This window comes from Antennarius striatus, chromosome 6 (assembly GCF_040054535.1).
Source record: "Antennarius striatus isolate MH-2024 chromosome 6, ASM4005453v1, whole genome shotgun sequence".
NCBI lineage: Eukaryota > Metazoa > Chordata > Actinopteri > Lophiiformes > Antennariidae > Antennarius > Antennarius striatus.
In genome coordinates this window covers 21,232,669-21,304,757 of record NC_090781.1, presented here as the reverse complement: position 1 = coordinate 21,304,757, position 72,089 = coordinate 21,232,669, and the positions used below count along the sequence as shown (strand labels likewise).

At 41.9% G+C, this 72,089-nt stretch overlaps 1 protein-coding gene, 1 long non-coding RNA gene and 1 other non-coding gene across 3 annotated transcripts; all 3 read right to left on the bottom strand.

Moving 5' to 3' along the window:
• Nucleotides 1–23,517: 23,517 nt before the first annotated feature.
• On the bottom strand, nucleotides 23,518–33,066 carry LOC137596798 (uncharacterized). The gene is made up of 3 exons (XR_011035586.1): nucleotides 32,917–33,066; nucleotides 25,352–25,414; nucleotides 23,518–24,618 (listed from the first exon to the last, which is right to left on the bottom strand). It is a non-coding gene; the product is annotated as an uncharacterized lncRNA (long non-coding RNA).
• A 2,138-nt stretch (nucleotides 33,067–35,204) lies between these two features.
• smtla (somatolactin alpha) lies at nucleotides 35,205–38,923 on the bottom strand. The gene is made up of 5 exons (XM_068317545.1): nucleotides 38,903–38,923; nucleotides 38,385–38,567; nucleotides 37,080–37,193; nucleotides 35,506–35,685; nucleotides 35,205–35,399 (listed from the first exon to the last, which is right to left on the bottom strand). The coding sequence occupies exons 1-5, from the start codon at nucleotides 38,921–38,923 to the stop codon at nucleotides 35,205–35,207; spliced, it is 693 nt and encodes a 230-aa protein (XP_068173646.1).
• Nucleotides 38,924–41,390: 2,467 nt separating this feature from the next.
• On the bottom strand, nucleotides 41,391–41,464 carry trnat-agu (transfer RNA threonine (anticodon AGU)). Its single transcript has one exon. It is a non-coding gene; the product is annotated as a tRNA-Thr (tRNA).
• Between the last annotated feature and the right edge of the window lie 30,625 nt (nucleotides 41,465–72,089).

Below are 72,089 nucleotides of genomic sequence, written 5' to 3'. Positions count from 1 at the left end.
TGACGGCTTCAAATCAGCCAAACATGTTAAAACAAATCTGTTTAAGTGCTAGCAAGAAGGCATAACTCAGCGATGCAGCTCAGCCTCACCGGCTGCAGCTTGTGTGGCTCCGTCTGGTTTCAGTCAAGGTGCATCAACTTGTAAAAAAACCAATCGTTTAACAATCTTGGTTTGGCCTGGCCACCGGCACGGCCGATGGGTGCAGCGGCAGGTTTGGAGAACGCAACGGCTGCCTACTCAGCAGGACCCCCCCCCCTCCACACACACACACACACACACACACACTCACACAACCCCCCACCCCCAGGCTTTTCCCACATCACTGGTGGCCAGTGGGGGCCAGGGGCTGAAGCAAGAGTTGGGCTTCCCGCTCCACAGAAATCCTCTGTGGCTGTGGCTTGGGAAAGGCCATGGCCCACTGTTCTCACCATTTCCCCCAGTAGTCAGTAACTCCTCAGAGAGAGAGAGATAGAAAGAGAGAGAGAGAGAGAGAGAGAGAGAGAGAGAGAGAGAGAGAGAGAGAGAGAAAAAGAGAGAGAGAGAGAGAGAGAGAGAGAGAGAGAGAGAGAGAGAGAGAGAGAGAGAGAGAGAGAGGCAGGCAAATCTGTGGTCAGGGAATCAGCCCAAGAACACTGAGTCAGAGATCAGCTGATGCGTGGCGAGAGCTGTCTGACTGTCAGGTGATAATGCATTGAAACAAAGCAGAGCAGATGGATGGGTACTGCAGAATTCTGTTGGAAAAAAAAAACCCAACTCCTTGTGATCTGGGAGAGACGTCACATGTGTTTTCTTGTTTTGAAAATTGTCCATGGCAGATGGAAATGCGCTAAAGCTAGCGGTTAATTCCAACATGCCTCCCCCCACCCCCCAATAGTATTGTAGAGTACATGACTGTCTGAAAACCTTTTGAATGCTGCCAAAAGAGTCGGTGACTAGATTCAGGGAATAATCCTCAAGGAAACAAAGTATGGAATTTTTTATGGTTTATGCAACCTTTCTGTATCCTAGAGACGCAAGATCCCTCCATCCAAGGAGTCCTGGATTAATGCTCCTGATTTTTCAGGAGAATTAAACATTTAGTGCATATATAATCTCCTTGTGTGAGACCAATTTCTTCCCCTAGATTTTCACTTGGGCGTACTAAATGCAGTTAACACATTGACTGAGGAGGCATCACCTGGGTGTTGAAAGGCAAGTTCCGCTTTAAAGGGGTTCCAGATGGAAGTTAACATCAAGAAAAGTTGTAGGTATGAGCCATCTTTCTGCCAAAGCTCAATAAGGCAGAAGTATCACGTCTGATAGCGCGGAGCAGTGAAGACGCTAGCGTCGGAGCAGATGGCTTCTCGTACTTCATACGGAATGTAATCTGACATTTTAAACACACTCCTGCAAAATACAGCAGAGCTAAAAGTTCAGCGTGGTCAAGTAGAGGAGTCACTTGTTCCACATGCCCCCCACTGAAGGATACGCAGGCGCAGCAGAAGCACAAGTTGGCTGCGTATGATACATTACCGAGGCTAAAGTGAAACATGGGTCTGTCGTTTGATCCCTGTCACCCCCCCCCCCCCCCCCAAGTCTACGCTTGGAAATATCCTGAAGAAATTTGGTCCTGAAAAATAGAATACCTGAACAAAAAAAGAAAAATTTGAAACCTGTAATTCTCAAAATGTTCAACAATATTAAAGCAGCCAGTATCAGAACCCCCCCCCCCTCCCCTCCATCAACAGATGAGTGGTCAATAGTAGGAGCTGAGATAAGGCCTTCTGAGCAGGAGGATGCGGGGGTAGCAAGGTTGTTTTCGAAGTCATTGACCATGCTACCATTTGCATCTCGCTCTGCATTTGTAAACACAGTGCATTGGAAGTGGAATGGTCACGCATGTATATCAGCAGGCACACACACATCCATTTACACGCATCACACACACGCACACACACCAAATGGCCAAGAGGATTTGCCCTGCTGATTCGACAATCTCGTCCAGTTTTCGTTTAGCTTAACTGCTCTCCCCAATAGCTCTGACGCCACACACACACACACACACACACACACACACACACACACACACACACACACACACACACACACACACACACACACACACACACACACACACACACACACACACACACACACACACACACACTTACCCATGAACTCCCTCGATGAGAGAAGCAAAATACAGGAAACCACCTTTATCAGAAACACAACCCCAACAGAAGGTTTTTTTTTTGCTGCACTTGCAAAGTTAAGCAGCAAATATCAACGCTGTGACTCCCCGTGACCACAATCCTGCTCTAAACAACTGTTCTGCAGAAAAATAACACCAACAGAGCCAAAAATGTGACTGACTGAGGCACACTCCCCACCACTGACTTTAAGACTGTCCCACTTTTAACTAATTTGAAAAGCCTTACACCAAAGTGTTCTTAGTTGGGAGTATATTCATCCATCCATCCATCCATCCATCCATCCATCCATCCATCTTCAACCACTTCAACACGTCATGCCAAAATAGCTAAGCAAATATAATACATAATGAACTGTTTGCTCTGATGTTGTATTTCCTGTTTGCGCGTCATCTGCAGAGTTGCATCCTTCTTTTATTCCCATCCGTGCAATCTTCTGAGCAGGGAATGAATGCATAGCGCATTTATGTGCAAGTGCAAACATCGAGACAGGTAGACTATAGAATACCTGCAAGAAAAACTGTCACAGCCTGCCTGTTATTTTATTTTTTACTGTTGAAGAGGTTGTCCCCCTGATAGCAACAGGTTGTCAGGGTATGGTTGTGAATGAAAATTCATAACAGCTTGAGGTCCTCAGTCAACCAGCATAATGGGATTCATGTGTAGCTATACATTACATTACGTTATTATAACCATAATTTAATTTTTAAATAAAAGAAAAGAAAAAAAAGGTCTGCTATATAATTGTCTACAAGGGCTTTTTGGTGCCGGGGGAGGCAGGTCTGATCTGAACCTGTAAGTAATTACAGTAGGATTAGATGTCTTCTGATGGGAACTTTGCTACACAATCAATTGAAGAGAAATATGTGATTTATCCTCCTATACTGCTGCTATTTTATACAAGTAGGTTTATATAAATGCAAAGATTGTTTTAAACTCCCCTTTTGGCATTGTCTCCCTGGAGCTGTTTATTGCCACTGGCTTTTTGCCATGCAGCAAATAATTTATATCAACCATAAAAGTTAGAATTACATGATATCCTTAACACGTACACATACGATCCCTCTTGGAGCAACTAGACAGACGATGCATGTGAGAGCAGCAGAGACGGGAGTCATCCCTGGGGTCTGCATGTAGATGCAGTCGATAAATTACAACGCCGAGGCCAGGAGGATGTTAATACAGAGCATCTGTGGGTGTCAAAGGGTAGATATGTGTGTCTGAGCTCAGCCGTGGCTTCTTCTTTTTTTTATTTACCTGTGAATGAATAAAGAGATGATTTATCAATTCACTTCTTGTGTTCCCCACTCTCTGTCATCCCCCTCCTCCATGTGGGGAATTAATCAGCAGTCTGACACATGCACCGATGCAGACTGGGAGGCAGACAGAGGGAGGGAGATAGGAAGAAAGATGATGGGGGTGGTGGTGGTGGTGGTGGGGTGACTCAGAGGCATAAGGGTGGCACGAGTCAAATTGGAAACATATCCTTTCAACATGTCCTATCTGAGCATTTTATCTGTGAAAAGAGGCATGAGGGGGGATGACGCTCACGGTTCAAAGGCCTAACTCAATTCAGGGATGAAACCGTGGCCGACTCCACACCAGCAGAACGGCTCCTCTGAGATTGAAACGTGGCGCAAAACTCCTCTCCAAACACCTGCAACCCATCCAGAGATGAAGGGTGAGAAAAACAAGGAGAGGCAGAGTGAGGGTTTCCTTAAAGCCCCAGTAAAGCTTTCTGTTTCTTGTGTTGGATGCAATTAAAGATACATATTATTTGAAAAGAGAACAGGTCGGTCCTCCCCCTAACACCTCTGAAGGACTGGTGCGCCTGTGGCCCATCACCCAGCCTCTATTTTTATCTGGACGCAGGTGGGATTGGATCCAGATGGGACACCTGATCACCCTCCTCCCTCTCCTTCTCTGCTCAGGGCCGGAGTTTCCTGCACTCAGATCTAACCCTTTCAGTGCCAGCAACACTTCATCCCCCCCCTGAGACTAAGTGAAGCGCAGGGAATCGAATCACGTAGTGAAATACTGTCTGCACGTGCACATCCAAATGAGCATGATTCCCATAATGATATGGAAATTCAATAACTGTCCGACAAGTGTGATTTCTTGATCATTCCTTTCCGTGCAAACAAAATATTAATGCAGACGTCATGGAATAACAATAATAACATTGCATTAAAAGCGTTTGGGGTTTCGAGGCTTATGGTTTTGTAAAAAAAACACACACAAAAACAGCATACAAGTAGAAATGAATTGTCCTTGGTCACTTTACAGCTTAGCTGCATTATAGACTCATTCATTTTAAGTGTTAGGCCAAGAGGGGGGTCATGTCTTGTGATCCTATGGTGGAGTAGAATACCCCAGACCCAATGGGTTAACCTAACAGGAAACCTGGAGGATACACCCTATTAGGCCTGTACTTCCTGCTACTTTGAGGCATGTACAATTTATGAGCCCAGAGGTACGGTGCACTGCTGCAGATCTGATGGATTTCCTCTTTCGTTCTCCCCAAAAAAAAGACTGAACCGGAGAATTTTATGAAAGAAAAATGAGAAACAATGAAAAAAGAAGGCAGATAAGGTGAATAAAAGAACCATGTGTGGGGCACTCTGCAATGCCTTGTGCCAAACGGGTCTGGAAAGAATCACACATCTTGGCAGTACATCCTATAAATATGCTCTGATCCTTATAATTCATATAAACGTTGGAGGATATTAGATAGATCCCTTTGCCTGAAAACCAGGGTATGTCAGTGCCAGTCGTGTGAGTATAACTCACCAGGAATAAATTTATACTAGAAGTTACCCAAAATTGATAACAGATTGAAATGGAAGCCACACTTTCCTTTGCACTTTCCTTCACAGAGATGGACTCTGTCGAGTGCATCTCACATATTCGTCACACTAAGTGACAGTCACTCATTTATGTACCTGATACTTCAGATAGGTTTTTCCCTCTTAACGCAGTTATAAATGAATACACAGGGACAAAACTCATATAAGGGAACCTACACAGTGATGCAAGATTGAAAAACCATGATACCATGTGGTCTGCAGCAATTAGTAAATATTGTTGCACAACATCCGAATGGACCACACCCCATCTGCATTGAAGTAAAATCTGGTGTGACTTGCAAACAAGGCTATTGGAGCCTCTTAAGGGGTCACCCAAGGCAAATTTTTGGGGAACAACATGCTGTAAGCTAAATTGTGTCTTTATGCTGATGATACACTATTCTACTCAAATGACTCATTCTTGACTCCAGCCTTCCTGTAAGCAGCCACACGCTTTACCTAATGCTCAAGAGTTGTTTTTGCATAACACAAACCAATGCCTTTCCTTTTTTAACAGTCACACTCTTCCAATTACCATATTTTTATGAAGGAGGTGCAGATACGTTTGTCTTTAGTTGTATAGATGAGAGGATCAGGAGAGGGGTATGAGAGTTGTTGAGTGTGCTGAAACGTTCTTGTTAAACGTTATGATGATGACCATAGCACTCATACTCTTCTTTAAGTGTTAATTATCTAAAACATTCCCCAAACCATCAAACAATCTCTCTAAGATTTGTTTGCAAGCACCAGAGACGTCATTACGTCATAATATATGTGCTCTGCCCTCGTTTCTTCAGACTTTTCCTCACCTTGCGGCACCAGAGTCGAGCATGCAGACACCTTTTTTGTGCTGCATTCCTGAAAGTGTTATTTTCCCCACTATAGAACAAGCATTTTCTTTTACATACAGGCAACAAAGTAGGAAATTATGAAGTGAATCACGGGTATTGTCTTAGTTTTAAGGGTCCTAAAATGTCAATACATACCTATTAAAAAAAAGTTATAAAATACATGTTGTTACATGAGAAATGATGATTAGAAATTAACCCAATTTATGTAGAGCTGGATGCATCACTGTCATTGTTGTGCTAATGTTGGTTCAGGCAGCAGGGGAGTCAAGAAGGAGAGATTAAAGAGAGATGGCAGGAAATGGAAAGTACAGGAGGAATGGGATTAAGATGAGATAGAGCTGGGAGGAGGACTGAATGGAGAACTGAGAGAAAAAGTGCATCACGATGCAGAGGATGGGACAGGAGATAGACAAGCAGTTTCCACTGTGTCCAGATAATAAAGGACCAAAGCATCTTGTAAAAGAGGCTCGAACTTTTGAAGCTGCAATAAAACACTGATCCCCACGATGCCCTGACATTGTAGGTCTCAATTTTGCAACACATACAGTAAATATTAGTAGCAAAACCAAAAGCTGTAGTAAAAGTCCACCAACTCATCAGCTAATGGAAAAACCAATAATATTCAGGATGAAACACTTACTAATGAAACTAAAGGACCTCAAGTATGTTCTGCTATATTATGACAAATTAAACATCACTAATGGACTCCTGTGTATATTCACCCATAAATGCTGATCCCATTCATTCACTGTCATTCCTCAGGTATGGTTTAACATGATCATGATCAGAACATCTTTCCTGCTTATTCGCTCATCTAGTGGGCTCCTGTAACACTCGTTTATTGTGTGTCTGCTTGTAATCCTTAAACTACTGGATTATAAAATTCAGAAAAGGATGAACAATAAAAAATGCTCAAACTAGGTCGTGCAAAAGAAACTTTACTGAGTTTTCCAAATGACAAATTTTTGCCATTTTTATTCAAGGATTCCAGTGCGCTTATAGACTTATATTTCTGTTATTAAGTTATTATGACTTACAGCGGCATAATTATTAAATACTTTATTAGACGTACAACATGTTTTTCAGTGAATGGAGCTGCATAAGGCTGACTAAACTGATTCCATCTTACAATTAAAGGTGATAGACTATTTCATGATGTCCTTTAGATAAGAAGGCACTCCTCCCATTTGGATTTTTTAGAGGTCAATGCACTTGCCCTGTATCAAAAATAGCTCTTTTCTCCCACCAAAAGATGAGTGCATTTGGAATATGATTTAGTGTTGTCGCCAAGTCGCTATCAGCATGAGGCCTTAGGTAAACACGTTTAATGGCACCCAAAGGTCTTGCACCAGCGCTGGACTGGGAGGATAGGCAAGTGTGCAGGCCCTTGGCCCGGCTAAGAATCAGCAGAAGCCAAGCAGGAAACATCTGGGAGACCTAGTGCAAACAGATGTCGGAAAAAGATAAGCGTCCATGAATTAGAGTTCAGCCTCCCATCACCATGTGATGAGGCTTTGTAACATCCAGGTGGGCTGTAGCCTTGGCTCCAACAGCTTTAAGATCCAAATAATCAAACTCAAGGGTTTTTTTTTTCTCACACTAGCATCTGGTGGAGGTTGTGAATGTTGTCAGTAACTTGTGCTCCATTGTTCCTGGTCTCATTTTGATCCATTGTCAGTTAGAGTCCCACGAGACTCCCTTTATACAATGTTTTTGCCTCTCCAGGTCACAATTTACATCATTTCCTGCTATACTTTTAACATCGTCTGGACAACAAAACTATGCATCAATGGCTGGCTGTTAACTCACGTTGCCCATGTTTCAGCTCATTGTTTTTACTGTTCAATATTGAATCGCAGTGTCAACTACATTGTTAATTTTTGATCATTCTTCTAAACACTCGAGGCGGGATTCTCGGAAAAACAAAAGATTGGCACAAAATCTGTATTATTCAGAGCCGAAGCCGTGAAGTATCGTCGTATCCCGGCCCTTATACCTCCACTAGACCTTCACTGCAAAACAATATCTACTCACTTCTCCCTCATGACTGCTGATTACTCTGTGTGAGGAATATAAAACAGAGGAGAAAATAACAGATAAATTATGAAGAAAACTATGTCATTCGTGCAGATGAGTAGAAGCCACATGGGACGGTTGGTTCCTGTTAAACTATAAAAAGGTCTCTCTTGAGACATCATATCTAAAGTGGAACTCGCAGATTGTTCTGCAATTAGAGGTTACTGCGCATCTTCAGCCTCTATTCTCATAAATTAATAAATAACGGAAAGAAAAAGTTAGAGAAAAGTTAGTCGGAGTAAGAATGTTGAATAGATTTCATGTGAGTAATATGAAATGTTAGCATCAGCTTTGACCGCGTTTGAGTCAAATCAGAACCATTTAGAAAAAGGAAGCTTTTAACTCTAAATTTGGCATTTTAAGTCTGTGAGGAGATGAACAGTGACTATTTGAATGTTACTTTGAATAAAATTACAGATATCTCTGGAATGTTGTTGGAAACATTGCAGAAAAATATTTAGGACACATCTAATCCCTTTCAGATGTTTTTATGCATATTTATATGAATGTAAAACGTTGTGTTAGTAAAATTCAGTTTAGAATTCAGTTTTTGCAAGTATGAAAAATATCATGCACTTTCTCCTGCTTGCATTCAACAAGCAGTGAAAACCATAAAGTTGTGAGGTTTGTTGTTTACCTGGCCTTGAGCAAGAAATTGAAAAATTTACGGTACGAAAAGAAAGTAACACAATATGGACACATGCATCTTCCAGACTAATGCAGTATAAGGTTGGTGCTTCACATGGAAGGCAGACATGACTCACATTTCCTCACTCCATGCAGCCTAAACTACACCCTTTTACCCGGAACAATTAAGAGGATTTAATAAACTACCCTTGGGATGACCACAGGTCCAGCGCACAAACAGGAAGTAGAGAAGAGGTCAGTGAATGAAAGGAGGAAGTGCTGGCAAACAGCAACAATACAAGAGGAGGAAACACCCCCATTAAAAATAGGAACAGACCCCCGTAGTGCCGTGCTTGGGGTCACGACTGCAGGGATGAGAGACAATAGGGGAGCAAGGCCGCCGGCCGACCAGATTAGGTGTGATGCGTCTGCTCAGCTGAGATAGTAGAACATTGAAGGTCATTGGAGACAGACAAAAAAAACCCCCCAAAGTGTATTAAGAGTCAAGACACTTCTGTTGGCCTGCGTTTGTGTGTGTGTGTGTGTGTGTGTATGTGTGTGTGTGTGTGTGTGTGTGTGTGTGTGTGTGTGTGTGTGTGTGTGTGTGTGTGTGTGTGTGTGTGTGTGTGTGTGTGTGTGTGTGTGTGTGATGTATGTGTGCGTGTGCATGTGTGTGTGTGTGTATAACATTTGTATATGATACGAGTCATCCATCTAAAGCAGCCCGCGAAGCTGTTAGGAGATGGACCTCCACCCAGTTTAAACGGAGCATCATCACAACTGCGGCCAGACGCTTCCCAGAGGAAATCCTCAGCAGGACCAGACACAACAGTATAATTATTATCTCAGATCAACATCTGCCAGCGTCATTTCACACAGGTCCATTCGGACCGGGAAGAAAAATTCCTCGTTGTAAAGTTCGTGACTGAAATGAGGACAGACTAAACTATGGAAGTTTGTGATGTGTTTATTGTGAAAACTTCTTTATTATTTGTTTATTCCATGCTGAAGCCCAGAACACAGTGGCTCTGGTGACATTCTTTTTGGTTCAAAACATTCCGTTTGGCAAAGGTATCGGATACGGATGACGATTGAAGTTGTTGTCCTTGGTTTACATCCAGCCTGATTTTGAAATTGTTGCATTAGGTATCTAAAAAAGAATATATTTGTAATTTTATGATTAGATGAGAATTTATTTTTTTTAATCCGGCAATGATTTTTTTGTGTATGTATCTTTAAAAGTTACATGATTAATGGAGAAGAAGAAGAGTCAACTGGAAATGACAGGCAAGACATTTCCACCTGTGTGAGAAAAAAGGACTGTTCTCTCTTGAGGCGTGTCCTCAGATAAAAAATGACAAGTGTAATTTAGAGGAAAAAAAAAAAAGGTCTGAGGGTCTTTAGTCTTGGAACAGATCGCGTGTCAATTACTGCACATGGATTGACTTTGACAGGGTTAGAAGTGGTACATGAGCAGATAATGGTTTTAGAGATAATGGACATTTCTCCGAGTTGAAGAATGACACACTGTCAAAAAAGATAAATTGGCAGGTCAAGAAAAGGGTTGAAACAAAAGCTGAATATTTAGTTGACAAGCATGCATACATTTGAATGATTAGAAGTTCACTTTCTTGTTTGCAATCCATCATTTTGTGAGGAGGAAACACTATTGATGGCAATCTGGGAACAGAATCAAGTGAACACTGCTGTCGGCCCCTCCTTCAGATGCTCAAATTGAGTTTAATGACCCAACAAAAAATGACAAATCACAGTTTTGCAATGTGAACACATGCTAACACCATGCTATCCAGATATCTAGACACAAACTAGGCACTGGACCCCGACAGGAGCGAGCTGGAGTCTCCGAGGAGCCCGATAAGTCAAGGGAGTGTGTGACACAGAGGCTTTAGGGCAGCATCCAGGGCCTTTCACCTTGGAGCTGTTAACAGTCAGGCCTGTGATCCCGAGGCTCCAGTTAAAGACCCCCTTGGGTTTAGGACTGTAACCAGAGAGTTAGAATAACAGAGCTGGAAAGCTGCACACAGCAGGGCCTCATGTGGCACGCTGGACCCAACCCCACTCCCTGCTCAGGGTCTGGAGAGGGGTCATAGGTTGAGAGAACTTTTCTCCTCTTTTTTCCCTTTCTTTCACTCTTTCTCTCTCTCTCTCTCTCTCCCAAGCATAGCGGCCGGGCAGAAGGTCAGAGGGAGGTGGGCTCCCCGGGGCCGGGGGTGAGCGAACGAGGTGGCTGAGGTCAAAGGAGTCATCACCAGGATGCAAGACGTTTATTGATGAATACCTTGAAAATGCTAAGTCTGCTACCCAAGCATTTGGACTATTGTCTATTTAGCTTTAAGATTAGAATTAATTGTGTGAATTTGATATATATGAAGGTGAATGGTCTATATTATTATCTGCTTTCTACCAATGTGTTGTGTTAAAGTAGCTCCATTCTCTCCATGTTGGACATTTACATGATAAATTCTAGAAACAAACACACAACACAAAGATAAAAAGCCAACAACACATCACCAGTGATATTGCGACACTTTCTACATTTGCCCCTTCAACCCAGTTGACTCGACTGTATTAATGATCGTTCACATTTGGGAAACTGTTATTAATTTTGGATTGTGAAGAGATTGCAAAGTCTGGAGCCGTTGTATCAATTGGAGTCAAGCGTGGACCGCTCTCATTCTCGCATCGCTGTGGAGGGTTGGCGTGACATCTAATGGGACTGTATCTCCCTGTGAGCTCGTACCGCAGCGCTGCGAAACGACTCAAATGGAAACAGCGAAAGGTCAACCAGACCGGCGGTTGATTCAGAGCGGCACCACAACTTCATGATCTGATTCTCTTTCTCTCTCTCCCCCCCCCACACCCCCCATCTGTCTGATTATCTTGTCTGAGACGACGCAGGATTAAAGAACCTCTTTTTTAATCTCACAAATTCACGAGGGGTTGGTAAACAAATACTACGGTCCCCACGGACGCAGAGCTCTGAGCGTTATCTGCTGCTGCTTGTGTCAGCTTTGTGTATTTCTGTCCCTCTGCAGATGCAAAGGCAGCGTGATAGGACACGCATCGGCACACAGATGTGTGTGCAGTCAAACACACAAAAAGGTGCTTAAACACACAGCAGCTTGCAACAAAAGAACCCAAAAATAACAGGCACCTGTTGCTCCAACCACAATGTCTACCATGAAGTCAAATTAGAGCGTTTCCTAGGAAACAGTCATTTCAATCACAAACCGCAGCAGCGACCTAGAAAACAACTACATTTAAACAGTGCCGCTATGTGATCTCGCCCTATACAATGGAGTGACATGCACGCGTGCTTTTTTTTAATTCAACGTATTACGGCTAAAATTGAATGATGTCTGATGGAAGACCTCCAGGGCTCCTCGGCTGTTTGAGGGCGAGAGGAGACCACATTAACCATTAGCGGTTAGAAGATGTTTGCAAAGACTATTTCAATTACTTGGCTCGACTGCGACCTGAAAGAACCCCCCCCCCCCCCCAAAAAAAACAAAAAAAAAACAACCTTTGCACCAGCAACTGGTTTGGCTATCAGTGAACAGTCTGTGGCGTTCGTGTGTCATAGGGACTCCTCTAGTGGTCACAACTAGAGATTCACACAACTGTTTTCTTAACATGGAGTGACTCAGCAGGCTGGGATACGGTGAGAGATCCCACAAGACAAATGATGACGTCGTAATAAACTTATATATAATTCTGTGGGATTCTTTCCATTAGACCTTTATGTTATGCGGCGAACTCAGATGTAGATTTTAAAGCAACGAAATGTATCATTTAAATTGAGTTTCTGTGCTGTATTTATTTATATCTTCCAAATAAAGCATGTCCACGCTGAAAAGCTGTCGATTGATCAGGAATGGGAGGGAATTAGAAGGATGTGCATTGATCCTACGGAGGCTGAAGGCCTTATTAAAAAACTACGCCGCTAATGTTTTGTACACACGTGTTCATGTGAACTAAAGTGGGGGTGTGTGAATAAAAGGGTGGGGGGTGGGGGGGTGGTCTGCTTCATTTCTTCACAGGAGAAAACCAAATGGGAAACACATGTGTTGCACTGTGCAGTAGTTTTGGGTGGTGGTGTTGAGGAGGGTGAGGATGGTGTAGGGGTTGGGGGTGGTGCATTTTAACTATTGTGAATGAGGGTGTTACTGATTGGGGGGGGGGGTAAAGTCTGTTTGTAGGGGGTGGGAGCTGGAGGGCTGGTGGTTGGGAGGGCATGAGAACGTAAACTTCGACGTAAGTGAGGCGATTTACTCAAGCCTGGGAATACATACTGAAGGGTGGGGGGGTTAGGGGTGGGGTGGGGGGGGTGTAAGTGGAGTCAATTTAAACCATATTGTCCTCCAAACAAAGTGCTGTCATAAATAAGGACATGTCCTCTTTCTCTTTCTCTCCCTTGTCAGCGGTGATGTACCGCTATCTAGCATCTGCCACTCAAAGCGCCCTGACAGTCGATACTCAGATGAGTCACATGTCAATAACACTATTTTACACCCTCCACCGTCTTTATTCATCATCCATCACTGTCCATTTGTGTGCATATAGCGGCTGCGACAGAATGCAAGTCAAATAAGACGGGATGACACGATTTAATGGTGTAATTCTGCTCTTTAATAACAGTTATCCCAGAAATCCGATTATTTTTCCATCATATTAACCACTAGGACTCAGACATGAAGGAAGTCTTCTGCCCTTGTTTGGAAGATGCAAGAAGTTACCATCGGCTCTTCATTTTAACTGTTTTATTTCGCCCCCTCCCTCCCAGTACCACTGCAATAAGAGCCCAGCATGAGAACAAAAGGCCATGGGATGGAGCATATATACCTCTCCTCTGTGGCTCACTCAGATTTATACACTTTCATAAAAATGAACCCAAAAAAGTCTGGCTCCAGGCCCGAAATCCCATCCTCGTGTTTGGAGCGCCGCCAGGAAAATAATGTCCGACCAAAAGGACAACACTTTTTTTTTTTCTTTTATAAAATGTACATGTATTACTATAAATTACAAAGGGCAGGCGGTTGAAAAAAAAGACTGGCAGCGGAAGAGGTGAGGGGTAGGGGGTCTGAAAGTGAGACGCGTAGTAGGAGGAGAGGGGAAGCAGAAAAAAGGAGATGAAAAAGTGGAGGACGAATATGAGGAGGATGGGATTGGAAGGAGAAAGAGGAAAGATGAAGGTCCTGGGAGTTCAGGCAGACACCCCTAAAAGGCCTGATGGTTGCTTACCTACCCCCCCCCACCCCCCCGAAACACTGCTCTGCCCTGGCAGCACCTGAATTCTGGGTCTCATCAGAGCTACCTGCCAGGGATTAACCAGAACCTGTTCCTGTTCCCCTTCAGTGTCAGATGACTAGGCTCTCTCTCACTCTCTGCCTCTCGTTCGCACCCACACACACACACACACACACACACACACACACACACACACACACACACACACACACACACACACACACACACACACACACACACACACACACACACACACATACACACACACACACACACACACACACAAAGAAACGGTGAGTCTGTAATAGGAACCAGCTGGGCTTTCAAGGCTGTGCAGCGGGCCAGACAGGCCCATTCATAACCCTCTAGTGAGTTTTAATGAAGGTGGGTTCTGGTGCAGCAGCAGTGTGTGGAGGGAAATGATGAAAGAGTGTGGGGTGGGTGGGGATGGGGGTGAGTTGACTCCCTCTTCCTCACTCTTTCTATACCTTTCAACTAATGAATGTACTGTACCCAAGGCTGTACCGCCAAGAAGTCCATCTCTATTTATTTAGAGGCACGCGTCCGATCTGGTTTTGAGGCTCTCTGGGTTTTAAAAAACACAAGAGACGATTACTTTTACAACAATAGATTGGCATCTCTTTACCCCCGCTTTACCTTCTGTGATGCTAATGGACATGTGTACATTTTGAGAAGCACATTCTGGTAGACAAAGAGGGGGTCCTGCAGAGGCCAACGACGTACATTACCGAGCTGGATGTCTGGTAACTGCGCTTTAGGGGACTGTATATACGCTCACAAGGATGGACGCATTCATAGCGTTATTATTGTGTCGTTAGGACATCCGTGCTTCAGCCATCAAGAGGTTTTAATACACATATTTTCATGGCGATAAAGGGCAGGGTCGATGGGAGTGGGTGGGTGTCTTCATGAGTGTATTCCAGATCTATTAGGGCTTTTATTTGCCCTTATAAACACTATATGAGATGCCAAATGCTGATGCGTTTCTCATTTGCATGTGGTCACCTCCCTTTCTTTTTCTTTTTCCACTCTGATACTGGATGTGTAACCTGAGCCGGTTAAGTGACGGTGAAGCAATGTCCCGTCACGTCCTGAGCATCACACCAATGACCAATAAACCAGGAACCGGTACACATTCCTTCTCCTTTAAAAACACAGATGCACACATGAACATAACAAAAAAAATTTAACAATCCTCCTTTCTCTATTTCATAATGTGATGATTTTCTTTTTTTGTTGGTTTTTTTTTTGGTTTTTAATCAAAGAAGCAAACAATTTTCCATCCTGACTCAACTGGGGTTGTTTGAATTAATGACGTCCAGACTGTTTACTCTCATTTCAAACAACAACATTTCTAAAACGGCTGCGTTTGACTGATGGTGTGATGACGATTCGATGAAACGAGGTCCGCTGCAGCCAAACGGCCCTAACGTCGTCATTAGATGCAGCGTGGCTCCCCCACCCACCCCTCTCCTCGCCGCGCTGACGTGCGTGTTTTTGTTGGGCAGATGGGGGAGAAATCGGGGGGTATGTCACAAACCTCCCACGCTCTCCGCCTCAACCCTGGTGGCCGCACAAGCCTTTGATATTACCCACATAATAACTGTGTGGGTTTTCAGCTAACCCCAGGAATGTTCATATGAAACAAATAACACAACACATGACTACATTATGCTGTCCCTTTCTGGTGAGCAGTAATGATCCGGGACATATCTCGGCATCCTAGAAGCTTGACTTAATCTTCCTTTCACCCCCGCAAACTGTTGTGGAACAATTGTTTGTGCAGGCATTAGCCTTCTCCATTACGAGTAGCTATAAAAGTAGCTTTGGATGTATTTCAGGGGAGTAAATACAATTTTTATCAAGCCTATCCTTGCAGGAATAGAGTGAGTTGAGCTACTAATATTTCAATATCTCTTTTTTACAACGAGAAAATTCGATACCATTAATGATACATTTAAATGTAAAGCAATGCTAGATCCTATTAGATGCATAAATATCTGGTGTCCTTGGAAATCCACCCTTATCTCACACAACTACTGCCAACTGTTGCATGGCAGGAGGTGAGGGGATAGATTTGTGTCACCCAGGGATTACGGTTTTGTGTGCAGAATTATTTCAGAAGGGAAGAGGTCATCAGGAGTTGAAAAGAAGATGGCTCTACTCATTTGTTGGACGTCCCTCTCTCATCGCTGTCTGCACACCGGCTAGCGTTCATCCAGTCCAGCCCCGGTCCAAGAATGCAGGAGTTTCTCAGTTGCATGCTGAGTGATTTCCTGTCTGAGGGTTCTTCTCCATAGTCCTAAAATATCCCATGCAAGAGGTGGTGGTGGTGGTGATCCAAAGCTTGTGGAGCACTTATGCACCCTGCCCTGCTTCCTTCCTCAAAGGATGCTGGGAGGATGGAGCTGCGAGTGGCGTAAAGTTAGCTCTGCTAGGAGCAGCTGGGTAGAGACAAGACAAGGCCACAGGGTTTGTGGAACACAGGTGATACTTCTCAACCCCCCCCCCCCAGGATAGGTTTAAAAAAAACAACAACAATAACCCAATTTGTTTTTCTTGAATGTTGCTTTCACGTCGTCTTTTACCTTATATTGACGTTCTGCAGTTTCAAAAGAGGAAAAAAAAAAAAAGTTGAAAATCAAAATCAACGCAAACTAGCATGGCTGTAAATGAAATTGACATCCCTATATGTTTATTTTCACAAGAATGTTAGATTTGGGTGCTGTGGCTTCTCAGTTACTCTGCTCCATGACCTCAATGTGCGCCAGCACTGCAAAGTCAGAATGATAACAAATCAACACTTTTATCGTTGCACTGCGTCAGACAGAGAGACACGGAGAGATAGAGAGAGAGAGGGAGACAGAGAGAGAGAAAGAAAGATAGAGAGAAATAGTGAAGAATGGATTTTATCTAAGAGAGAACGGCCTCCTCTGGGGGACAGGGTATGGGAATAGTATCAAAGACCAGAAGTGAGGGTAAAAAGAAAAAAAAAAAGATAGCACACTTTGAAATATCTGACCCTAACAGGCCGATTATTTCCATGAGTGCTTTGTCTCTCCACAAACAGTTTCTTGGTGTTGTTTCAAACAGAGCAGTAGGAGACATTTCACAGGGTTATTATGCAGCAATTTAGGCGGCTGGGCCGGTATATTTCAGTACACCTCACAAAAAAAAAGGTGGGCCACAAAACCAACATGCAGGTTCCCTTTGAAGACGATCCACCGGAGATACGTAGACGAGGTCGTCCTGCGCCACGAGGATCCGAAAGGAATGGGATTTTTGTTCATGTTAAAGGTGCAAAAAGAAAAAAAAAGTGTGTGTCAGTGTGTGTGTGTGTGTGTGTGTGTGTGTGTGTGTGTGTGTGTGTGTGTGTGAAGATTCTTAAAACGAGAACGACCCAATAATGAAATAAATCTGCCCACAGCTTTTTTGTTTAATGAATGTGGAGCTGATTTATTTTCCATGCAGCTCTGCAAATTCGTACAGGACCCCGAACAGAGCACGCTCTGTTCACTGCCACGCTCGACAACCAGGTGTGGGACAGACGGGTTGAAACAGTTAAAAGTAAACTGAGAGCGCTGGAAATGGATCTGCTTCAAAACTTTGTGGCCTATTTGTCTTTTTTTCCTTTTACAGGTTGGACTTTCTGTTACGATCACAAACAGTCTGGTTTCTGTCTCTCGGCTTCGTAGGCACAACTACGTTTTTTTGTGAAATATCAGACCTGCTGTCCAAACAAGTCGCCCATCATTTTTTTAGAAGTGCGGTCCATTTTTCTACGCAGACTTCATTTCTGTACATTAGAAATAGAAATATGTCCTGTTTGAGATAGAAGGCTTTTTATCATTAGGTTAATTATATCAGATAAAGCACGGTTTAATGAGGGGTGAAGATGAAGAAGATGAGGAGAGTTATAATAGAGATTTAAAAGGTTTAATTTAGAGCCATGCAGGATATCATGCTGACAGAGGCAAGAGATAAAAAGAGAGGGGAAAAGAAGGCGGGGGGGGGGGATGGATGGATGACAGCGTTAGCTGAGAAGAAAGAACTACAAACAAACAGTGAGGGGGGAAATATCATAAACAGATCTACTGAGACCATCAAGCAATGTAAATATGAAAAATGCCAAGCACAAGTACATGAACCCTTGCAGGAATGACCCCGTCCCCCTCCTCCCTACTAGAGTAACCTCAAGTTTATAAAGACAAGCAACAACGGACCACGGATGGGGCCTTGGGGGACGCCAATAAGTACAGTCAGTTCTGTTGAGTATTTTAATGTTCTACCCTCCCACTGTCCTTTCTCTCAGGCACTACAGCATCCATCTCACTCCACTGACCAGTCCGCTATTCCCTGAAAAAAGGGAGGTGGACACATTCGATCAGAAACATGATGAAGATTGCTATGTTGATAGATGCGTTACGTTTAACTTAAGTGGATCGGATCTGTTACAGCTGATTGCGTCTTTCTCATATTTACGTCAGTTTTAACCAAACTGAACATCACACATGAAATAATGGTGATTGTATTTCACATATTGGGTTGTAAACACTTAAAGGGGACCATTAGGTTGTCTAATATTGAAGAGTCCAGTCATAAAAAAATGTCTCAAGAGGCTAACACAACAATCCCAAAGGTCTGAGAACAAAAATGACAAAAGGTCGACGACATTTTTCAGCCTCTATTACTCCCTTTCCCGTCCATTTGGTTGCACAATATCACATGCCTAGACCAACGCTTTTAGTTACACTCGTTATCAAAAGTGACAAACGGTTTCAACATGCATGCGATCCCAAATGTGGCTGGCAGATTTTCAAATATGCATTTGGAGATGGAGCAAAGTGTCAGTTTGAGTCTACTCGGCCATTTTCAACAAATTAAGAAAGTGAGATGAAATAGGACAAATTCAACAGAATGTGCTCCACTTAGGTTCATGACTTCGTGTAATGTGACTCTGAAAGGAGGGTCAACGTGAAGCGTGTTCATTTTTTAATGGCTTAATGCTGCCCTCTGTCATTAAACTACTGTCACTGCAGAGACACTAAAAGAAGAAAAATCAAGCAATAGAAGCAGAACCTCCAAACTGTTCCAGACTATTTAGGACATAAACCAAAAGTAATGAGACGTCAATCATTTTTGGAATACCATTTCGGTTAGTGACAGTCACCCCCCCGCCCCCATCTTTTGTCGGCCTGTGAGTCTGCTTCCAGGAATGTGACTGCCTACGCAGCACTTCTGCGTCCCAATGTGCGTTTCATTTGGGCTCTCCGTCTAAACACACATGTGGCTAAAATATGTGGCCCGGCTCTCCAACAGAAACAGACCGCAATCCAGCAAAAAGTCCTAATGTGCACCTCGCTGGAACGTGCTGCACTGACACCAAACAAAGTCAGACGGGGCCACGTGTTCGAAAATTTAACACACATTCTTCAGAAGCTCTGTCACAATGAGTCTGTGCTAAATCAAGTGCGATGGATGAACACGGCGTCTATGAAAACACACACACACACACACACACACACACACACACACACACACACACACACACACACACACACACACACACACACACACACACACACACACACACACACACACACACACACACAAAAAGCAACCGGAACAACCAGATTGAAACACCTTTTTGTTGTGTGTTTGTATTTGTGTATACTATGCATGTTGTAAACTGATGCTCTTTTATGTGTTGCTATCTGAGGCCTAGTCGGACCATCTATAATGGTTTCATCCAGAGGGAGACAGAACGGAGGGAGTGGCATTCCACAGATCTGGGTGTAGCGTGACTTTGGGAGGATTCAGACAAATCTCTTTGGCCGAATTCACCAGACAGACAGTCTGTAAATATTAGACCCACTTAGTATGGTATGTTTGTAACCATGTGTGTGTTTGTGTGTGTGTGTGTTGTATAGGTCTGTTTGAGAAAATAACACAAGCGAATAAAGTGACACGCTAAAGGAGATTCTCTATTTAGATTGGTGGACTCGAGCTAAATTGTGTATGTTGGAGTGGAATAGTCGACCCCCTCAGTGCCTGTTTGTGTTTGCCTTACCTTCACCTTGTTTACTGGCCCTGGGATGAGAAAATCAATCAAAAGATTTAAGCAAACCCTCTCAAAATTGAGGAGAACTTGATTTTCATCCAAACCAAAATAGGCAGGTGTGAAACGTCCCCCCTCCCACCAGGCCGGAGCACAGGTGAAATGTGCAGTGAAAGGATGTGGTCTCAACCTGAATTCAGGTTTTCTTACAATGTGAAAGCACTCGATCAACTTGATCGACTTGAAGATGAGCATCATTACATCGTGGTTTGGTCTGAAGAGGAATCACAATGTCTACTTGTTGTGTTTATGAGAAGGAAGGAGAATTAAAAACAGATACTTCACTGTCTTCAGCTTTCAGTTGAAACTTTAAATCTCTTATTATGACAGATGATCAGTGAATAAAATCTGACTCCTCATCCCTTTATCACAAACCGCCGCTCCCGATCCTCCAATCAGAGACCAGAGCAGCATCTGACAGACTGTCAATCACTGCCCTCCTCTTCCTGCATGCCAGTGCTCTTATTCGGTGGTGCATGTGCAGGGAGGGGATTTTGGAGGCGGGATCAGAAGCCAGCGTGGTGAGGTTGTGGGCGGGACTTGATGTCTCTGCTCATCTCATGCAGTTTTAAAGCAAACTTGGCACAAAGAACACGCAGAAACAAACACATGTTCCCATTTGTCCCAGAGAGTCACATTAGTCCAGCCAGACCACAAAAGACACATCAGCAGCAAATTACACACTTAGCTATAGCACTAAATCATCGAGAAAAAAAAATGTAAAAAGAATTTCCAAATGGTTTCCAAATTGAACCTAACATTAAATGGTTGTTTATTTTTACTCTTTTGTCTGATGTTTGAAATTTGGAACAATTCCATCCGAACTTTCTTCAGCTTATTCAATCAGTTAGCATACATCGCTACGTTTGCTACTCAAGCTGCACGGGTACACGGGCCAAAGGGTCGGTCAGCGTTCATGCATTTGATTGATGTCACCTTCATTGTGCTGAAATGTCAATGAAATATAAATATTACCCCAAAGTCTTTTTTTTTGCTTTGTCTTAGCAACCGTCTTTGGAAGGAATACGGTGACAAGCTCTAATCGAGGTAGTCATTTCAACTTCTCCATCAATTTTATATTCGATTTTGCGCGACAATGAAGGATTGAAACGAAGAGAAGCAGGCTCGCGCTTCCATCTTACAGCGGCCTGCTGGACAGATGCACTCCAGCAGCTGGATAACAGATACAATGAAATTTCAGATCGTTCTTTACATACCGCCAGCATCTGCTTTCAGTTAATGTCAGACGATTATTAAAAAAAAAAAAAAAAAACCAGGAATGGATTAACCGATGGCTCTGGGCTATGGAACGATAATGTTAGACTCTGTGGATAAAACATTACAAACAAGGATGACAGAAAGAGCTAATATTCAAGTGTTTTTTAACTGATGTGATGTTTTACCCATCTGGATGAGTGTGTTTTTTGAAGAGTGAGGGAATTGGGGGGGGGGTAGTGGTGGTTTCTCCCCAGGGACTCAGCTTTTGTTTGTGTGGTTTCTTTCTTGTTGCATTACTTATGTGGGGTTGTACGAGGAATAATATGCAGGGGTCATAGATGTAGAGACTGACAGCATCATTCACTGTGATACCCACCGGCTCCCTCCATTCATCCCAAGGGGGGGTTCTCCTCTTACCTGTTAATGCCTCCCAGCCTCCCCCAGCCTTTGGGTTGAAAGTAATTTTGTTAGGTTTTGGGGTTTCGTCTTTTCTGCCAATTTTCTCACACTGCTTTCTGGGCTTGGAAATTTGGTCATGTAAGCATGTGCAGACTGTTCTACTGTAACCTGGATATGGGGGGGGTCACAACTCTAGGTGGACGTAATAACCGACACCTGAGAGGTCAAATCTTTGAATGGAGATAAAAGATAAAACCAATTATCTTTAATACCCATCTGAAAAAATTTAATTGTGTGGATTTCATGGCGGGCCCGATCAGCTGAGGCGATCATTTATACCAGAGGATCATCTGTAAATACCTGAGATCCCCCACAAAGTGATCCGACAAAGGTGTCTCTGGGAAATTGCCGCAGCATTGGCGAAGATTAGCTAGATGCTGAATCATTTGAAACAAAACAAAAAAAATCACAGTCAAACAAATTCAATTTTCTTCAGGCCGTGCTTCAGGAGTGAACGGCGGCCATCTGTGTTCATTTTATACGAATACCAATCCTGCCAACATCCTGTGCAGTTGGACTCTCGCAGACACGCATGCACTGCAATCCATCAGTTTACAGCGTTATGGTTTTGATTAATGGAAGACATGTTAACAGACTGGGGCACATCGTCGCGGAGAGGCCAGTTGATTGTGGTGATGTGGCCTGCAGGGCGTGGGGGCGTGACTAATTTATCCAGACTGTGACACGTCTTCCTCGCTCGACATGGAGCTCCAAAATATTCCAGTGACTCTGTCGCCGTTTCGCTCGAGACTCCATGTGACCTCATTAAACTTTTGCTCCTCTGTGCTCTCAAAAAAAAAAAGAAAAAAAAAAAGAAAAACGCAAAGGTTAAAGGTTTATTCTGTAACCTTTGCAAAGTCGTCTCGCAAATCCTCGCAAAGATAACCACCAAACATCCACGGTCTTGCAACCACATAATCCAGCTTCATCGGGGTGGTCACATATCATCAAGCATGACTGACAAGTGTTCTGGAGCTCATGTCTGTGCAAATGCGCTAACATGATGTGGTTTTGGAGCCCAGTAAAAACCCGGCTTTTAAGTAGCCTGATTGATATTGGCAAGCAGCGCTCTGCAGCCCTCAAACGGCTGCACGCAGACTTTCACCTCTGCCTCGCTCTCAGCAGCTGTTTCCTGCCCCAAACTGCTTAAACAGTTGTGTTGCAGGGCCAGAAGTGTAGGCCTACATGAACCGAAACCTCTCTCTCTCACACACACACACACATGCAGAAACACACATCCACCACATCCATCAGAACACACTATCCCAAGCTTCACTGTAGACTGCTACTGGACACCTTGCAGCATTTCCTGTTTGAGATCGGTCATTTCCTCTTTCTTCCTGCTCGGGGAGGTTCGGGCTTCGCCAAAAGTTGATGCTCAGGAGGGATGAGAAGAGGACGAGGTCACCACTTTCTCTCTCTCTCTCTCTCACACACACACACACACATACAACTCATCTATTTGTAGTTTTTAAAAAAAATAAAAATAAAAGTGTTCTTTTATAGATCCAGTTGCAGAATCTGTGCACCCGCTGTGACTTTGAAAACCACACATCAGTCCCAGGTTGCACATTTGGTTAAATTCCCATCTGGGAAGAATGAAGTCTTGTGAACGTATGGGACTCATATAACGCTAAATAGGGGATGAGGACTGTATGAATGGATGAGAAACAGGCTTGTGAAAGGAAAGCTTTTGGAGGAAAAAAAAATCTTATTGGATAGAGGAGAATATGTGCTGAAGATATAGAAAATATAGAAACACCACATACGCTGAAAGTGAGTATTTTCTTTTTTACATTATTGTGGAAAACAAACATCAAACATTACAATATCACAACCCCCTCTTCATCTGTGATGACAAATTAAAATAACTCTTAATCACCAGGTTTATCACCAGGGACTGAAACAACTGTTTAGAGATAATCCCAAAACGAATACTGTTTGAGGAGAGGAAAATTTTCCCGAGGAACGCTACGGAACACTTCAAAGTGGTCCCAAATGGGCCGACTCATAAATGGTTTGCCCCTCAAGTGTGCTCGGTGCAATCATTCCCTGCTAGCAGATTGTTTGTGACAATTATCCCGATGCCAGATACGGCTTGCTATGGCCCGCGCAATCGCCCGTCCCCATCAGCCAACTCTGTTTATCGGTAATTGCAATTTGGAAAGAACTTGGTGGAGATTAGGCCCAAGGAGTGGTCGGACTGAGAGCCGGCCCTGCCCTAAACAAGAGAGCAGTGTTTGGGTCGAGTCCGCACGAGGTCCCACTGAGGGAGAGAGAGAGTTTAAGGGACAGGGAAGGAAGGAAGGAAGGAAGGAAGGAACAAAGTCAGGAACCAAGCAAGGAAGGAACCAATAAAGGAATCCAGGAAGGAAGGAAGGAAGGAAGGAAGGGACACAAATACACAGCAGTTCATTTATAATGAAACACAATCTCAACTCTTCCAATGAGATATGAGATAAGTGAAATGAATTTATGACAAACCCTCCTGAATTGAAACAGGAAGACTTCCATCGTTCATCTGTAACTTTATCATTTCATCAGGAATCCAGAATCTGATGGCTTTGCATATAGGGTTTGGAGAAGAGACCTCATGAAGATGAAGGGGTTGTCCAGGACATTGCCAGCTTCCTCATCATCTTTTATTGGCTGAGACAGTACCAACCACACAGCTGACTTTCCTTACAAACTTGTGGATCCTGACATTGAAGTTTCCACTGCTGAAAACCACAACAAGGGGGTGGGTTGGCCGTGTCCGTGAAGGTCAAATTTCTCTGCGCCCTCTCGTAGATGACCCCAGAAGGTTTTTCACCACCTCCACCTTCTCCCTTAAAATAGTCGATGTCCTTTTCACACACTGCAGGAAATCAACAACCAGTGTCCTGGCCATCTATGGAGTTCACCTGCTGCGTGAAGATCTCCACCTGGTTTCTGCACACTTCCTTCTGTAATAAAGACAACAACTGAGGAGTGATTGAAGCTCATTTTCAATGTACCTGAGGCGGAAGAGAAGTCACAGGTGTAGCTGTGACTTCCGCTCTTTGTGGGCACCCCTTTTAGCATTATACATCCTTTAAATTAAACATGTGTTTCTATATTGCATATACTATAGTCTGTGCAATACCTTAAGTGACATGAGAACCCAAACACTTAAGGTTTGCATTGATCCGTCATTATTTTCCAATCTCTTTTTTTAAGCCGTCGCCGGATTTTATTTGATGCACATGTGATTTTAAGCCCGCCGAAGCTTCGCTGGAGTCACTCCCTTCCACATTCACACACCATCTCACACATTTTTGCATGACAGATACACACACACACACACACACACACACACACACACACACACACACACACACACACACATGCACGCACCATTAACATCATGGTTGACACGGGATACTTTAATACACCCAGCTGTTCCACTTGTCTTCTCTTCTCACACGTCTCATTTCTTACAACAAATGCTGTTCATATTTTGTCCTCCATATTTTAAAATCAGTGTTATAATGAAACACTACACACGTCATAATACTGTAATCTGGTTCAGAGATTCGTGATGGACAGAATGAAAGCAGCGTATGCTTGAGAGATGGACCTGCAGTATTCCTCTCAGTGCAGTATTTAATTTCTACCACTCATAACAGATAGTGAAATAGTGGGGGGGGGTTGTGTTACCCAGATGCGTGTCCCCAAAGATGTGCCTTCATTTCTCCCGCTCATCCTTTTCAGTCCATCCACCTGTGAGGAAAAAAACATTTAAGGAGCCGGAGTGACATCTAGTGGCCCCATCTGGTTAGTGCACGTCACTTTAATCATCCAAAAGGTTCGATTGGTAGAAATTCACGTTGCGTGTTGAGATGTTGCACCGCATTAGAACTCCAGATGGTGTGAAACCTGCTGGATTTGGGGTCGAAAAACTCAGAGGGGCTTTAATGAGTCTAAGATCTTTGTCACTCTTCTATTCCTGGAAGCCTGAGCCATAACACACCACATCTTCCACCAGAACTGAACCCAGTACGCGTTATCTTTCATAAAAAATATCCCATTTAGAATGTCGCTGCAGTCATGTTCTATATGTTTCTCTTAGATCTTTCCCAAATGAGAAATTCAGATTGCTTTTTATTTCCACCTATTTACGACTTTTAAAGTGATTTCAATTTTACCATGCCGCCATACAAAAGTGCACGACGTGCATTACAACGTCCCCATGTGTTATTGGAAGCGGAGACCTGCAAACATCAGCGTTTCATCAGATCTATATAAGTTTCAATATCGAGTGCAGGAAGGCAGGACATTGCTCTCATCAATGTGTTCCTATTGAGACAAACTGGGAAGCAGTTGGGACATGACCAAAGATAATAATAAAACAATTATAATTTATCAACTCATATGACGTAAACTCAGACTCAGCTCTAAGGATGCAATCATTCTTTTTGTAGATGGGAAATGAATCACAAATATTTTATATCAAGCAGAATGATGGGCTTATTTTAGTCCAGTGAGAACTTTTAGAAATTCATACACACATGGCGCATTTAAGCCCCCGACCTATAGGAAGCTCCCATATTTCATCATTGAGCCTAAAGCCCGGGGCTCAAGGGTTGCAGGCTAGAACCGATTCTAAGTCAAGCTGTGGCAGCTATTTATGATGTTTGACTTTTTGTCCCCAATGTGCTGACAAAATCCTTCTTACAGCCCTTCCTTTTTGAAGACATCACACACACACACACACACACGCACGCGCACACACGCACACACACGCACACAGAGACACAAATTAATCAATGTTAAGTTTTGCACTGGAGCACCAAAGTGAACTTTCTGTCTCCCTCACACCTAAAAATCAATTTGATGTCAAGTTATGCTTCAATGCCAAAACAAACCAAAACAAACAACAGAAAGACATCAGCGGATTGCAAAGTCAAATAAATCACCCTTATCAGTTTCCAACAGAGGGAACCAGTGAATCATCCCGCTGCCAAACAAGACCTTGTTTTTGTACCTTTAATTAGACATTCACCTTTTAAAAGTCATCAGTTAGCGGTCGTGTGGCCTTGAAACTTCCAAAGGCAAAAATAACATGGATACATAGGAGATATACAGTATATATACATACACATACTGTGTGTGTGTGTGTGTGTGTGTGTGTGTGTGTGTGTATGTATGTGTATATATATATATATATTTTTTTTATATATATATATTTTTATATATATATATATATATATATATATATATATTTTTTTTTATATATATATATATGGTATATTGACTGTGTCAGAGAAAGTGGAAGCAATGCAGACCCTTCAGGCTGTTTGGACGTTCAAATGCTTTCAGTACTGTAACAGTGAAAAACAGGATGTTTCCTTCTGGCTGCAAACCCCCTCAGGCCATTCTGTCCACCCCCCCCCCCCAAAATCTCGTTTGCTATTTAACCAATGCATGTTGGCAAGTAGTATAAAGATTCTATTCTACCTAAAGACTTTTGTTTGGCTTTCAACTTTTCTTTTGCACCTTTTGTTTGTCGTTGTTTGGACCGTAAAAAACCCATAAAACTCCATGACGTGAATCAGTGGAGGAATCTGGTGCTTTTATTTTGAAATATGTTTAATAAACGTGGACGATAAAACACAAAAATTAATCCATTTCAAACTTCTTGTTTGTACTATACTACAGTGTTTCTCCACCCATCCTCCTCCTCCTCCTCCTCCTCCATCTCATCCTGTGTAGCCTTTGCCCCCTCCAGCCATCCCCCGGACCCCCACCTCGCTTTCGCCACTCCATCCTGTCTGCGGGCTGCCAGGCACAGATAACGTGTCTTGGCAGGGAGTCGGAGTGCTGTCCTTTGCTTCGATGAGTGGGAATCCAGGAAGCTGTGTACATGCCATGCCGGCTAGAACAATAGGCCAAGGAGGGGAATCAATTGGTATAGAAATAAAAAAATAATATGTGGAAGAGAAATATGAGAGTGGGACTATCAAAGCCCTGCTCGGCTGGAAGCAGATACCGATCCGCTCGGTTGGAGATGAAACTGAAAAGAACAATTGTCTTCTCTGAGCTCATTGAGTTTTATGCCGGTTATTCGTTAAAATAGGAAGAAAATCTTTAACCTTTGCTCAGCAACAGGTGGACTAAATGTTCTGAATTTCTTACGCAGGGTAGAATATATTTAAGTGGTGCTTTTCAACTCAAAAGCAGGTTTATTACATTACAAATCTTCTTTAGCTGCATCATTTCCCCCAATCCTCCAAGTTCTACTCATCAATCCTTCCCTTCTTCAGCAAGATGTGAATTTTTTTTTTTTTTTTATCCAGCAGATTCACTGCAGAGCAGCAGTACATAAGTCCTGCACAGTCCTGTCCTCCATCACACCACTCCACTGTTCTACTGGATCTCCTGCAAAGTGCAAATAGACAGTGAAGAAACCTACCTGTTAATGAGTACGGATTAAACACCCTTTAAATTAGAATTCACATTCAATCCGATTGATGGAGCTGGATGAAGCGCGCAACATTACATTTTTACAACAACATGTCATGTTTCTGTTCTGAAATCTGTTCTGAGATCTCCTGCCTCCAAATGTCTTTTTGTTTGATTGTTGATTTTTTTTGACAACAATGATATCACTGTCAGCTAAAATACTGGCAAACAAAAACTCCGGCCTCAATTCTTCTGGGTGAATATTTTCCAAAAGCTCATTGCACATTCTGTTGTGTCTTTCTGTTAAGAGCGCGGCTGCGCGCAAGCTGCCGTCGACAGTTCCGCTCCCATCTTGATTTACAGTCAGACGTTAATCGTGGACGTGCACATGTGGTCCACCTCTTTCTCACTCTTTTTGAAAGCGCTCTATAAAGCTTTCGCAATCATAACCTCTTTTTCTCACTGCGACCTCGCCCTGTTCTCTCCTTTCATCAACACTTTATATCAGTGATTTTTTTACAGGCCTGTCTGTCTGGTTGTGGAGTGGCTGGTTTCCATACTCTGAATGGATCACTGAAAAATGTGAGTTAATGTAACAAATATCTGGTGGAGGTGTCTTCTCCTTTTATACACACGATATGACGCAGAAACGATGCATCGCTGTCACGGTGCACAACGTTAATGCTCCATCCCTGCAACTGCTATTTCGGATTACAAAATTATGCTTACATCCCCCCTCCCTCCCGCCGGATATGCCTCCAGCTGTCATTAGACTGTTCCTGTAGGGCAGCGTGATTAAACGCTGCTATGGAATTACTGAACAATGGCAAATAAACCACAGGAACTAAACGTGGCACCATCACCCTCTCCTGCCAAGACTTATTGTCTGCTACAAATATCACTCTTCACTAATTATCATCAAACGGTTCTGGACTGTATTCTTCACCAAATACCACATGAATATCAAACTGCTATGGCTGGCTGCGAGCAGATCGGGGCTACGTAAACAGTTGGTCAGCTGTAGGACATTGGAGGAAGCTGCAAATTTGAGGGTATAGTACCGGGGGGTGGGGGGGACCACAGCAAGTAAACATTACAATTTAAAACATCATCCATGGCGGCTGGATGAAGAGCAGACGAGTCACGATCACGCGTAGAAGCGTGATGCCTTCAAATCCTGATAAACTTCTCATGTGCTATAAAATTTGACGAACTGCCAGACTGAAAGTCATCGCCTTAAAAAAAAAAAAAAGGAATCAGATCATTAGTAAAGAAGTGCTAAAACGGACAGTTGTAAATGCGTTACTACCCATTACGCATCATTACAACCATGGATTCATTTAATGGAAGAAAACGTTACCAAGAATAAGCAAAATATGCCTCATCGAAATCTGATGGAAAGTTTTTCAAGTTCTTTGAAGTCAGACTTATAAAAAAGTCACTGATGACGCACAACTGCTCTCAAACCGTCAGTGTTAAACACGATGTTGCATCAAAGGCTCTGACACCTTCCTGTAATTCTTAAAGAGTGTTAATTTTGTTTGCACATTGCTCAAAGATCATATAAATAAATAAGAAAGTCACACTTCAGTGCTTTAAAGTTCGACTTTTTGTTGGCTGGAGTTATCCTTATGCAGTAAGAGTTTCATGCCCATCAAACAAATATCTTATATTCTCATCAATACGCTTCAATTGAATGCAAAGACTCATCCGGCCTCAATCTTTTTTTTATTTTTTATAAATCTTTTATCGTTCTTAAGAAAAGGCAAGACAAACAGGACATGGAGAATGGAGGAGATGCTTTAAACCGGACCGGAGAGGCGGTAAATCATAATCCTTGAACTGAGACTGAATTTAACACACCTATCAAAACCCATTTAGGATCAGAGGCCAATGGTTCAACAATTTTACTATCTGTGAGCTCCCCCCGTTTTTTTGTGTGCTTTTTCTCCAAATCTTTTTCTTTCAGGGAAGAAAACAGATAAATGAAAGCCAAATACAGTACACATGGATAATCCTCGGCATCGCTCCAAGAAGGAAATTATTATATTTGAAGTTACGAAAGCGCTTCCTGAAGTGAAGGAAATGCAGCAGATTTTTAGGCCTGCGTCTTGATCTAAGAAAAACACAAGTAGACGCGTACTGGCAGAAAGACAAATATACCCCTCTGCAACCCTTCCTTTCTTTTTCTAGCTCCATGTGTGTTGCGATTTACAGTAGACTATCTCAAAGGAGAAGGAATGTTTTACAAAACAGAGAAAGTGGAGGAAAACTCCGAGAAGGTCCTTCTGGCCAGAGACATGAAGGGGAGGAAATTGCATTGATTTAAGCTCAGCTTCTTTTGGCATCTGTCCGCCTTCTTCGTTTTTCTTTCCTGAAATGAGGGCGTTTGTTCCACAGCCGCCGGTTTAGACACAGCATCTAAGTTGTTTTTCTTTGTCCCTCATTATATCCACAGTAAAGCTGATGAGTGGAAGTGAGTGGCAGCATCTTGATGCCTCATGAAAAAAAAAAAAAAAAAAAAAAAAAACTACAAAAAAAACTTTGACTTCAATCGTCTGTTTTTGTGGAACGGACTTAAAAACGGCTGCCTCCATTCGAAATAATAAATAAAACAAGAGTGTGTACAATGATGATGAAGAACTTTGTGTAAATGGGTAAAGCTGAATACCACTCAAACCTGGCAAAAGCATGAGTCATTGGCGGCTGGGGTACAAAAAACGTAAGCCTAATTGAGCGAGCTGGCGGTAATGAATCACTCTGTTTTAATGAAAATCTGTAAAACTAATTACACCTATCTCCTCCCACATTTACTGCAGCTTCCACGAATGAACAAACCAGATTTTTTTTTTTGAATCGCGACAAGCCGAGCTCGCAGCGCCAGACCACGTCTGCTAGGAATTATATTTAGACGATTCATTTGCGATGTTAAACATGTTTAAAATGGAAATGCATTGCTGAGTAATGGTGTTTTCTGCTAACACACCAAGGAAATAATGTTAACTGCATAGAATAGTCAAAAAAGTTCAGTGTTAGTCCAAAAAGTTCAATGTCTGAATGTCTAACTAAAAAAAAGTAACTAAAATCTCTAAATGAACTTTTGTGACCTGGATTGTTTTGCTGTCGGTAAATTCAGCATTTAATTAGACATCATGTTGTCTACGTATTCACCGACTGTTGAGCTTCCAACATGGTGTTTTATCCCAAATTTAATTTTAAGATTCGAACAAGGACGGACAAAAAATCCCAACAAAAACGGATTATAGATGCATCAAGTCAGGAGTTTCAATTACTAAAATCTATTTGTACCATTAATAACTAAAATTTTACAAACACACAAATGTAATCCCCAATGCTGCAGCTGCACATTTGAAATGTTCTATTTAATAAACGTTAATAAAAACTCTATTAAAGAAGGGACGGAGTGATCTTTAAAAGTCCTCCTCTGGGGATTTTCTTTCCAAAATGATGTTTTTTACCCGTTATTTTCCTCTATTTCTTCACAGCTTTGGAATCCTCACTCTTAAAAAAAACAAAAACAAAAAAAACCCAGATCTGTGATTCAGTTTAGGATGATTGATGGCTGCCTCCCTGCAGAGTGCACATAGCATGAACCAGTTTCCACAGTCTCTGAGGTAATCATCTAATTCCTCTGTGGCCTTCAATTGCCACAAACCCAAAAAAAAAAAAAAAAAAGAAGAAAAAGAAACCCATGCCGTAGGGCTTGTTTCACCATGACCGGCACATTCCGTTATTAACACACCGAGGCCGTCTGTGCAGGTTGTGTACTGTGAAAACCACAAAACAAGAACGCAAATTCATGGATTTAACAGTTGGGTAAACAAAGACAAACAAAGCATTGTTATTTTTCAAATGAGGGAAAGATTTCTGGCTGTCTTCAAATTAAATGGTTGCAATTATTCATTTTACAATTATAGAACTGAAAGAAACTTATGTGGGGCTGGTTTTTAAACTCTCCTTTTGGCTTCCTCCTTTGCCGGCTCTCAGATTTTTTTCCTGGGTGAAACTGGAGCGTTATGCTGTTACAACATGACATCTTCTAACAGACTGGAACAGTTAGGATTGGCCTTGATCCCTGTGACCTCTTGACCTCTCGCTCACGTCGCCACGCTGCCTTGAAGAGAAGCCTCGCCTCTGGGGTAGAGGCAAAGCAGGATTGGACATCCATGATACTTCACCGATTGAACAGAAATGATTGTGTCCAAACCCCCCCCCCCCCCCAAAAAACAAAAACAAAAAAAAAACAGCAGCAGCTATGTTTGTCAGAAGTTAAGCTCCTCCCACCTCACCTCATTCCCTTGTTTCTACCTCCAGTCGCCTCCTATGCTTCCTCCTGCAGGCAAACACCCAAGCAAGGTTTTACTGCCAACCATTAGAGCACAGAAACAGAGGAGGAAGGAGAGGCAGTGGTTTTCAGCGTAGAGATAATACAGTGGTGGGGAGAGTGTTGTAGGCCTTTCCAAACTGTCATCTTGAGGCATAAATGAAAGCAAAGTGACAGAGTGTGAGCCAGAGGAGCCGGCGTAGACTTAAAGCCTGGGTTCTCTGGGTTTCATATCAAGCCAACACCACTACACCGGCTGCTCTGGCTGTGTACCTGCCTTCAAGCCATCCATTTTCCCGTCTGGATCCAACCTGCTTCCCTGCACAAGAGCGGTGCTCAGACTTCTCCCCACTCTATTTCTCTGTCGCCACTGCTGCCACATTTTCCCCCTCTACGTTTGATTGACAGATTTCACGTCACCACGGACAGGGGGGGGGGAGAGAAAAAAAAAAAAAAAGACAGTTGCCCTCTTTACCTTTCTTTGCCTCCTTCTCTCTGTCCATTTTCTTTTCCTCTCCTGCTTTTCCGTCTGCCTCCTGTGCTCCACTTTTACATCCCAGCAGTCTAGATTTCCTTTCCTCAGGTTATAATAGTTAGACTGTGAAATCACCCGGGCCCCCACACCCCTCCCTTCATCCCTGTGTCCTTCTTTCCCCTTCCACTCCCTAGCATCTCTCTCCTTCCTCTGATCCCCCTCCCTCCTTATGCTACCCAATCTTTAATATTTATGGCATCAAAGCCTGAGAGGTGGGTGTGGGCGGAGGGTTTTACCTCACCTATGATTACTTTACGCGTTGTCAGGAACCAAACGAGGTAAGGTGAGGGTTGAGCTGCAAGGTTGAGGCTGCGAGGCAACAACCCTGCAGAGCAGAACAGAGGATATCCAATCTCCTCCAAGCCCCCATACTGAAGTGATTAGGCCACAGGAAGCCCAACCTGACATTGCTGACACTAGGCCGCCCCCCCTCCCCACGCCCCCACGCCCCCACCACTACCACATCCTGCCTCAATATCGACCCAGACCACACGACACCACCTTTCTGCGCTGATGCCCGACTCGCCGTGGCGACCGCAAGACTCATCTGCATATTCTGATATGTAGGGGATGGAGAAGCAGAAGACAAGAGGAGTCTCAAGACATTTTGAGATTAGAAAGATGAAAAAAAATAAATTATAGAATTACGCTTGTGGTGCTTACTTTATTGTTTTCCTAAGTCAGACTGGTGGTAGAAGTAAAACAGAAAGGAAGAACTGCACCCCCCCCCCAGCTACCGTCCTATTAGATGGAAGTGGGATCAGCTCTGCAGGTGCTTCGTTTTGCCTGCTCATATCACACGGATCAAGATATCTGCCAGTCAATCAAAAAAGCGATTGCTACCAGAATTTATGTGTTTCTTATATATGAAGGAAATAAAAAGAGGAACTAAGATTATTTCAATAAAAGCTGTTGGTTGCCAGTTGCTTTTTTTTCCTCATCCAGCGCATTGCATTTTGATGTATGCTTGATGCATGGTGTTAAAAGTGTACGTATGTTGATGAAAGAACACTACTGCCCTCTTGTGGTTGGGGTGGAAAGGGCAATAGTTAAGATCCTGCAAATAAACTGGATTTGATTTTGAATAGGGAGAAACTTAAACCCGTAAAAAAAAAAAAAAAAACTGGGGCAAGGATGTGGCTTTCGCTCCAAACAAAAACAACAACAATCAATGCAAACATGTTTTTTTTTTTTTTCCAGAACTTGCTTTATTAGCGCCTTAAATCAACACCAGCTTTCACAATACGTTGGGCTTCTATTTACACAAGAGAGCACGGACTAAAATATGGTTCATCTTCTGCTTTACATTTTCATAACATATAACAATTAAAATTTAAACTGTGTATCCCTCGGTCACTTAAAGGTTATGAGCTTATTTTATTACAATCAGGTTAAATTGGGCGAGTTAAGGTACATTAATATTCATGAGCACTCAATATCTCTAAACCTCTGTGTAACCTCAGCTCCACATATTTCATTTTTGCAGTTATTTGTTCTCCCTCTCTCTTTCTCTCTCTCTCTCTCTCTCTCTCTCTCTCACACACACTACACACACACACACACACACACACACACACACACACACACACACACACACACACACACACACACACACACACACACACACACACACACACACACACACACACACACACACACACACACACATAGAGCAAGAGAGAGACTCTTTCACCAATCAAAATGTGTCTGTTTTTTTAAGTAGTGATTGCTCTCTGTTTGACTCTTGTCTCTGGAGAAAGTGTTTCATTTCAATAATGCAGAAGTGAAACCATCGCTTTTGAAAAAAAAACCGGAGTCTCACCAAATACTCCAGGGACCGTGGGAATAATCAAAACACTGCAAGTGCCAGCGAGGACTACAAACTCCAGTTAAGAAGAAAGGAAATGGAAATCAATGGCAGGATATGCAGATTTTTTTGACAACTTGACACGCAAATGATCTTCTGGGAGTTTGCCCTCTATTGCCTTTGCCAGGTTAAAATAACAACTGAGTGGGGGAATATAAAATACAGCATGATGCGAGGGCACAACATTACACCTACTTATTTTTGTGTGAAGGTATTCCAAAACAGTCAATAAAGAATGCGCTGCATTTCAAGCAAGGTCGGTTCGCCCGCGGCATGGTCATATCTATAAGTGGACGGCTACCGACCTGAAGAATTAATTTAAAGCTAAATGCTGCATTATTTAAAAGCTGCAATCAACGTTTCATGCACAGATGTACGTCTCATTTTGACGGCACTTGAGAAGTTTGAGCAAAATTTCCATTTTATGGGCATCTTTCTTGAAGCAGCTGAACAGGGTATAGTCTCTCATGACAGACTCCAGCAGATCAGGCTGCACATTATAGATGAAGAGGTTTTGTTCGTCGTACGTGGAAGTCTCAGTTGCCTCATTCAACATCTGCATGGTAAAAATTTAGGGATGAAACAAAAGCTGAAAGTTGTGTAATGTCTTTAAAAAATATATATATATATAACAAAAACACAGGGATGGGGATTGGACCGACCTTCTTGATGAGAACCACCACACCTTGCTCCAGACTGATCAGTTTGTCGGACACCCACTTGGTCTTGTTGAGCAGCATTTCTGGAGCTTCATCGTACGTCTCCAGTGAGGTGTGAAGGTAGACCAGAGGCCTGATCCACGACTGGACCAGCATCAGCACGGAGTGGAGTAACCATTTGTCCTGCAATGAATACAGGTCAATGATTGAAAAGGAACTATTGATCAGGAGGGCGTCATAAAATCAATACACCAACATGCTGAAATATAACCGACTTTAGCCCAATCCCAGTTCATCTCCTTTGCCCTACCGCTTGGCCCTACCCCTCCTGTGTCCGATTGAGGGGTAATGGTCATCTAACCCTCCGGATGGTTAGGTAGCGATGAAAAATGCCAGATAAATTTGTGACCGGAATCACGAATGAAAGATGGCTACCGGTGAAGATAAATTTAAAAAATCTTTGCAAATAACCATGAAGCCATGTTAAAAATTCATAAGAATAACAGATTAATATAGTTACCATAACATAACGGAAGCACTGATGACATGACAGATATCATCTCATTTCCTAGACTGTTTTAAGAGGAGAGGGGCACTTGAAAACAAGTTGTATGGTAAAATAGGAAAGTTAATATTGGGGCTTTTTTATTTTAGTCATGTTTGTTTAAAAAAAATGGCAGCCCTTCAGAAATCTTGTAATATTGCAATAAACAGAAGCGGTCTAAAATAGAACCAAGAACTTCATAACAGCAGGGCTTCTGATCAAGGAGTTGTCGGCTGAAAACAGTTCAGCAACTTCAAAAGGCTGACATGTCTCGGGTGAAGCAGTCGAGCTTCCTTAAACTTCCCTAAGCCGAAAAAGACTCCAATGCAAGCGCAATGACCGCCATACAAATTGCTATTAAACTGCAGAAGAGGCTATATCTCAGAGGGAAAGGGCAGAGGACAAATTAGCATAAAAGAGAGGCTTGCAGTTGTAAAGATCACAGTAAATATTATGGACATGAAGTCTCTTTGTCTTCATGTCTGTTAGCAGAAGGAGGATTGTTGTAAAACTCCCCATTAATGAGACTACAGTTCACATCAGTCGAATCAACCTTTAATAATTTCCTTTTTGGCTCCAAACCGATTATGTTTTGACTTAAAAAGCTGCGCCCCACTGGCCAGGAATCAAACCCTCTGTAGGCACAGATAAATGTTAAATAAATAAATGTGGAATGTCATACAGGGAAGTGTGTTCATGGGAGTCAGAGGACGATTGGTGCTGATAATCAGCAGCAGAGGACCGAGCGTCATATGAATGGGATGATCACCGTCACACTTTAGCTGGTAAAACTGGAGTTTTAAGACTCCCCTTTGAATCAGTTTGAATCAATCCTCCTGTAATGAAAAGCTGGCTGCAAGGATTCCTATAGAAAGTCTTTACGTACCCGTGTGAATACAAGAATAACCTTCAATCGAACGCAAAGATCCATGGAGGTAAAAACAATCCACGCACTCGCCTAGACTTGCATTTTAGAAAAATGGAGAAGCTTGACACACAAAAATAATTGAATGATCGGCAGCGGTGATCTTACAGATATCTGTTGGATTTCACTTTTGGAGCTGGGGATGGGTAACGCTTTGGTGATGCATGAGTATCCAGTTTGATGCCTCTGGAGCTGCAGTGGGAATGGGACAAACATATCCTCCTGGGGGTCCACGCACGCACGCACGCACGCACGCACGCACACACACACACACACACACACACAATCACACACACACACACACACGTTTGCATTAGGTCTGTGGAATATTGAATGATTTTTAACGACTAAGCTTATTATCCCCAAAACTTTTTATGGTCATTAATCATCTTTGAATTCAATAACCGATTTAGAGACCTTTAGTTCTCATTTAGGAATGAAGTTACAACACAAAGTTGGAATACAAAAATGAAATATGAGGAAAAGAAACTGCCAAAACTTTGTCTAGTTTCAGCCAATAGGGACATATTGTGTATTCTCATTCGTAGGACTCATGCTGAGTCTCCCCAGTAACAAGCTCGCCCAATTTCAAAGATGTCTTTGGATCCGAAGAAGCAGAGGGAATGGGACTCAACAGGCTGCAGAAACCTACCCTCTCACCGCTATAGTATGTCATTATCGCATTTGTATTACCCCGCTGTAGGCGTACTTCTTCAATAAAATATCCTTTGCTCTGAGGAGAGATGGGAGATTACTTTGAAGCCTGGCAGCGGAGTGACGATCACGTCAGAATCAGAAGCAAATAACAGCATCTAACAGAGAGTGTCAGAGTTTCTGGTCTGGCCCGGCGCGGGAAAGGCTAACAGAATGTATTTTTCACTGAAGTCGTTCTGATTGTTCCTAAACAGCCCGTAAGATAAAAACTAATAGGACTTGCTGCTAAGACTTTAACTGCTGAGGCGGTTTCTTTTTGGATGATTCAGTGTTGGTAGATATCAGGTTTTTAGCTCTTTATAAAAAGCCTTCTCAAACACAAATTTACCCCTTTCCCACGGCTATGTTACAAAAACGCTGAATTCACATTTTCATTAAGAAAAGAATCAAAAAGGTAAGTCAAACCCAACTTTAGTGGAGAAGAATATTCCCCTTACAGTACAGGTAATGGATTTCTTCAGACTCCCCTCTCAGTTGAATTTTTCCTTTTGTCGGCACAAAGAAAATCGTTTTTTACTGTCATACTACTCTGCGTGAAAAGCGATTCAGTTTCTCCTGAGGCTTTACACGTGCTGAACGTAAGCGTGTTACAGTATCTGTGAAAGCCTGTGGTCGCAGGGCGTCTGCCAGGCAGGTAAAACATCCTTCCCCTCACGATACACGAGGGCAAAGATTCATTCAGGGGTCAGTGTTACTCACAAACAAAGAGCACGATTCTTCAGAGACATGGTAGATTAGCTCGGCGTGCTGGATGACTCGGTCTAGGAGCTTCTCTTGGGAGATGGAGGCACAGCGGGAGAGGCTGGAAAGCTCTTCCCTACAGTCTAGCGGGGCGCTTAGAGCGAACAGATAGGGCCAGAGTAATAAAGCCCAAATACCCCGCTGCATGGCTGAAGACAAGCACACACAAATGTTCACAAAACACTCATACAAACATGCAGTAAACAAATAAAAACCCCTGCTCATTAGGAGAATTTATTCTCTGTGCTACACGATTTACCAACTTCTTAACTAAAAGAAAGTAAAATCAATGTGTGATTTATTGAGCTGCCGTATTACCGATCGATCGGTTTGGGTGTGTGACACGTTACCTGTCATCATGTGCTTTCTGTCAGACGCCTCAGGTCTTCCTGCATTTCCTACCATTCTAACACCTTTTATAAGGCCTGAACAGGCCATGAATTAAAGACAAGAGTCTTTCGGTCTTGCGTAGGTACTTGTAAGACGGTATAGGTCATTTCTTTACTAATGAATATTACTGACGAAAGAAGAATAGCCAGGCATGCCAAGCATAAATGTTTTCATTCAGAACATTTTTGTCCAAAGACAAACAGCAGTAACAGCAATTGAAAAATTTAAACCAAATGTTGTGCTTTTTTTTTTTTTTTTTTTCTTTTCACTCTACATCATGAAAGCATCAGTTTAATAATCCAACATTAAAGATTCAGACTGATTGGATAAATCAAAAGAGGGAATGAGTTAGAAAAAGTGTCTTGTTTGAGCTGAATGTGATGTCGGTTTACAACTCAACTATTTTATTTTTTTTAAAATTCTGACATTCATATTCCATTTTAAGCTCAGCTCCACAGGCGGGTGAGAGTGGTTTTCGACCAAAAAAAGATGTGATTTCCCACTTGTAATGACTGTGTTTAGCTGCTAGGAAATATTTCACGTCTGCTTGAAACAGACAACTTATTTTATCATTCACTTCTGCTGCAAGTGTAATAAAGACGGATCAGATCCAGCGATGGACCGTCTCCCAGGATGCTACAGGATGTATCTTCCTCGTACACATGTAGCTGAATTTAAACATTATCATTCTGAGAGGTCACGTCCAAAAGGCTTCAACCGAGACCTGCGCTGCATCTGTGAAGTATGTTTAAGGATGAGCTGAAGAAGGTTAAGGGGATCAGGAAGCAGGAGTTGACGGGGGACGGGGGGGGGGTCATGTTGCTGAACCCACGTCATGAACATTTCCTCAAGACACCCAATGCCTCGTGTCTGTCAACCTGTTCCACATGAAACGTGTTCTATTCTAATCGCCTCCCACGCCTCCACCTTTTCCTTCTTTTGCACAATAACTGAAAACATCCTGTTTATTCAACTTCCTCATTTAAACCCTATTAGACATTAGATAAGTGTGAAAACCACATATTTTTAAATTTACAAAACATCAAAAGTAATCAAGCCGCAGCTTGTGACAAAGATTGAATCAAATTGGACTTGATTATCAATCAAGAAGATATTTGTCAAGCTGTTTTCTAGCATTTTGAAAAAAAAAATTTTTCCACGCAGTTGTGTTTTCTTGTGTCTATTATTTCTTTGGTTATCTTGGAAATTTGATTCTTCAAAAAATAAGCAAACCGTTCAAGGAAACCTGACATTCAGCCACTACCAATGTGCAGACAGCTGGTTCTGATCCAAACATGCATAAGCATGAAACATCTTCAACAAGTGAAAAAAACAACAACTTTTTTAATCATCTCACCCTGCTGCAAGTTTTAGAATCTTTATTTTCTTGTTTTTTTTGGCTGAATTTAGTCACCAATTTGATTCTTCTTTATAATCTAGAACAATAGACTATTTTTGGTTGGCACAAAAAAAGGCAAATAAACACTTCTTTATCCACACATGTTGTGCATCAAACCACCTTTTTTTTAAAAAATTTTTCCTTTTTGCACTCCTGGTTTTCATTGCAGGTTCAATAATGAGGCCAAACGACCAAACATGTGGTTGATACTTAGCAAACTCTTCTTCATTGATCATTGCTTCCCCGGTAGCTCTCCAAGCTGTTTTGCACCCATCTGCCTACTTTCGTTCAATATATACATGGTCATGAACATATGTTATCCTCGTCTGCTGCTTCCAGATACGAATCAATCAATCAAAAACTACTAAAAAGCAGCAGACAGACCTTCAAAACTGATGTTTATTTTGAAGTCCTTCAATGAATCACTATTTCTAACGAGGAAGTAGTGAAACATCATCCGTGCATCCCTTTCGACACACATTTTTGACCTCCTGCCATCATTCTGTACAGTTTAACAAAATAATATCTGTGTGTGATGAAAGATTCAGTTTTACATCGTCGAGTCTGGCCTTCATCGTCGGTAGACTTGTCAGAAAATATTTGAAGAAGACATGATGCTCACTTTGCGAAGGATGAGCGATGGAAGTGATAAAATGTTTGCTCAGCTGTTATTGGCCTGTGTGCTCCCATGTTGCCACATCACTCTGCTCTGTTTTTGAGAAGAATCTCTTAGATTTGTTTGCCAGGGGGATAATTTCCATCCTCGCTCTTCCAGACTCGGCTTTGTTTAACACTTCCATCATTGGAGCCTTCTCATGTTTTCACAGACCCCCATCACTTCATTCTCAACATCCTTAAAGTGATTCTGAACAAGATTTTTAATGAACCCAGGAAGGTTTGTATAAACAGCTGTTTTTGCCATATCATTACAGCATTACAGCATTTTACAAAACTAATAATGACAAAAAATGTATAATTTAAATTAACCACACAAGGGTAAATCCTCTGCAATGACATAACAATACCCCAGATGCTCTTAATCTCTTCTACCCCAGTTATATTTTATACCTTATCCCAATGCCAGCACCCAGGGAGCAATTAAGCTTCAGTGTCTTGCTTAAGGGTGTCGACATGTCGACAACTCCCCCTGGCATAGGGAGCTTGACGCATAAGGAAGGCACTGCTGGGATTCGAACCCAGGATCTCCTGTTTACTAGACAGGCGCTTTAACCAACTAAGCCACAGTGCCTCTTGAGTGCCATTGTAACACTAGTGAACAAAGATATAAGGAGTGGGACAGCAATAGGAGTTCGAAGCAGAATCTATCTCTTTCTCTCTTACTTGAAGTTATATAACCTCTCTCTGCATCCTCCTGCAGGTTACATCCACAGGACTTCCTCCTACAGCTGCTTGTGGTGCCAGGCCCTTTCATTATCAGGTACAAAATACAGTCACAACAGTCACAAGGTCGTACGTGTGCCTTTGAAAAGAAGCACACGCTCTAATGTCCTCCAGGTCTTTGAGAGACAAACCAACCAGTTAACATAGGTTCAGTTTTTCTAACGGCATCAACACAGCCAATGTACGATCTTGACAACAACATAAGCTTACATAAGCTTGTTTACTGTGATTGAGGATGTTTTATGAGTTTCCAAGGTAGAAGATTTCAAGGGAGAAGTATTTCTCTTTTTTTTTATCTTGTTATAAACTTCTAGAGGATTGTTATATAATTTATGAAGGAAGGAACACACTCCGTCAAAGTGTAACAAGGTTACTCCTGACTCCAGTTCTCCTTCTATACTTTTTTTCAGTGGAGGCTGAAAAAACAGCAGATTTCTCTACTTTACGAGTATTTGGTTACTTTGAAGTAATTTTATTTACATGAAATGAATAAGCATTAATTTACTGAATGTGGAAAAAAAAATTACAATTTTAAATATGCTATTTCCTCTAAGCGTTAACTTTGTTAGCATGCTGTGTCTAACATGTTACAGTCATGCCTGTAAAAGTAAATACCCTTCTCTCCCCTCACAGAAGATTGTGAAGTACTTAAGTGCTATTCAAAAGCCTGTCTGTCATGTATGGGTCTTTACACATTTTAACAATAAGTATCATTGTTAATTTCTGGCTCTATGCATTAGCTCTGAAAAGTGGGGTGTGTGTTGCGTGTCGCTGAGATCTCTTTTCACCGCCAGCCGTCCTGTTTTTGATGTGCAACGGTGTAATTATAGTAGCATTAACAGATGTAATATTGTTGACTTCCTTGCGGACTTAAAAGAGATAAAGTTACTCGTTCGCAGCACTCATCCATTCCGTAGCTCCCAGCTGCCTTTTCCTTATTTGTCTGGGTTGATAAATTATTATCATATCATTTTATATGAGCAAAATCATAACAAAACATTTGGAGGATTTGCCTCAGGTCTGCTCCATGGCTATCTTATTCTTTTATGACACAAGTGAAATGAAGAAAACAGGCGATGTGAGCTTTTTTAATGAGAACTTTGAGATACAAAGAGACACTCAGTTCTGTGGCGCAATACCAACAGTCCCGAGGCAACGGAGAAAAACTACACATCTGAATGATTTTATGCCTCTTTGTAAGAAATCGGGTCATTGTGCGTGTGCGTCTGTGTGTGCGCTTTCACACGTGATAGTGGGTTCGCCGTCGAACATGTATGAATTGTCTGTTTGTGTAGCCTTCATGGAGTAGATGGAACATATTTGAAGGTTATATGCATGAAAAGTAATTAAATGTTACATTAATATCTGTAGAATATTACAGAAAAAAAAAACACAGAAAAAAACTCCATTGATAGATAAAGACCAGAGAGGTCAGCGCTCTTCATCCCCTTTGCTTTAGACTTCTGCAACCAAAAACCTGCTGTAGGTCACTATTTTTCCTCACCATTTGAAGGATACATTATTGTTATTACTTAAATCATTCATGAAGTCAAGTGTGTTGTGCATAGATCTGCAGCGTCTCCTTTAATGGGAAGACACACTAATCATTTCTGCCTCTGAGGGATCGCTGCAGGCGATGGAATTAAAGTTTTGCTCATTAAAGCTGTAGCCTATTAATTCACCCCCCGGGCATCCATCCACTATTAATAAGAATGGTCACGCTTATCGTTCGATCCGTGGCCTGTGATCCACGCCTGACAACGGGAACAGTTAGAAAGATATTGGTGCATTGATTCACAAGCTGTCTAACAGATAAGCTGGAAACAGTGAAGGTGAGCCCTGCTGTTTTAAATAGCAATGGTGCCGGATGCAGGGAGGGGCATGGGACATCCTGTTTTAATTCATGTCAGGACAAAGACACACATATGAATAGTTAAGGTACTAAATTTAAACCCTTTGTGCGTTGCAACTTACTTACTTTGTAACTTACTTTGCAGACCAGATTGTGTTATTTAAGTTTCATAAAAGACTTGGCAAGCTCGTAGGGTCCGACCTTTAGTATCGACTATGCAGATTATGTGATTTCTTCTTTTGTAGGTTCTGTTAATATTCTAATAACTGGAGAACTTTTGTTTTGATCCATCCTTGAAAATGTTTTCCCATTGTTCAGGTTTCAGTTAAAATGACACTGGTGGAGATGTTCCTCCATGTTCTACTGCACATACTGACATCTCAGCTCGTACCTGTCATCGAGCTTTGTCCCATAAAGATATAATATTTAGATTCAGATTCTGCACAACCTCAGTTAACTGTAGCTGTCAGTCAATGAGCGCTTCTGTGCATTCTTACAGGGAATATTAGAACAAATGACCAAAGACAGTCAAATTTTTTTTAGTTGAATTTGTTGCTTAAAAAACAATGTGAACCATAATGATAAAACATCAACAGAGAAAGTCACACATATATTTGTCTGAGATGTGCTGGAGGCTTTTTGATGTCTGTAGATTTATTTATTTATTTATTCATTAAACACATATCTAGATATGAAAAAACAAAATGGTCCATTCACTTCTGCTCAGACATGCACATTTAATTAGAATTAATTATAAACCCACTTTTCCCCACACACTATATGCAGCATTTGTACTTAACACGCTTCATTGTCATTCACGTCCACTCTGACAGATCTGTAGTGCTTGTTAATCACAGAATAATAAAAACTCACCTTTCTGCCCCGTCCTCCTCACCCCTCCCCTCCTCTTCCCTCCCCTCCTCCCCCCTCCCCTCCCCTCCCATCTCAGTGAATAGCATACTAGCGGTCTGAACAACCGGCGTGGACATCTGTCGGTTTATCAGAGGTCCTTCCAAACATGTCACAGAAAGTTGGACTTATAATCAAACACAAATCGACTTGTGAGAAAATCCTCCGCTGGTCATCGGGGACCTGTGAACATTTGACTGATACTGAAGTAATAAACGGGTATAATTAGATTTTCGTCTTCTTCTGTTAACCACAGCACTGCTTATCAACCCAGTGAGAAAATCATCTTCTATTCCAAAGAGATTTTGACATTGTTTAAATGTTTTTTTTCCTTCATAATGATTTTGCAGTACAGCAAATACAATTTGACTCCTGCCAAACTAATCATTGAAGATCAGATTATTTTTTTCCCCTCTTTGATTCCTCCAGTCTGACGGATAGCAGCTTCCTGCAGATGACAGTTCCGGGCTGATCCATTACCACTTTGCCCCAGGCTTAATTACCATCTCCCTCCAGTAACACGCAACACTCCCTCCTTCAAATGCAATCGCGCTCTAACTTTTTCAATCTGTTTGCACCAGGAGGAGCACCTTTGTTGCTCCTACGTCTGCAATCCCTTCTCTCCGGTGCAGAACGGGAGCACCTGAATCCATAAGAACAACACTTGAAGTGAGGGCCTCCCTCCCCATCCCTTTTACTTCCCAGTGGGATTAGGTGACGGCGGGAGAAGAAGAAGCATGCCTGTCTTGCCGTGATGCCACGTGTCATTTTTGACAAGTCTGCAGGATAAAGAAAGCAGGCATAAAGCTTTAAATCAAATTGGTCACACAGCCTTTGCCAATCACTGCGGACAACATATGCAGACTCACAACCAAGGTGAAGCTGTTTTGTGTCTAGGCAGTGAGCAATCTCCCCCCGTGCTCTAAAATGGAAATGAAACTGTTACACACCCACAGCTATTGAGCAAAGGGATTTGCGTGGGCTGGGGTACAACGCTACTCGATCGCCACTGTGGGAGAAAGCTTTAGCTTTGCCCTTCTTCAAAGTGAGATTTACAGAAAGGAAATGCTTGGCTAGGTTTATTCAAAAGGAGCTCCTGATGGTGGGAAGACAAAAGGTACTTCACACCATCTTCCCTGGGGCACATGTACTCTAAAGCTCCTCTTCTCTGCTTTACTCCTTATTCTAAGTACATGCTCCCCCTGGAGTGCAGTGCACTCTCTCCTGATCCTGTCTCTTTTGCTCCATCTTCTACTTTTTTCTTTTATTTTCCTCATTCATTCTGCACCTCGTCATCGCTCTCTCGCTTAATTTCACTTGTCTTCTCGCCTCGGCTTCGCCGTCTCGCTTTCTCTCTCTCCTCCGCTCCTGGCCGTTCCTCCTCTCACCTTTAAGCTCCTCTCTCCCACGTCCTAGTCTCCCCTCGCTCTCTCTCCTTCCTCACCATCTCTCTCTCTTTCTCTTTCACTCCCTCTCTCACTTTCCGTGTCTGTCTCCAGCCACGTGTTGGCTAGCTCAGAGCAAAACCCTCTATTAACAGAAGCCAAGGCCAGATGGCGGCTCGGAGACGGATCATATCAACTCTGAAGTTCTCCGTGGGTTCCAGACAGCCTTTTCTTTTTTCCAGGCGTCTCAAAAATAACTTACTCTTCATCTTTTCACCTACAAACCAAGCGTGGGATTTGTCACTTAAATTGCCATTGGTTATTTCTAATTTCACCGTAAACCATAAATAAAAAAATAAATACAGACAAGAAGAACGTTATTCTTCGAAGCAGTTGCTGTTTTCGGACATTTTTTTTATTTTCCTCTCCGCATTTGTTCCAATATCAATTTTGTCTACCCTCGCTAAAGCCTGCCGTGCTGCGATGGGCCTTATTAACACACAAACTTTCAATCCCCTGGCGACTCCATTTATTCCCAAAGGGAAATTGCAGAGATATAATGAGAAAAATAAAATGTTTGCCTTTCCCAGAATAACAGAATAAGGTAGGACATATCCACCAGGAGGACTTCCTGCAGTTTGTCTAATGAGGCAAAGCAATGTGATGCACTTTTTGGTCAGTTCAGGAGACGGGTGTGAGATTTTCCCATTAAATAATATGAATCTCACAGTGTCTGTAGCGAGGATAAAAAAAACAAAACTCTAATTCTCAGTCCCTCCAAAAGTTTCTTTCCAATGCAGAGACTCATATTTTTTGTTTGCACGTATGGGAAAGCGCCTCGTCCGTCTCGTCTGATGTTCTTTGTTCTGTTTGTTGGGTTTGAGAAACGAGCGCGCCTCACGTGGCTGAAGCTGACCGACTGCGAACAGGAGGCCTGCCCTCAATACCAAAACAAGTCATCTATTTCCTGTTTTGCCCGTCACGCAGCGGTGATTGTCAGGTAACATTTATAGAGCACCTCCACCCCCCACCCACCCCGCCTGCGCACACTCTTTCTCCATCTATTTGCCAGACTAAAAGCTTGACTCACGCCATTTTTTGTTTTTCTTCTCCGTTCTCCTTTGTCCTTTTCCTTTACTGGCAAGAAACAAGTTCATTGTGATTCGGAATGGAGTTCCACACCTCGATGGGTTCTGTTTGAAATGAGATTTGAGAGAGCGAGCGTGAGAGAGAGAAAGATGGAGAACCTCGAGCCGCTGAGCATCTTGATGAATAAAAGATGGAGGCACCAGCATCTTCAACAACAAAGCATAATTAGTTCAGTTTTTTTATTTTTTTTTATTTTTTATTTTATTTTAGGAACACTTTATCTGACATTTCCTTTGTGTGGCTGCTTTCATTACGCTTGTCCTGCGTGCTTTGCATGCTGTGTGGGCTTTGTCTTCCTCTTCCTTGTGAGCCAACAATAAAACAGGAATAATATTTGCATCCCATGCAAATGTTGACATACATTTCTGCACATTCTAATTTTCCTGGTTGCTATATATGAGGAGAAAAAAAGAGCTAATTTGCTACAACCAAAACTGAACCTGATGATTATTTTTGTGATTAATGTTTTGCACTTGCCGTCAAATAAAATTAATCTGTGTGGTGTCTGTGATATTGATGAAACAGGCCTGCGGTGAGGATTACAAGAACAATTGAACTGATTAAGGAACAACAGAAAAATATTATTAACAAATTACATCCAAATAAAAAATATTGGTTAAAAAGTTTTCGCTTCTCCAGACTGACCCTGACATTAGCCTGCATTAGTGCTTCTTGTGATTTCAGCACATGGAAGTTGAAGAAAAAACTGCTTCTGCCGTCACGTGTGAAAAAGCAAAGCTGCTCTGTTTGGGTGATCGATGGCTCACCTGACTTCATAAAGACTTGAGAAATGGTGGCGACGTCCCGCATATGTCGCACGCCGGGGGAACGAGAAACAAATCGTAAACCTGCCAAATCAGCTTGACTTTAAGGTCTGTGCTGTTGGCTGTTGATGCTCTGCAGTCTCTGCACATATCATCTGCTCTGTTGAATGTGACCTAGTCTAATGGCATCTGCGACATCTCTAGAGAGGATGACAGCATGTGTTTGTCTGCGCTTTCCTTGCTTTCCCTCCACCCTCCACACACACACACATGCACTTTCCAAATCTTCAATTCTGCCCTCCCTCACCCCCACTCCACCCATTCCTCACCCACTGTTCATGCTTCAGATGCAGATCCCTGTAAATTCTTTCGCCCCAGGTACCGCCTCGGGGTCTGAGCAGCAGCGAGGGCAGACACAGGGTAGTGGAATCAAAGGCCGATCGTGAGGAACATCTGCGCATTCGTCTAGGTTTTGGTGGGCGTGTGGGGTGGGGTTGGGGGGTGGGGGTGCGTGTTTGTCCAATAACCTCCAACCCTTGCTACCCAGCCTCGCAGCTCCGTGTTCTTACTCACCAGATACACTAGAGAGGGGATTCAATTAGTGCAGCAGCTAAAGCAAATGTGCCAGTTCTGCACCACTCAGACCTCCCAACCCGATGCCCAACCAGCATACCAATGCAGGCGTAATTACCTCCAGACACCTGTGTTCAACAAAGGTCATCTCAGATGTCAAAAGCTTTCATTTGGTATGAGTCTTCAGTGAGATGCTGATTTCCAGACGTGTACAACAAGCAGCTCTTTCCTGCCTCAATCGCAGCTTATTTGCACCGAGACAATTGAATGATGAATATAATGGTAAAGAGCCGATATAGATTGACGTAATAACCACTAATCAGAATTATTGCAGTTTAAAAATCAAAATAATCCCTATGTCAGTCAGTAAAAAAAAACAAAATACTGTAGAATGGACGGGGTAGAAAAATGAGACCACATATGTACAAATTAGAGAAAGAGTGCAGAACAGTAAAAAAAAAGCAGGTAAAAACATATTCAGCAAATGCTAACATCTTTAGCTATGAAGCTAGAAGTCAGACATCATTAAATCGGCGGTTCTGAGCTAAGCACTTAGTTCTGCTAACATTAACCTTTTCCTCCTTGACTTTCAGGTGTTTTTCTTTCATTGATTCTTTTGTCTGGGCCCCTGTCAGGTTATTACATCTAAAGTTTGACTCTAGTCAAGTTTGCATATTTGCAGCAAAGTCTTGCACTTTGTCATCAATCTTTCTTTTATAAATCAAGGTCAGATTTCATTATGAGGAATAAATATAATGAAAATATACATGAAAGCCACAATTATTGAGTCAGGATAATTGTTATGCATGAAAAGCTGCAAAACAATTTGAGAGTAAACAGCATTAGTCCCTTTAAGACTGGCCTTGCATAGAGATTATGTATGTAGGCAGCCATGCTTGAAGAAAGAGATCTATATATAAACACTGGTAATCAGTAATAATGTGCTGTTGTAAAGTGGATAAAACTTTGGAAAATCGGGAAATTACTGTTCCGCTGTTACTTTAAGATCTGTTGTTGTTACCCAAACCTGAAGATAAATCGACTTACTTGTGAGAGGCCAAAGTACCTGTCTGAGTAAGAAGTCCCGGCTCTGTGAAGATTCTAGCCATCGCATTCCACCAGGCTTTAAAGATGCTTCACCCATTGCCCTGGGATGTCGTGGGAAAGAGAACCGGGGCTTCGCTGAACGGAAGCACATCGGATCTCACCTGACTGAAAAAAGAAGATCAAAAAACACGATGCTACTTCAGTAGCATCTATATGAAGAACAAGATCAAAAATTGGCAAATTAAATGAACTATTCTTTCCTTTTTATATTATATGTTTGATCCAAATTATTGAATCTTACCACTACTGCCACCACTAGAATGTTTCACCTTGTCGGATGTGTTCAGATGAGGTCATTTCAATCAGAACTGCCAGCAATTCATGAGAAGGACAGAGTTAAGCATCGGCCCTTTTCGTGAGTTATTAGGCTGCGATTATTAAGGGAAAACTGAAGTACAATTCAAGTGTGCCTGAAAAAGGCGGCATTCCCAGAGGTCCACTTGGGTAAATGATGATACATGGAGGATCCTCTCTCTGGGAAGCACCTAGGATTTTTTTCTGTCAGGTTTGTGTCTTGACTACCGTCAGTATTATTTCCAGTGGCAAGTTTACATCACTGATGATATTATTTGATTTAAAGTCATACCAGGAGAGGACTCCCCTTTTACATAAATAATATTTACTACTAAACCATAGCTAAGAGATTTGTTTGCGATATAAGAAGTAATTTTGATTGAAATATTTCCACATAAAACTACCTCTTAATTCCAGGCTGTTTAGGAATTATCCCTATCCCGGGGCTTATCTGCTATTCCCCTATGGACTCTATATTACAGATACACATTAGTGCTTATATAACAGTTACTGTACTAAATACCATTTTTTTATTGTTTCATTTTTATTATCACTTTATATTTTACAGTACTCAAATTAAATTGACTTTTAAAATATTATTGTTCATTGCTTGCTTAAAAGTGATGCTGCTTAGTTAACATTTATGATAAAATAAAAGATCAATCAGATTTTATAATTCTGACCTTCTGAAAAGGGCTTAGCATTTTGTAATAGGTGTTCTGAAAATCCTCTAAATCTAACATGAATGGTAAAATTTAAGCACATTACACGTACAATCACACATCATCATCACCGCGGTCGTGTCTGACATCCATCTCGACCAATGTCACGGTCACTTTTTCTTCCTCATCTGGGAACAAATCAACACAAAAGGGACAGAGGAAGAGAGAAAATGGGAAAAAGGGACAATAAAACAGGGGGAAAGAGAATCAAATTGACAGAAAGGAGTTTGAATAAAAGGCATAAAACAAAGGGAACCTAATATGTTGATTACTAATGATGCTACAAAAATAAATCCCCACTCTGATGGCTGCTTTGAAAGACAGATGGGGTCCTTGATAGCCAATCAAGGAAAGACAGGCGTGTGGACTTTGCCAATGGACAGCGTGACACACGACAACCTCGAAACTGCCAAGGCTTTGTCTGCCCAGAGGTTTACCTGAGTCTCAAACCCCCACTTCGCCCTCCCCATCCCGCTGTCTTGGCTCATAACAGACATCAACAAGTGATCTTTTTGGAACCAGAGGCCGGCTATAGAGAACAGCCAAACTGTAACCATCAGCCTTTGAAAGCCTTATTATTATGGAGAGCGAGAGGCATGCCTCGCTGACAGAGGAACGAGTGCGACAAAAGAGAGAGATGGGGAGTTGGTCAGAGATAGGAGTGGGAGGACGCGGAGATGAAGGGCGGAGGGGCGGGTTGATATGGAGGATTTATGAGGGTCAGCCTGCTCACTAAGGTCGGCAGGAAAGAAGGAGGCAATGAGTGAGGAGGTAAAGAGATTGCTGTTTAGTACATAGACGTAATGCAAAATATGTCATAAATATAGAGTGAAGACTCATCTTATGGCCGCCGCCTAACCCGGTGTAACGAACCGGGATGGGGGTGGGGGGTGGGGGTAACGGCACAAGTTTTCAAACTGCTTCTGAAATTTCATACGTCCCTGACCCTGATCGTGACTGCATCGAAAATGGGCTAAGGAAAGAAAGAGTATAGTCCCAGATTGCGGCGCAGGTCTTTGAACAGGCTACCACTGTCAAAACACATCCTTTAATCTCTTTTCCCTGTGCAGTCCCCTTCTCTCTCTGAAAATCTAGGACATTCTTTTTCATCATCGGCGTGTTCCCTGGTCTCTGGTGCACTGAGCCCAATGCCAAAATGAAGTCCCATAGTTAAGGAGTCTCTTTCTTTCTTTCTTTCTGCCAGTGTCTTTGGTCCTGTCCGGGAATAGGTGGATGTTCCCTTTGCTGTTTGCATCCACCTAGAGACAATTAAGTCAAGGGAAAAAGGATCACATGACAAGCTGTTTCCTGCAAAGCTATTAGTGTACAGCATTACATTTATGGCGAGGCAATACATCTAAAAAGCAGAAAAAAGAGTTGCATGGGATATGTGATGAATAATCTCTGATTTGATGAGGTTCCCTTGAGGAAAAAAAAACAACAACAAAAAACGAATGCACATCAAGCAATTATGATCTGCTATTGTTTTCTCTCATCATCTCCATCGTCGCTTTGCCTTTCTTTCCGTCATTTCACTAATGACACTTTCATACCACACCATTTGGCTCATGAGCCATTGTGACGTTCCTCTAATGCCTCTGGAAGTAACAAACGGTAATGGCAAAGAGGATATTCCTCGCCTCTCGACAGATTCTCCTCACTGCTCCTGATGAGTTTTACAGTAAAGGCAGTAAAAAATAGTGTGTAAATTTTAAGATGACAACAGGGAATAGACCAATGGACGAGGCCGTCCTCTGTTGTTGTTTTTTTTTTTGAGGGGGGGTAGTAAGGAAATCTTTACTAGACAATGGAAAACAAAATCTTGTTCCAAAGGCTGCCACTGGGTGGCGCTGAAATCCTGTTCTCCTGTTTCTGTGCACCACCATCATCAGCTCCTTCAGACTGAGGCGGAATGTGTTGTTGTTGAGTGAATTTTCCCGGCGCAGAAACACAATTTACCATCCCAGGTTTTAATTGTGTCTTGAAGAAAAAAGAAAGCAGCTATCACGTCAAAGAAATACAATAAAGCCATAATAAGATCTAGATATTCCAGTTTAAACACCGAACAGCAGCAGAAGCAGCACAAAGATAAGAACCGAGAGATTCTGCTCTGTGTTCAGATTTAGTCTTGTGATCTATTATTCATTCTGCTGATTCTTCTCATTACAACTGGTTTGCATAAACCCACAGCATCATTAAATAAAACGAGTTAATTGATTATACTTTTACAGCATCCTTTGCTGTTCACCATATATGAAATGAATGTGGAGAACTTGTGATCACTGGTGGATTCATCCACACGTATCAGTCGTAAACAAGAGGATGCAAGTTAAATAAGCATTTCAACCCTCTAGGCTATTGAGATATTGATTGAGCAAAAATGCACTACGATCAATAGTTGGAAGATGCACCTATAATTTTATATAGTGATCCTACACTACATGGTACAGAGGCAGAATTTCAAAAAGAAAACTTGTCTCAACTCATAGCTATGTGGGAGAAAAAAAAGTGAGATTGCATCTGGCAGGAGGCTGTGATCTATAAAAAGGAGCCGAGGAAAGATGTTTGTGTAGATTCTCATTCATCCGGGTCGCGGTAATCCTAAGAGGTTAAATAACAAGCAACCGGCTTGTTTTTAAGGTTTGAAGACGTTTCATTCCTCATACGAGAGGCTTCATCTGTTCTTCATGACTTTTTTTTTTTTTTTTAACTTCAGCCCAGGAAAGGAGAGACAAGTTTGACTCTGCAAAAGCAAACAGATATATTGGTCCCTGCCACTGAATCTTACATAAGCCTGGATGGTGTGGTGGTTCGTACCACCGTGCTGGAGCGAGTGATGAGAGGGTACCTGGGATGTTGGTTTCCGGTCTGGTACATAGAGGAGTATAACTTCCAGAAGAAAATTAATTAGTGAACGGGACAAGGTTACAGACACATAATGAAAATTATTGGTCATGTCACTTCATCATATCCTCTGTTCCTTATTACTTTCCATCAGGTTAGTCAGCCGTGAAATAGAGGTTTCACATGATGCAAGGAAGAATGTGTCACCGCATCCTCACCACCAACTGCACCCATCCTTTTCTCCCACCGGGTTTGCACATGGATGATCAAGGCACTTAGACTAATGTGGACGAATGCAGGGCGAGGGGGGTCGACGGGTGGGGTGGGGGGATTGGGAGCGCTAACCTATCCTTTTACATCATTATAGCACATTTAGGGATCATTCTCTCAAATGGTAGCTTTCACAACCGGGTCGGGCTTCCATTCACTCACTTGCCCCACATTCAGCTGGGGGCACAAATAGGATGGTGGTCCTAAACGCAATATTCTTAACAGACTGACAGGCCAGTGGCGTGATTGTCAATAACACTTTTCACTTTGAGAAAAAAACAGAAAGAATGAAAACTGAAATGCTTGAGATGATGTTGTTTCTTGTCTTTGTTGCTGCCATTTCACTATTATTCTTAAATTTATTACAAATTCCACCAATATAGAGTAAGTAATGCGTAAAAAAATTGGAATTAACATTTGTAAACCCGACACCAAACATAAATCTAAGTTAACATTTTATTCGCTCTATGTCCCTCTATATCTTTCTCCTCTTATACATATTCATCTCCAATCAGACAACAGATATCCATAGCCTACCCTCACACAGAAGATCATTTGTTCATTTTTCTACCAAACAAAGCTTGATTTTTTTTTTCTTCTGACAGAATACGCAATGAAAGGAACACAATAATGAGGACTTGCTTGCACCCTCTTTGAACTAACAGAGTCATATTTTTTTGTGCTGTGTATGCATCGGCTGCCTTAATGTTGTGTTCCTATACTGCAAACATTGTCTAAAGTACTGGAATACACCCCTGAGCAAATAACAACTCTCAACTGAGACTATCTCCATGCACACAGCTGTCTCTATGTGCAGGATGCGACCATACATGCGTACACAGCTGTACACAACATACACAACATTGAACTCAATATGAAGTGTATGGAAGTAGAGCAAGTCAATGTATATCAGCCGATGAGGGTTTTAAATTGAGATATTTAACTGACTTGCTTTATCTTTATCACCATCATTGCTATTATTATTATTATTATTAACAATAATAATAATAATAATGAAATCATAATTTTTATTATGTCTAATATGTATCATCATTGTAATAGTGAGTGTAACATGATTATTATAAAAGTTATCTTTTTCTCTCTCTCTCTCACACACACACACACACACACACACACACACACACACACACACACACACACACACACACACACACACACACACACACACACACACACACACACACACACACACACACACACACACAGGGTCCATGATGTTCTCTAGACTTGGATCTGCTCCAGGTTTCTGCCTGTCAAAAGCATTTTTTCCCTCACCTCACCACTGTCTCCATAGTCTTGCTTATGGGGGTGGGGGTGGGGGTGGGGGCTGTTGTCTTAGACAACCTGTCAGTCTTTGACCGGGTTTTACTCCTAGGTGTCCTGAAAATGTAATTAAATAATATAATGAATTGAAACCAGTCTGAAGTGAACATTTCTGATGCCATGACAAGGCTAATAAGATGACATAGGTATGTGCTGCACACTATTCGCCAGTATATTTCTTATTCTGTAATATCTGGATTTCAAAGACCTCTAATGATAAAAATACATACAGTAATATGTGACCTTCAGTGCCCAACAGACGTGATGTTCTTTGTAATTATGCAGCAAAAATATCTGCATCTGTTGGTACTGGTGTCAGAATGAGAACATTGGCTATCAGAAACTCTAATGCTGATCATCTCTATATGAAAGGAAGACAATTTGCATTTGATGAGTCCACAGCTTGTGTTATGATTAGCTTTGTTTCACTTCCTGCTGCAGGAAGATCATATGAAGATGTATTACAATGTGAATTAGACAAGCCTTGTAAGATGACAGCTTTTCAATGGCAGGCAATAATGAAAAGACATCATTAGTTGGTATTTGTGCTATACATATACAGACCTACACACCTGTCCTGTCACTTAGCGTGTTGTGTACTCAAATAGCCACCTTTGATGTGAAATATGTTTGAATTTAGAGAGCTAAAAAAAATAAAATAAATAAAAACAGTAAAGGAACAAAGGACTATCAAAGAAAAATATGGATACTGAAGCACTTACTATGAAATGGCTGTGTGGGCAATTTATAAAGTTTTACTATATCTCATACTTTTTCTTGTTTGTTTCTGTGGGTGGGATGGGGCCCATCCATCACCGAGGCATCCCAGACATCAACACAGTTCTCCAAATCAATGGCTCATTGACTGCCCCAGCAGCAGACATGGACACACGTCTGTCTCCCTGACAGTTACAAAAAAGAAACGGGAATACAAATTGGGCTTCACTGTCTGACTGAGAGGGCATGAGAATAGATCATTGACAATCATGACACAAATCCATCTATAGTTTTTGAAAAAAAAAAGAAAAAAAAAGAAGAAGCTTTTTTCTATTGTTACCCCCGATTCCCCGAAGTCCCCTTGCTTTGTATCCATCAATATAGACATGGTTAGAAAAGTCGTTTGTCTGGCTGTCGCTACATAAGTTTGGGCTTTTGGTGCTTCAGAGGATGTTTTGACAATGGCAAAGGATGGTGTTGAAGCCTGTCAGTGGCTCTGCTCCTTATCGATTGCAAACGTGGTGAGAGCTTAATTGATTCACATTTCGAGATCAACACGATAATCTCTTAGCCTTGAGGCTACAGCGGGCTGTACAGGTGGGAAAACAGACGGCCAAGGAGGGCATGCAAAAAAAAAAAAAAAAGCTAATCAGCTGAGTGGAAAGTTTAGTTTTTTCTGGCCTGAGGTTAGTCTCGTCAGAAAATCGGAATCATCAATTTTGGTTTTGCTGCCTATTAATTAAGGAGACCTTCAAGAAATAAGAAGTGAACTCAGGCTGTAGAGTTATGCCGAGAGTCGTCTTTATTTTTAGAAGTCTAGAAGTTGGAAAATGTATCCTAAAAACACCACCAACAACAGCATTAGTGGGCATGTTTATATCGCCCTAAAATTTTCATTCAGGCTGAACTATTTCATATTCTGTTTGAACTTGTTTTCACTCTTTTAATGTCAAATATGGCCGCCTATTCAGTGATCCTATATTTCAAAGTTAAACGCCGTATCTAGCCTTATTTCTGAAGTTAGGAGTCTGATGAGGTGAAAATAGTCCCACATTATGAAGATTCATTTTTGACATCACTTCAGCTAGAATTTGACCTCAGCAATATTACTGATAAAAGAAGTATTGACTTTATGACTGCAATTCATGAAGAAATATGTAATAATGAAAAACAATAATGGGAATGATACCCTTTAGACTTTATTTAATAACTAGCGGGAATAATGAAAATCAAAAATACAAAACTTCTGCAGTCAAAATGTCAAATTAAGACCTTCCGTCAGTTGTAAGTTTGTAGATTTAATGTAAACACTTTTACGACAAAGAAAATGGCTATTTGTTTGAATAATTCAACTTACAATAGTTTGTCCTTGAAATATATCCACACCGAATGATTGAAAGAAAGAGAGATAGAGAGAGAGAGAGAGAGAGAGAGAGAGAGAGAGAGAGAGAGAGAGAGAGAGAGAGAGAGAGAGAGAGAGAGAGAGAGAGAGAGAGAGAGAGAGAGAGAGAGAGAGAGAGAGAGAGAGAGAGAGAGAGAGAGAGAGAGAGAGAGAGAGACCCCTTTTTAGCTCCCATTTTACCCAATCAGTGCTCACTGAATGTTCTCTCCAACTGGCTCCCTAGAGGACAAAACTGCAAGTCCAATTATATGTTAAATTTAGATGGTCTATATGAAATTACCAGTGAAAACTGTCCTCCCCTGGTTTATGGGGTTTGAGCTGGCATTTAACTACTGCCTATTCCAAAGTTTAGGCAGGTTACAGTGCTTTCCCATACGTCTTCACTCCTCCATCAATCTTTCTATCGCTGCCTCTTCAGCCGTCCTTCTAACGTTTTTTCTTCTGCACGTCTTTTATCTGTAGCTCAAACAACCCCAAAAACACCAGTTGCAGTCTCGTCTCTTCTTATTAGAAATCTTCCAGCAGTTTCTCGCTCCATCGGCGAAACCAAAGGGCCAGTTGTTCGCCCATCAATACGATGTCCCAGGGCGAGGCCTTGAATCTGACTGGAGAAAAAAAGTTGCTGACGGGGTTGCTGCTCGATCCCCAGGAAACTGGGGTGAGCAGACTAACAAGTGAGTAGATGGACACCTAAAAGAGTTTGTCAGAAGAATGCTGCCTTTTTCAACTGTGTTCTGGGGCTTTAAATGGAAAAATGTAGGATGGAAACAAGGCTACATGAGACCACAGCCATTTCTCTGTGTTCTATAGATGAAGAAAGGAAGACTGATCAAGTGCAGCAGGATAAGAAGGCAAGCTGGGAGGCCAGGGGGATTTGTGCCTCTGTGTGTGTGTGTGTGTGTGTGTGTGTGTGTGTGTGTGTGTGTGTGTGTGTGTGTGTGTGTGTGTGTGTGTGTGTGTGTGTGTGTGTGTGTGTGTGTGTGTGTGTGTGTGTGTGTGTGTGTGTGCGGGCATGTGCACCCAATCATTGCATGTGCGCCCAACCATGTGTGTCTTCCTGGACATACTGGTCATAAGATTTTGCTGTTTCCTGAAAAAGAAAAAAAGAAATAGAAAAAAGGGGGAGAAATTCTTTGAAACATCATGTCCACTGTCAGAATTCAGGAAAATTTACTTTTTTCTCTGCTAACCAAAGCGAATGTCCTACAATTACAATGCTGCATGTGTGATTTATATATCAAAGCCTTCTAGTGTGTGATTTATATTTTAAGCAAGGCCCCACAGTACTAGATGTATACATCATCCTATGAAGATGTGAACGTACAGAGCACATTTCTGAGGATGATGCTCCCTTTCAACCACCAAATCTTTCAACCCGTTCAGAATTAAAAATTAGAATTTTCTGCACTGGTGATAACATTGCCAGGTCTGAAGTGCAGAAGAGAGACAGCAATCAAAAATCAGTCAACCTTCCCTCCTACATGAGTTTGAATGGAAACAAAGCAAACTTTGGGACACGTGATTGTGAAAGCAGAATTGCTTAGAAAAATGTTTTCTTCACAGTGACAATAAAATGCAAGTGCTATCTGATGCTAAGGTCCATACTTAATGAAGACAGAAGAACAAAAGGAGTCCTTCATACATGTATTTTGCAATCAGGGTGAATTGGGACATGTTTATGCAGACCACCAGCGCCGCGCTCGGAGTGTACCCGGCCTCATGTCTCAAGTCTGCCCGGATAGGCTCCAGCAAATCTGTGACAGCGGAGGAAGTGGGTGCTGAAGATGAATGAATGAATGAATGAATGAATGAATGAATGAATGAATGAATGAATGAATGAATGAATGATTGAATGAATGAATGAATGAATGAATGAATGACTGAATGAATGACTGACTGAATGAATGAATGAATGAATGAATGAATGAATGAATGAATGAATGAATGAACGTTTTTGGAGATCTTACAGGTATTGAAAAGACGGAAGAGCTGGAGTAATACCACTGTATTAGTAGAGGGCATTGTAGAGGGCATTGTAGCTATAACTATTAATTATTGATTAATTAATTTATTGATTAATTTAGGTTTGGATTGGTTTCAAATTCACTGCCAGATTGCAATCTGCAACTTGTCAGAATAATTTCATATATTTGAAAATGAGACTTTAGTTAATTTCCTCTCTTGTTTTTAATTATGTAAAGCTACACAAAGAGTTAAAGAATGCCACAGAGTAATGATTAAAAATATGTGAAAGCACTGCACTCTATATCACGGCACTAGAACAGGAGACAATCGATAAAGGTTGGATGAGATATTCAAACGGACACAAATTCAATCAACAGAATCAGAATTAGATTCAGATTTGCCAGAATAATGTTAAATCTCAGATATGATTCACATTTCTATGTTATTAAATGTAACATTGCAGTCGAGATAGCCGCTTTCCCGGTGCTCGACGTCTATGTTCTTATCATGTGAGCGAAGATGATGACACCCAAAAGAGTGATTGAAGAAAAAGAAAAATGCTATTCTGTTTTCCTGGTGTGGAAACCATGTTTTATCCTCGACAACACAACTTTCTACGCTCATCATCAACCTCTCGTCTCAGCTCAGCAGGTATTGGATGGGGTGTCTGGGTGTTCTCCGACTACCCATGCATCAATATAGCATGATGTCAGTCTTGGTAGCTACACGTACTACAATGGCCAACCGTACTCTCACATTTTCCTGAATTCTAAAACGCCATTAACCAGCAGCGCGCTGTGGATGATTAAACATTTGGGTGACAACGCTTGGCAAGGAAACCACAGTGCTTGATTAAAACTTTGTCACCAGACTGTGGAAAGTTTCCAAAACAATTAATTATCAGGGTATTAATGGTGGCATGTCCTATGTAAAACACGATAAAGCCGGGGACTCAATTAAGAAAACTCATTATATTTTCATTTTAAGAATTTCAGAGTTTTCAAATGAATATGGCACAATTATTTCCTTCCCTCTCCTTCTCCTGTCTCTCTGTCTTCCTCTTCCATCCTTTCGTTCTGTCATACACAATAGACACACACACACACACACACACACACCCACATACTTTGCTTCGGCTGGAGTTCATGTGTCAAAAAAAGGAGGAATTGACAAAAAACATTTCCATTCTCCATGGTGCAGCTGGGGATCCACAATGGAGCAATGTTCTGTCTCATCAGAAGGTGGTAGGTGTCGCACATCTCCTGTCTTCTCTACCCATCATTCACACACATCAAGTCTTCATTTTTTGAGGAATAAATCTCCATCAACACAGTTGGAAGAAGTCTGTTATTTCCTGACCTCCGCTGATGAGCTCAATCTACAGAATTATCGCATGCACAAAATCCTCCCTGGTCAGCTTGCACAGCACAATCAATCCCATGTTCCTCATCTGCGAGAAAAAGGACCCTGTCTGTGCTGAACACTTTGACAAAGATGGGAATAGAGATTGCTGGTGGGTCAGAGAGCTCCTATAGGACCTTGTATGAAGCAGTGCTTGACGAACATGTACCTGACAGTCAGAAAAAATAAGAAGAAAAAAAACCCCAACATATAATGAGGAGGTCAAATCGAGGGCAGTTGGCTCACAAACCAGAAGTAAATCAACTCCTGAGGATCCACAAACAATGTCTCATTAGCTACTGCAGTGTTTGGTATATAATATACATTCACGGACAGTCAGGTTGGGTTTAAAACATGCAAACAATGACTTGAGAGAAGAACACATCTCCGCAGCTCACAAATAGAGGTCAACAACAGTAATTGAAACGGCACGTAAGCCACTCAATAAATGCAGTTGTTAATGAAAAAAAAGAGTCCACTGCCAATTTTCGTGATGTAATTGGTTAGTTTTCATCTCAACGCCTTGTGTATTGTCATCAGAGGGTTTAGATGGAAGGTAAAAAATCATTGAGCGGGTGGCTATTAAAAAAAAAAAAAAAGAAAGAAAGAAAAGGAAACGGATGATCCTATTTCACATCTCTTAGAATTTAACTAGATGAGCTCAGGGTGCTACGTGTATATGCATCGCCTCTGCACGTATGCGTGCATGTATGTCTGTGTATGTGTGTGTATGTGTGTGTGTTACATTTTTGAGGCAGAGGAACAGAGCAGGAGGGTAATTTTCTGCACTCACTGAACCAGGCATTCCTCAGGACAAAGGGACTGGGGAGACATAGATTACAAGGTTGAACCGGAGTGATGAGGGGAGTGTGCATGCACACTTACACACACACACACACACACACACACACACACATACACACACACATCCAGCACCAGCACACCCTATTTTCTCATGCCGACTCCACCTTACTACCTCATGACCGCATCCTCTTTCTAAGTTCCTTTCTGCTCCTAAATTGCTTGTCAAAAGAAAGAAATTAGAAAATAAATCTGTGCAGCTGACAAAAAAAAAAAAAATTACATGCTGTTTGCACCTGGTCGTGGCAATTAAAACTCCAATGACAAGTGAGGAAGGCCTCCTAATGTGGCGTCTTGAGGCATATCAGCCTTTTCACAACAAGTGTCTTTGTGGCAGCACCGCTAAGCGAAATGCCACTCATTCTAGCGGCCCCTTTGTGCTGCTTGTGGTATTCTGTCATGGCGATGTGTGGGACATTCTTACATTGTGATATTTATAATCAAAACCATGGCCTTAAATGTGAAGAGAACTAGTTAAAATATTCTGCACGCATAGAAACCCCAAATCCAGATGTCTTTGGGAATATGGTTGTCAATCCTAAACCACTAGTGTCATGCAAACGTCGTAGTCCGCCTTCTCTTCCTGGTCCTTACGTTCAGCGGCTTTGGCTCCAGGGAATGCTCTCAAACTCCTTTATCTTAAATAGCCCTGTTTGAATGACAGCAGACAAGCAAACAAAATTGTTATAATGTACCGCTTACACGAGCCGACGGCTTTCTTCTCTCATAGTTGTGCCAGAATAATAAAGCGGCCCTTCGCATAAACAGACGTCGCATCATTATTTCATAAGTTTGCTGAGTTGAGCAGCGGTAAATTATGTACACCTCGCTTTCTTGGGGAACACAGGCCTTTCCTTCTATGTTAGCATTTAAGCTGCCTCGTTGGGGACAATTTCTGTATACCATACGCTGAGAAATGGATCAAACCCCCAAGGAGACTCAGGCATGAAAGAGGACTTAGTTGAACTGCTAGAGTTCACAAACACAACAGCTACAGAAGGAAATCTATGGATGTGCTCTGTGTGGTTCTGTTCTCCTTGGAATGTGGATAAAAGTATAAGCGCAGTCCATTAGCTGTAATTGCTGATATTCCCCATCTCCTGTCTCCCCTTGCTTTTCTTTTCATTCTTCAATTCACTTTGCATTTTTAGGTTGCTGATTCAAGTGAGTCTGGTTTTGATTAGCACCAAACCAAACCGCCTTTTTTTCTTCTTTGACTTCATATCAGAATGATAATGTTGGCTTTTCTTGTCCCCTTTTGCCTCCTTGACGGTCTTTTAAGGTCTATCATTGACTGTGACTAGCCTATAAAGAGCTTAACTATCCTCATTAGCAGTCGCTCTCCGCCTGCTATGTTGGCTCTGTGTGGTATCTCTTCCTTTAGTGGTCTCCAGTGTCTCCCTGTCTGCATGTGGAATAGCGCCTGAGAGCTGGGGGGTTTTCGGAGTGACAGATGGAGGCTGCTTTGTGACCCTTAGAGATAGGCAAGTCCTTCTGTCCCCTCCTGATTGAGTGGTTAACTACCGGTCGCTCTCCTCACGTCAAACAACTCTGCTCCGTGTTATCTAAAGCCGCTCCCACTTGGCCCACTTGCTGCGATAGCGGTGTCAGATCCTGACAGGCGTTGTCATCTACAGCTAGCGTAGACGCTATGAGACTCAGTGAATGACACTTTTATGAAAGTAGAGAAAAACTCCACAGGTTCATGATTGAGTGAAGATAGGAACATGTATATTATGGGGTAAACAGGGACACAAAGAGGTAAATAAAATAATGAAAGCTTTATGAATAGATGAGTTGGGTTTTAAACCATCACAGGAAAGTTTTGTATTCATGTTAGAACAGATTTTTATGTTTTTGCTATTAAATAATTTTATAGTACGCAGCTTTATTTTGAAATCTGTCTATCGTTATTCCAGCAATTTCAAGTGCAGATAAAACAGAACATGCATTTTATCATTTAAAAAGTTGCTTTGTTTTGCTCAAAACCAATAAAATACTGCCAGAAGGGACAGACAGAACCCAGTCAAATGAGCTGGACCAACACAAAAGCCACTAAGAAAATAATTAAATGAACAATTCTTCCAAAAGATGGTTGGGTGTCTTTTCTGTTTTTTTCTGTTTTCAGCTGCTCCCATAAAGACAGATTTTTGGGCATAACTGAATTTAAAAATCCACGAGCCAATACTTGAAATTTAACTTACAACTAAATATATTTTTTGACTTGCTTCATGTTTAAGTCACATTGCAATTATATTGATACCAAGCAAGAAAGACAATCTGGCACCCAACTCTTAATTTGGTTGAACCTCGATGAGTGAACTTGAACTGTTTAATATCCCTTGTTAAATTTGTCAGACAACATACACAGCATTTATTACACTGATGTAAGTTGCAAACTTCACAGGGCATGCATGATATTTATTCATAATTTTACTTTAATGCTGAATTTTTCCCTTTTGACCAATCAAATCAACTCCTTGCTTCACCATTTCTCACAAATAATACCACTCTACAGGTAGTCCTCAATTTACGAACATTCCACTCAAGAAGAGATATGAACATGTTTGAATATTGTCCTGCAGTTCCACTTTCTGCCCTGAACAACCTAACTTGAAACAAAATGTACCTGACATGAAATGTCATTTATATATTGGAATTTAATAACTACTGACTTACAAATGATTCAACTTATGAACAACCTCTGGGAACCCGTTATGTTTGTATGTTGAGGACTACCTGTAGTAGAAAGGCATTTAGAAATGAAGCTACAGGATGGCGTCAGGCCAAGCTGCTTTTTTGTGATGCCTTTGGATTGAGAAGGGACTTGTTTTTGCATACTTCAGCAGTGTTTTTCTTTTCCAGCCATTAGTGAGGGTTCTTTTTTCGTTTTTAGTTTTTTATGAAGGAAGAACTGCGCTGAACTCCATTTACCAAACGTTTAGGGCTGAGTCATTCTTTGACCTGAAAGTAATCGGTTCATTTTAAATACTGCTTTACCTGACGGGGAAGGGCAACAGAGCAAAAAAGTGATCTAAAATACAGTGAAAATCTTTCTATCACACTTCCACTTGTTCTTTGTATTCTTATGGCATGTTTCCTTTTTTTATGCATATATTATTTAGTCAGTGTTGAAGAAAAACTGCTCAGCGGGAATTGTGATTCATGCCAACCTGATTATTGCTCTCCTCGCAATGGCACCAAACCCTCTGGTGTCTTTACTGTAAACTTCCTTTCAGCTTGTCCCATTAGGGGTCGCCACAGCTTATCATTCTTTTTCCATTTTAGAAGAATGCTCCTATTTGTTTAACAAATTTTTTTAACCCAGATGTCCTTCCGGCTGCAACCCTCTGCATTTATCCAGGCTTGGCAGCGGCCTACAGTTGACTCTGACTTGTGCCACTGTAGGACTGCAGATGCCGAGGATTGAACCCGAGGCAGCATGCATGCAAAGCATGCACTCCACCACTGACCTACATCCCCTTGCTTCTACTATTGAGCTACATCCTCCGTTTTCTAATGTCTTTACTGTAATGTCTTCCAAAGAGGCATCCACAACAATTGATAGTTACTGACTGAATTCACTGGTTGACCAGACTTTCCGTTTTTCTCAGACAATATTAAAGTATATCCAGAATAGATGCACTTTGCCTTCTTACCTACGGGCAATTATCTGAAACTCTGTAATTGGCAGCAGAGAGTGGGGAAAAAATGAAATCAATATTCTCATATGAGTTTCTCAGCGTGTTTAAAAACAGCTTTGACTGATACAGAGATGCCCTTTCCATGTACACGGCAGTTAAAAAGGTTGAATTCAAATGGATCTTCAGACTTCTATGCTTGCTTTTAGGTTCATAAAAATCTGTAAGTATAGGCACCAAGGGCATGCAGAGCACATGGCAGAAATGCTAAACTAATCTATTTCACCTCCACAATAAAAACAAGGCATACAGAAATATTGAAGGACGGCTAAACAAACAAAGAAATCTCTTTGCACTATAGTGAAGCAAATTGTGATGTATGTCAAGAGCCAATAAGAAGCAAACATGTTCAACAAGTTTAAACAAGGAGTGGCAACTGGATGAGGACACATCAGAGGAGAGGATGCTCCTCACCTCTGCTCTTCTTTTTTTAAAACTATAACCATAAAGTTATTTTCTTGACAGCAACACGTATAAGACTCTTAGCTCAGTCTCAACACTTCAACTTGAATGGCACTCATGCATTGCATACCTTTGCTGTTTAGTCACACTTATCTTTATCCAGTTCATGGTCCTGTACACTGTATTTGTTACAGGCAACTACTTAAATCTCGCTGATCTGCAGCAATTTCCAACAATCTGCACACACTTAGAGATACTAATTTTGGTCATTTAAAATTTGTGTATCTGTTATAGAAAGTTTAAAGAAAGTCTCACACACTCCTTTACCTGGATAAGCATACAAAAAATGTGGTGTGGTCTGGACGAAGCCCCATCCTTCCATCGATTGTCATGGGAACCCATTTAGGAGGTGTTTTTTCATATAATGGCAGAGACTAAAATAGAGCGGTGTAGCCCATCTACCCATCTGTTATAGTCCACAAATAAAACACGGCTCAGAGGAACACAAAACAAATGAGATACCACAGAGATGGTGCAGTTCAAGGCAAGTTTAATAGAACAAAAGTCATTTCCGGAACCGAACAGATGGGAGCAGAGAGACCCGGCCAACAATACGCAAAGGAGGGAGATGGCTTTGAATCGTACGGTGCAGTTGGGCATCGGATCGAGCCGCTCTTCTCTGGATTGAGTTTCCTCAAAGTCCAGACTCAAACCTGTAGATACGAGCATTGGCTTTGTCTTATCTGCTTTGAAGGCATCCTGCTTCCATCTGCTTCCACCTGCCGGGCAATTGGCTTTCCAGTGTCCAGCTCCGAATGAGCATTGACAGGTCCCCGCTGTCAGTTCCAGGGATCAAATTGTTAGCATGTCCATTGAACTTTGTACAATACTGAACTAGTATTGAACAGTATTGAACTAGGTATAGTACTGTACAATCCAAACACAGTTCAGCCAAGTTAGCATTATATTAGCATTTTGTGGTAAATAAACATCTGAGCAGTATATGGTATAATGCTCTCTGACACCGACCTGAAGGACTCAGTTGAAGGAAATACTGGCTATGAGTTGAAATACGATTTTAGCCATTTGCAGAAGCACAATTTTGTTACAAGCAGGTTTGTGTGGACCATTATTTAAATTATAAAGGTCAGGCTGTCATGAAGGTTCCTGCTTTTGTGTCCGGTGATGTACTGAAGAACCTGAGCTGCTTTGACACAGGTTTGTTCCCTGAAACCTGTCTAGCCTGTTTATTTTACAGTCGTCAATCATCTAGTTGTTCTTCACTCATTCCTCAGTAGGTGCCCAAAGCCAAAAGGCTTGCATTAATCTTACCAATTCATTTTATCTTTTTTTCTGTTCTTTGCATCTGTTTTCTCCTGCAGCAGACTGCGCCCACCTGCGATGTCTGCAAGGAAGATGAACCTGTCTAGACATGTAGGATGAAACTGCATCCTGTCGTCTTTATGTACCCTGCTGTTCTGTGACTCCGCAACATCAAGGCAATCCGTGGCAATCCGTATACCAGCTTGACAGACAAATAGACAGATAGACACCAGACATCACATGACTTTCTTTTGACGACTGTAACGCTGGGTCTGGTGAGCTGCAGACAGTTGCTGCATTCACCGACTCCGCTCACAGCCATTGAGTCCCGTCTACTTGAGAGAGATTTATAGCGGTGCCATATTATATCATTTCTTCTCTGATGACCTTATACTTTGCTTCACTGCTTTGAAATTGTTCTGTAGATCCTTGTTTATAACCTTTCCTTCGAAATATACCCAGCCTACCTCAGAATCTCATCCCACACATTTTGCTGGGCTAAATTGTGTGAGATTATATATTTATTTATATCATTCAGTCATTCATCTTCCTACCCGCTTCATCTGCTTGCGCGGGTCACAGGGAGCTGGAGCCTATCCCAGCTGGCATAGGGCGTGAGGCGGGGGACACTCTGGGTGTATCGCCAGTGCATCGCGGAGCCACACAGAGACATACAAACACGCACACACACACACACACACACACACACACACACACACACACACACACACACACACACACACACACACACACACACACACACACACACACACACACACACACACACTCATTCCTACTGGCAATTTGGAATGGCTAGTTAATCTGGAGTGCATGTTTTTGGAGGTGGGAGGAAGCTGGAGAACCCGGAAAGAACCCACGCAGACACGAGGAGAACATGCAAACTCCGCACAGAGCGAGACCCGAACCCGGACTCACCTTGTTGCGCAGCGACATCGCTACCCACTGCACAACCGTGGCGCCCCTATTTATTTATATTTATTATTTATTTATTGGCCACTATAGTATTTATCCAGCCGTGTAACAGAGCCCATCTTTGATGCTTCTAGGTGCAAGATCTTTCCACTCTTTGTTTATCTCACACATTACACATTCTGAGAAAATAAATCAAGAGCCACAACTGGAAATGATTTTTTCAAACACATCCCTCAAGCAACATCCAAACTTATAAAAAGTACATTCTTTTGTGACAACTGTGTTTTTATACATTTTTTTTTATTTTGTGACCCTCTCATCCACCTCTTCTATTTGCTGTGAAATACGGTTTGTAGTTTAGTTTCCCCAAGCTATTCCAAAATGATCAATTTATTTACAGTTCCATGTCCTGGATCATCATTCACCAATTCCAACTCAGCAGTGGATGCGCTGTGTTCTGTTAGCATCGCTGATTCGGAGGCCAACCTCACCTGAACAGAACATTCTGGGTATTGATTCATAACTCAGTGAAGCTTTTATTTGAAATAGAATGTTTATATGTGTGGAGCGGTGGGAAACCGAGCGCCCCGACTATACTGAACTAAAGAACACTGCCGAGGGACATAGTTTTGTTAACTTGCACGCACACATCGCACACTTAAATGCACACAGTCAGGTAACAGAATCTGTTTGAACTTCTGATTCATGCTTTTCTTTCAGTTATTGCAGGACAGGTGGACATCTTCACATTTTTTGTAAGATTATTTAAGTCATAGTAATTTTGGAGAACAAAAATGTATTAAAATGTTTGCTAACAATAATGTCAATTAAAAATTGAGTGTGTGTGTGTGTGTGTGTGTGTGTGTGTGTGTGTGTGTGTGTGTGTGTGTGTGTGTGTGTGTGTGTGTGTGTGTGTGTGTGTGTGTGCGTGTGTGTGTGTGCGTGTGTGAGGGGGTGGGGGTGGGGGTAGGGGATAGTTACTGCAACATTCAAATAATCCATTCTAAAACCGCTTTATTTTCAGGATACAGTAACACTGAAAAAGGGAATGCAGCGTGGAAGCATACACAAAAAAGAGCGATTGAACACAATGGGTATTCAGAAAAACAAAAAAATCATTGGAGGAGTGGTGGATAGTTGATTCGCCCTGCTAAAAACCGAATGGAGGACGGGCAAAAATAGAAAGCAAACAATTAAAAGGATGGAAAATTAAAATTAAACAGCAGACACAAATGCAGACAATGACATAAAAGGGAAGGGAAAACGAGACAACAGAGAACAGAGTTCTCGGTTATAATCATATTACCCACATATAAATATCTTTTTATTAAAACATACGCATTGGAATCATAGGCATGAAAGATGAATGCATGTATGCACAGGCGTCCACACGACCTTGGTGACACACTTTTGCAAAGACAGAATTACAATTAATGGGAACAAGCCGACATATAAGCAACCCTAATGTAAAATGAAGAATTTCCAGGACAGGTACATCACAATAGAAACACAACAGGCACAGCAGTTTGGCATCCAGTCAAATTAATCAGAGACACTATACTGAAGCAAAAAAACCAACAACCTTAAAGATCACTCTGATTATTTATAGCAGAGTTATTGAAAATGTGATGTGGCATTTACATGCAGCGGCTCATTAATATTCTGCCCAAGACTGAAATATTGAGGGGACACTAGCATGCAAGTAAACAGAGTCTCTGGCAGGTACGTGCATAGGCAGGTGAATCAATCAATAATGAGACCCAGTGTTATTATCCACACAGGCAAAATGCATCTTCGACATGCAATGTTTTGTTCTGAAATTATACTTAGTTGTTATCTCAAAGCGCATCACAGAGCACGCAATGATGTAAAAGAGAAAACTATTCAATATGAATTTGAAAGTTACCTTCTAGTTTCCCAGTCTGGAAAATCTAAGGGCTTAAATCTATTTGAAAATGAAATCCACTGGCACATGAAATGAGTCTTTGCAAAGCAACAACATTTTAGATAAGATTAAGTAAAAAGAGCTATTCAGAATCACACAAGGAAACAAAGAAAAGGGCTTATTTTGTGTAAAACATGAAGACAATGGTTTAATTTTAGATGCTTCACCTTTTTAGTGAAGGTATTTAATCGTGAAACATCGGTGCAATAGTGGTTTCGGCTGAACCAAGGGGACCGCCGACCCTAAACATTAATCACGGCACATTTTCCTTGTGGATTTGACACCTCATCTAGCAGGACGGTTTAAAATGATCAATTGAAAGATGAACACACAGGAAAGGAATGTAAAATCAGAGCCTGATTTATTTACTATTCTGTCAGTGCATTTAATATTATGTGGGTCAAAGCTCTCCAAAGTTAAAAACCGGTATTAATGATACCAGAAGCAGCTTTAGACGGGCAGACGTGATGTCATCCGTAGAGCATCGTTTCTGTGACACCAAACGGAGCGTCTAAAATGTGTTGGAAATGAGGAAGTGTTGCTCCATTGCAGAGGTGGTAATCTAGAAAAATGACTTTTCCAACTGGACTTTTATTGGATTTATCATATGAGAACTCGTCTCCCAGTGGAGTGAATGAAGAATACAGGCATTTAAGCACTCCTATGTTTAACTATGAGGTTTCTATTCTGGTGAAGTCACAGATACATACAGCTCTTATTTTAACTCCACACCCTTAAATTGAGATTGTAAAATAATCCCATCACAAATGGCAATTATGTAACAATAAAGTGTGTAATAATACAGTAATAGGCACAGTTTCACAAGCATTAAAATCTGTACAGGTCTTGATGAATAAATATCATTTAAAGGTGCTTCCAGTTTGGCTAAACCTTAAAAGGGGTTTGCAATCATCGGCTCAGTGCTTAAGTGTATAACAGCTGGACATGCTCAACAGAACAGCAGCGTACTCTCTTCACGTTCAAGGCCTGCTTTATTCTGTGGGAGCTACAAGTCTCTGTGGGTCTGAAGTCCAAAAAAAAATAAAAAATCCTGCCTTTCCAGGCAGAATTGAACTGTTTCTGCTGTGACTGCTGTTACATCATTAAGTAAATTCACACGTTGTGTATCTGAAAATGGGCAACCGCACACTGGACGACTGTGGATCTCCATCACAGGAAAAAAAAAAAAAAGTGGTCTGGTTCATTATGTTCATTAATATGTGCAGAAAAATGTATCTGTCCTGTCCAGAAATGACAAAAAGGAAATGTAAACAATGAAAAAAAGATGAAGAAAGAGAACAATCCCTGGCTACTCATTGGTTCTCCATGTCTTGCTTGGTCCGGGAGGAGCACTGTCACATTTATGCCTAAGAAGACAAGTCCTCCCGCTGCTCCCCTCTCCTGGGTTTTCCAACCTCATCCCTCTCTTTTGAAGATGCTTTTTTTTTTTTTTTTGCAGCATCTGCTTTTTTCCCCCCTCCTTTCCCCCAGCCACTGCTATAATGCCTCCCTTCCTCTTTTCACACTTTGATTGCGTGTATCTCTCATCGGAGTCCTCTGGCTAATTGCATCATTCTAGCAGTTTTTTTCTCCCCCATCCCTGATCACACGCTGCAGCGGGTTGACGTTTCATGCGGCTTATTAATTAGAATTAGCGAGAATAGGACAGAAAAGTGAAGAGAAAGTGCTGATCAGTATTTTGAGTATAAAAAAATTGCGATTGTCTTGGTTCGGGGGTGTTGTTGGCTGAGAGGGGAATTCGGGAAGTGAGGCTCAGATCCAAAAAGTTTACATCATTCCCGGCTAACCTATTTAATTTTAATCCCAAAATATTCCTAGTATAAATAAACACTTGTTCTGCGCTCATACCAGTAACCAGCTGAGTGTAGTGGTGCTCTGATGTCTATTGATATTTTATCTCGCTTGGCTGCAGTCATTATCAGCAGCATCCACACAGCAACAGGACTTGGCTTGCCAGTGGAGAGAGTAGGTGTCTCCATCCTCATCTTCTCTTGGCACACATGAATACACACACACACACACACACACACACACACACACACACACACACACACACACACACACACACACACACACACACACACACACACACACACACACACACACACACACACACACACACACACACACATTGGTGGCAGTAGGGATGTTGGAAGTCTCCTCTAGCTGGAGGCTCACCTCTCTCTTCCTCTTCTCCTCTTTCTTTCCCTCTCTCTCCCTCTTCTCTCTCTCTCTCCCCCTGCTCTCAGTCGCTCCGTGATGCCGCCACGTCAGTGCAATTTAACAGTTCTTTGATCCATGTCCTGAAAGTGAATGGCAACAAATTAAGCAAATTATTTGAACCACCCACGGGCCTAAGGCAAAGAGAGAGGCGGCGAGAGGAGGGAGCGAGGGGAGGGTAAGGGGGGATGCTACAGTTGTTAAAAGGATGGTCGAGTGTGACTGTCACAGACATGAAGGAGGGAGGGGAAAAAATAAATAAATATGTTCTGTATTTAAATGCATGAGATAACCGAGGAGTGAACCGAATCCGGGGAGATTAGTTCTGCCTTGGCGGTCTCCTCGTGTTCTCACGTAGAGCCAGGTTCA

Excerpts from the sequence above, each read along its gene's own strand:
- smtla (XM_068317545.1), bottom strand. The coding sequence starts at position 38,923 with ATGACCTATACCGTCTTACAA. Across the intron at positions 38,568-38,902 it reads TGACCTATACCGTCTTACAA|CGGGGTATTTGGGCTTTATT; the intron begins GTACCTACGCAA and ends TCAGCCATGCAG. Across the intron at positions 35,400-35,505 it reads TGGTGGTTCTCATCAAGAAG|ATGTTGAATGAGGCAACTGA; the intron begins GTCGGTCCAATC and ends TTTACCATGCAG.